The sequence below is a fragment of the Oryctolagus cuniculus genome, chromosome X (genome assembly GCF_964237555.1).
Source record: "Oryctolagus cuniculus chromosome X, mOryCun1.1, whole genome shotgun sequence".
NCBI lineage: Eukaryota > Metazoa > Chordata > Mammalia > Lagomorpha > Leporidae > Oryctolagus > Oryctolagus cuniculus.
The window spans coordinates 107520228-107592316 of NC_091453.1; the positions used below are offsets into that span (position 1 = coordinate 107520228).

General features: G+C 43.6%; 1 protein-coding gene and 1 long non-coding RNA gene across 3 annotated transcripts; one reads left to right on the forward strand and one right to left on the reverse strand.

Annotated features, from left to right (window-relative positions):
- Positions 1 to 5535: 5535 nt before the first annotated feature.
- On the reverse strand, positions 5536 to 44711 carry ZDHHC9 (zinc finger DHHC-type palmitoyltransferase 9). 2 transcript variants are annotated; one of them, XM_008273178.4, is made up of 10 exons: positions 44473 to 44711; positions 42565 to 42867; positions 28383 to 28543; positions 22929 to 23087; positions 17927 to 18064; positions 16316 to 16364; positions 15501 to 15603; positions 12966 to 13069; positions 12480 to 12576; positions 5536 to 7110 (listed from the first exon to the last, which is right to left on the reverse strand). In XM_008273178.4, exons 2-10 carry the CDS (start codon positions 42729 to 42731, stop codon positions 6994 to 6996), a joined length of 1095 nt encoding a protein of 364 aa, XP_008271400.1. In that variant the 5' UTR covers positions 42732 to 42867; positions 44473 to 44711; the 3' UTR covers positions 5536 to 6993. The 2 variants fall into 2 exon arrangements, with proteins under 2 accessions (XP_008271400.1, XP_069922568.1); XM_070066467.1 differs by lacking the exon at positions 44473 to 44711 and adding an exon at positions 44044 to 44223.
- A 129-nt stretch (positions 44712 to 44840) lies between these two features.
- LOC103351969 (uncharacterized) lies at positions 44841 to 54733 on the forward strand. Its single transcript, XR_519556.4, has 5 exons — positions 44841 to 45317; positions 45469 to 45590; positions 47781 to 47944; positions 53396 to 53706; positions 54353 to 54733. It is a non-coding gene; the product is annotated as an uncharacterized lncRNA (long non-coding RNA).
- The last annotated feature ends 17356 nt before the right edge of the window (positions 54734 to 72089 follow it).

Here is a 72089-nt window from a genome sequence, read left to right on the forward strand (position 1 = left end):
AGATCTGGGTGAAGTTCCTGACTCCTGGCTTCAGATCCGGCAGTTGCAGCCATTTGAGGAGTGAACTGTGGATGGAAGACTTCTCTCTCTTTGCCTCTGCCTCTCCCACTCTGTTACTCTGCCTTTCAAATAAATAAATAAATCCCCCCCCCAAAAAAATGGAAAAGGATTTGAACACATTTTTCAAAACAGGAAGTTTAAATGGCCAACAGACACATGAAAAAATACCCAGGATCACTAGCCAAATAAATGCAAATAAAAACCACAATGAGGTTTTACCTCACTCATTTTAGAATGGCTCTCATACAGAAATCAACAAACAAGCCGGCGCCACGGCTCACTAGGCTAATCCTCCGCCTTGCGGCGCCGGCACACCGGGTTCTAGTCCCGGTCGGGGTGCCAGATTCTGTCCCGGTTGCCCCTTTTCCAGGCCAGCTCTCTGCTGTGGCCCGGGAGTGCAGTGGAGGATGGCCCAAGTGCTTGGGCCCTGCACCCCACGGGAGACAGGATAAGTACCTGGCTCCTGCCATCGGATCAGCGCGGTGCATCGGCCGCAGCGCGCTGGCTGCGGCGGCCATTGGAGGGTGAACCAACGGCAAAGGAAGACCTTTCTCTCTGTCTCTCTCTCTCACTGTCCACTCTGCCTGTCAAAAAAGAAAAAAAGGAAAAAAAAAGAAATCAACAAATAATAAATGCCGGTGAAAATATGGGGAAAAAGGTTCCCTAATCCACTGTTGGTGGGAATGTAAACTAGTACAGCCATTGTGGAAGACAGTATGGAGATACCTCAGAAAGCTGAAAATAGATATGCTATATGACCCAGCATCCCACTCCTGGGAATTTACCCAAGGGAAATGAAATCAGCATATGAAAGAGTTATCTGTACACCTATGTTTATTGCAGCTCAATTCACAATAGCCAAGATATGGAATCAACCTAGATGTCCATCACCTGAAGACTGGATAAAGAAATTATGGTATATATACACTATGGAATACCACTCAACTGTAAAATAAAAAATGAAATCCTGTCTTTTCCATCAAAATGGATGCAACCGGAAACCATTATACTTAGTGAAATAAGCCAGTCTCAAAAAGACAAATATCATGTCTTCCCTGATCTGTGGTAATAGATTATCAAAATGTATAGGAGGGGCCGGTGCCGTGGCTCATTTGGTTAATCTTCCACCTGTGGCACCGGCATCCCATATGGGTGCTGCCAGGTTCTAGTCCCGGTTACTCCTCTTCCAGTCCAGCTCTCTTATGTGGCCTGGGAAGGCAGTGGAGGATGGCCCAAGTGCTTGGGCCCTGCACCCGCATGGGAGACCAGGAGGAGGCACCTGGCTCCTGGCTTTGGATCGGCGTAGCTCCAGCCAATGCAGCCATTTGGGGAGTGAACCAACGGAAGGAAGACCTTTCTCTCTCTCTCTCTCTCTAACTCTGTCAAATAAATACATAAAAAATAAATAAAATAAAAAATGTACAGGAGTGAAATTAACGTTCTGAGATTCAATGATTGTTTACAACCCTGTCTCTACAGTTGAGGAACAGTATTTTTTTCTTCTTACTATTTGTTGAATTCTTTACTTAATGTAGGGTTAGCCTTATGAGTATAAAGTAAACTGAAAATAGATCACTGTAAAAATTAGGAGAGGAGAGAGGAGGAAAGGTGGAAGTATGGGCAGGAGGGAGGGTAGGGTAGGAAGTATCACTATGTTCCTAAATCTGTGTACATGAAATTAAAAAAAAACGGTATAAGGCCGGCGCCGCGGCTCACTAGGCTAATCCTCTGCCTTGCGGCGCCGGCACACCGGGTTCTAGTCCCGGTTGGGGCGCCGGATTCTGTCCCGGTTGCCCCTCTTCCAGGCCAGCTCTCTGCTGTGGCCAGGGAGTGCAGTGGAGGATGGCCCAGGTGCTTGGGCCCTGCACCCCATGGGAGACCAGGAAAAGCACCTGGCTCCTGGCTCCTGCCATCGGATCAGCGTGGTGCGCTGGCCGCAGCGCACTGGCCGCGGCGGCCATTGGAGGGTGAACCAACGGCAAAGGAAGACCTTTCTCTCTGTCTCTCTCTCTCACTGTTCACTCTGCTTGTCAAAAAAAAAAAAAAAGGTATATATGAAATATATGAAATTTGTTCCCTTTGTATAAATAAAAAAGTAAAAGTAAATAAATAAAATGCCTGCATAACATGGTATAGTATTTACATATAACCTCTGGACATCCTTCAGTATACTTTCAGTCATTTCTGGATACTTATAATACCTACTACATTGTAAGTGATATGGAAGTAGTTATTATACTATATTGCTTAAGGAATTACATCAAGAAAAAAAATTTGTGTGTGTGTTCAGTACAAATGCATCTTTTTTGAGTATTTTTGTTCCGTGACTGGTTAACAGGGCACGCAGAACCCACAGATACAAAGGGCCAACTGTACTAACTATATTATAATGGGGAAAGAAAAGGAAAATCATTCATATTAAGATAATATGTGTTTTAATATACATACCTAGGCAACACTACCCTAACACCAATAATAAGTAGTAAGAAGCTTCCACCTATCTGTAGAATCACTGTAAAGGCAATCACCACAAATGAAGATTCTTATGAGCACATGTGTGGGTGTTGGTGACTAAAATACCCATGAGTGGCATTGCCATCAGTAACATAATTTTCAAAAGTCCCAAATAACTCTTGGTAAAATTTTGAACAAAATAAAATGCCATCTTCCCCCAACTGGCACAGATGTTACATTCCTAGAAATTCCACATATATTTTAAAACTGGAGAAACACTGTGTGTATATTTATAAACTATTTAGGCCCAGCAAATTATACCAGGTTTTTCCACCTACATTCATGTTGTGTAGGACACTCCGAAGTTTTACAGTTGCAGGTTTTTAATCCCATTACCTTTTCATACTTATCTAAAACATGAAATCCACAACAAACCTCTTCTTGTGTGAGTTGTGTGTGCTTGCATCCTTTAAAACTAATGAGATTCAGAGCTGGAGTCTTTAACACTATTTCTAAAATCTATCACCTAAGCACAGCAAGAGATTCCTAGAATGTATTCTCAAAAGTGACACAATGCCTTTTGAATTATTGGGGACATGGTTCTTCTGTAGAAGCACCAAGGCATGAGAACAAATTATCATTTAAAAAAAAAAACATTTACTGCAATCCCTTAGTGATTTTCTCTGGCCTGGCCCCAGCCTCAGGAGTATAAAATGAACTGAGCTGGAAGAAAAGGACTAACAGGACCAGGTCATAGGGAGTGGGAGGGGGGCTATGTTGCTAGGTTACCACTCAAACCAATCCAAGTGGTCCCAGAGGGGAACCAGACACAGGACAGGTCTCTCTCTCTCTCTCTGCCCCACTAAGTTAAGGGCCCTCTCAAAGGAAAGGGGTCAAAGGTGAGGGGCAGGGGAGTGGATCATTCACACTAGGCACAAGTAAAGAAATGAGGCAGAACACAAAAGAAACAGACAGCCCTGTATTTCTAAAACCATTCAAGTCTCCTTCATTAATTGGCTTCCCCCCAAAGGAAAGATTTCTTTATTAAGAAATACGAGCTTGAAAAACTCCCAACACATACACATTTTAGGCTCACACAAAAGTGCAGAGATTTACATATTAAATTGCATTTAAGTTAGAAAATAGATTTAAAAACAAAATACTTCTTTCCCCCAACAAGGTAAAGAGATTTGGTCAGTAGGAAAAGGGTCCTTAGGGGTAAAGGCAGGATGGTCAGGACAGGAAGAATGGAATTTAGCTGCTACAGAATTAGAACCTACCTCAAAACCAATCCCATACTTAGGGAAAAACACAAAAGAGGAGATGATGATCTCAGCTAGGGCCAGGAGGGGCCTGGAGCCAAAGGGACACAAAGAAAGGTCCCAACATAGCCAAACCCCACCCAGAGGGTTTTGGATCAGTGCCAACCATCACGGCCTAGGAAAAGGGGTAAATGGGAAACTTGAGGAATGGGTAGGAAAGGGGAGTTGGAGACAAAGTGTGAGCCACGGAAAAGACAAAACAACTTAAGGCCCCTTTCCCTGGGAAAGATCAATTCTTCAATCTTTCCCCTGATTAGAACTCGGACTAGTATTAGTAGTATTCATGGGACAGATCCTCAGGCTAGGGTCTTAAATACAGAATATTTATAAACAAAAAGAAACTGGGCAGGGAGTATGAGAAAGCAGTAGCTTATCAAACAACAAAAAACAAAACCAAAAAAAAAAAAATCCCTCACACTCACACTAGAGACAGTTTTCCATTTTGGCCCTTCATATCAGAAATAGAAAACTAATCTGACTGGCCAAAGGGTCAGCAGCAGAGTGGCTGAGGTAAGTGGAGAGAGGAGAGAAAGCTATGATAAAGCCAGGAGAGGAGATGGGCTGAGCTGGGATAGGCTGGCAGCTAACTGAAAAGGGCTTTACATGAGAGGTTAACTGGAAAACTCAAACAACTTACAAACTTTCCAGGCCTGGCCTTATTTTGAAATAAGTAAACATCTAACCATAAGAAGAAGAAGAAAAAAAAAAGAGAGAGAGAGAGAGCCAGAAAAGAATGGGAAAGTAGCAGACACAAGAGAAATCTGAGTCAGTTGCTCTCCCAATATCTCTCTCTGACTCTGTCTCTGCATTTCAAATGCTAAATTCAAATCTTGCTACAATGGGGCCGGGTGCTATAGTGTAGTAGGTTAAGCCTCCGCCAGTAGCACCGGTTCATGTTCCGACTGCTCCACTTCTGATCCAGCTCTCTGCTGATGGCCTGGGAAAGTGATAGAAGATGGCCCAAGTGCTTGGGCCCCTGCACCTGCGTGGGAGACCTGGAAGAAACTGTCTCCTGGCTTCAAATCAGCCCAGCTCCAGCCATTGCAGCCATTTAGAGAATGAACCAGTGGATGGAAGATTTCTCTCCTTCTCTTCTCTCTCTCTATAACTCTGCCCCTCAAGTAAATAAATAAATCTTTAAAAAAAAAATCCTGCTACAAGGAAAATAGGAAAATACAGAGAAAAATCTGGGAGCAGCCAAATTTCATTAATTCCAACTGAGACGAGTGAGATAGGAACTGATAAGGAGTCCTGAATACAGACCATTTAAAAAGAAATACATGACATCACTTGTAAAAGATCACTCACAAAATGTTTCCAAGGGAAGGCCCTGATAAGCCTGCTTTAAAAAACCAAGACTTGTTTGCAATTAATGGCATCCATCTGTTTTAAAACAACACCCTAATAAAGAACTTGAGCTCTAAAGTAAATATAATCTCCCTACCCTTCTGATTTTGCTCACACTGTGTACTGACTTAGAAGTCCTTTCTTCATAATCTAGAATAAGATCAACTTTGGCCCAGAATGTAATATGCTTCAATGAAGAGTTTGGGAGCTATCACTCCAACCCAAGGGTCCCCTGAAAAATGGAAGTATGGGTAGTAACAAACAACCCCCTCCAACCCCCACCCCCAACACAGACACGTTCACACCCCCAAGGTGGTTCTTGAAATGGAAGGGGGAAGGAGGAGGCAGGCAGTTTGCATTAGACACAGTTTAATCGCCTTCAGATAGATTAAAAGTTCTGGTTTACACTCCCCCACCCCCATGAGTCATCCAGACAGGACCCTGGCTTAGAAAGAGAAAAACACAGGTGCTCTAGGAAATATAGCCACATATAATACATAAATCTTCTTCCCTGAAATAGTGCAGGTCCTGAGCAGAGCTGACTGGGGGCCGCAGCCCACCCCCCGGGTGAAGTGGCTCTGGGACTCTGCCGGTGGAAGTGCTGGAAGAGTGGGGCTTGGAGGAAGCCCCCGGCGTGGTTACCATAGCTCAAGGTGGGCTGAGGCCTTGGAGTGGGTTCCCTGGGAGGGCAGCAGTGCTGGGCTTTCCCTCACTCAGCCAAGGCTTAATGGAAGTACTGGTTAGCGGGTTTTTTTCCTTTTTTTAAGGGGACATAAGGGGAGAGGAAAGGAGAGGACAGCCTCTCTGTGCCTTGGTTTCCACATTTGTGCATTCAGGGCCTTTGCAGGCCACACACAGGGAGTCTGACGGGGTAGTGTTTAAGTGAGCACTTAGGCTTCCTCTGAAGAAAAGGAAGGACCAGAGTGCAGACTTTTATTACTGCCATTCCTGCTCCTAGTGAGAGCAAAGTCCAAAGGAAAAACAAATTAAAAGGGGCTAATGAGGAGGGAAGAGAAATGAGACAGAGAGTATAAAAGGATACGCCGTTGGCATCTCATTAATTCTTACTGAGAACAGCAGAGGCATTAAAAAATTTCTGGGAACTCTATGAGAAATGTAAATTGTTATCTCCACTACACTTACTTACATGTATCTAAGGGGAAGATAGTGGGACTTAGTGTTAGAGAGTAGATGGGGGACAAAGGAGAAGCTACACGAATAAATACAACAAGTGGAAAGTACCTGCCCCATTCCTAAAAGGATTAGCTGGCAAGGCTGGCACTTGGTAGCCAAGAGAATCCTCCAATCCCACTCTCCATCTTTATTAATTCTGAAGGCCTCAAGAATCCAGTTAAAATTCTCTGGCCAATGGTCTCTGCGACTGCCTCTACACTAGGGACAAGCAGCAGCCTGAGAGCATTTGAGCCCAGTCTGAAAAACCTTTAGCCCCAAAATGAGACTAACGGCTCCAAGCAGGAGGGCTGGGATCTGGAGGGGAGAGAGGAGAGTCCAGGAAGACGTTATGGCTGGAGGCCATGGAAAACCGGTGTCAAGGCCCAAGAGATCCATTTGTCCATTACAAGAGGTGACTGACATCTTCTGCTACTGCCTTGAGTATAGAAATTTTAAAAATAAAAAATAAAAAGCTTGCAGCTTGCAGCAAGAAAATGCCAGTGTGCAATTGGGTGACTAATGACCAAAAAACCGGGAAAATGAACAGCTTACTTGCTCTCTGTCTCAAGTTTATCTTCTCCCCTGAAATCTCTCATAGCCCTAATGAACACAAACAAAAGTCTCTTCCACAGATAGGCTACTTCTCAGCTTCAGTCGCCTCCTGTGCTGGCTCTGGGGGTTCTGGAGGCGACATCTCTTCCGGAGAGCTGGAGTCCTCTGGCATCTCGTTTGAATTCAGATGCTCTGTTGGTGCCTACGAGGAAAAGATATCATATTTGACACAGTGTTCTCCTTCAAAATCCAAATGCAAAGAATCTGCAGACACTAAACTCTTCCTCTGAACCCCTCAACCACACTGATACTACAGACATGCAGCCACCAGCCCCAAACTTAGAGCCAAGACCAGGCTATCTTCTTCTCAGCAAGATGCGACACAGGTGGATTTGAGCTCTATCCTGAATTGTCTTCATGGACTGATGTCCCACTATTATCATCATCATCATCATAATAGGGAGCACAAATAACTGCATAGGTCAGGTGCTCCCCTACCTCCCAACAGACTGTTATAATGTTCTTGTCTAACATAGCTTGAACCAATGGTTCTCAATTCTGTTTCTGCTCTAACACACACCTCACTAGAACAGCAATTCTAAACCAAAGAAGGTAGGGTGTCAAAATTTTGATGGTCAGATGTGGTTTGAAAATGCCCTCTTAGTGATTCTAAAACACTACCCTTCCCCACATTCAGCTGAGAATCACTACTGTAGATTGTAATGATTTGAGATCAGACTCATCTAAAAAGTGATATTTAAAATGATGACAATAATACATAAACCTGGCTTTGCTGGACATTAAAAATTAGCAGCAGGCATTTGACCTAGCAGTTAAGCCAGCAATTGGGACACCCACATCCCATTATCAGAGTGCCAGGGTTTAAGTCTCAGATATGCTTGGAGTTTTTTAAAAAGATTTATTTATTTATTTATTTTAAAGGCAGAGTTAGAAAGAAGCAGAGGCAGAGAGAGAGAGAGAGAGAGAGAGAGAGAGGGCTTCCATCTGATGATTCACCTCTCAAATGGCTCCAGCAACAGCTGGAGCTGGGTTGATTTGAAGCCAGGAGCCTAGAGTTTCTTCCAGGTCTCCCACGTGGCTGCAGGAGCCCAAGGATTTGGGCCATCTCCCACTGCTGTCCCAGGCACATTAGCAGGGAGCTGGATCAGAAGTAGAGCAGCTGGGACTCAAACCAGCACCCATATTGGGAATGCCTACACTGCAGGCAGCAGCTTTACCTGCTACGGCACAGCACTGGTCCCTCAAATACGCTTCTAATTCCAGTTTCCAGTGAATGTACACCCTTGGAGGCAGCGCTGTTGGCTCAAATAACTGGGCCTCTGCCACTCACGTGGGAGTCCTGGATTGCATTCCCAGCTCCTGACTTTAGTCTGTGAGACAGGTCATTCTGAGCATTTGGGGAGTAAACCACAAATAGGATCTCTCTCTCTGTCTCTGTCTGTCTGTCTATATATCTCTCTCTCAAATAATAACAAAATTAAAATTCAAAATTCAGAAAAAGCTAAGTAGTGAGCAACGATTTACCTTACAAAAAGCATTCACTTAAGAGTAGGATCCCGTTTAAAAAAAATTCAATTCTAGCCGGCGCCGTGGCTCAATAGGCTAATCCTCCACCTTGCGGCGCCGGCACACCGAGTTCTAGTCCCGGTCGGGGCACCGGATTCTGTCCCGGTTGCCCCTCTTCCAGGCCAGCTCTCTGCTATGGCCAGGGAGTGCAGTGGAGGATGGCCCAGGTGCTTGGGCCCTGCACCCCATGGGAGACCAGGAAAAGCACCTGGCTCCTGGCTCCTGCCATCGGATCAGCGCGGTGCGCCGGCTGCAGCGGCGGCCATTGGAGGGTGAACCAACGGCAAAGGAAGACCTTTCTCTCTCTGTCTCTCTCTCACTGTCCACTCTGCCTATCAAAAAAAAAAAAAAAAATTCAATTCTACTAAAAATATGTTAGAATAAGTTTCATAAGATTTCAGGATACAAGGCCAATATACAACAATCAGCTGTATTTCTACATACTCCCAATAAACAATCTAAAAATAAAATTAGGAAAAAACCCTCATCTACAATAATAGCAAAAAGTAAATAAAATAAAATACTTATGATAGGGCTGGCGCCGCGGCTCACTAGGCTAATCCTCCGCCTAGCGGCACCGGCACACCGGGTTCTAGTCCCGGTTGGGGCGCCGGATTCTGTCCCGGTTGCCCCTCTTCCAGGCCAGCTCTCTGCTGTGGCCAGGGAGTGCAGTGGAGGATGGCCCAAGTCCTTGGGCCCTGCACCCCATGGGAGACCAGGATAAGTACCTGGCTCCTGCCATCGGATCAGCGCGGTGTGCCGGCTGCAGCACACCGTCCGCGGCAGCCATTGGAGGGTGAACCAACGGCAAAGGAAGACCTTTCTCTCTGTCTCTCTCTCTCACTGTCCACTCTGCCTGTCAAAAAAAAAAAAAAAGAAAAAAAATACTTATGATAAAGCAGTGAAAGTATAAAACTTACATTCTGAAAGCTACAGAATATTGCTAAAAAATTAAAGATAATTTTAAACAGATGCAAAGACAGCTCATATTAATGGCTCAGAAGTCAAATTTGCTAAGATGGCAATATTCCCCAAATTGATCTAGAGATTCAATGCAATTCCCATTAAAATTCCAACTTGCTTCTTTGCAGAAACTGATGAGCTGATCCTAAGATTCATATGGAAATTCAAGGGACCTAGAATATCCAAAGCAATCAGGAAAAAGAATAAAGTTGGAAGGCTCACATTACCCAATTTTAAAACTTACACAATACTAACATAACCAAAAAAGTATGGTACTGGCATGAGAACAGATATACTGATCAACAGTTGAGAATCTAGAAATAAACTCTCACATTTATGATCAATTGATCTTTGACAAGGACTGAAAAAAGGATAGTCTTTTCAACAAATGATACAATGGCAATGGAATATCTACAGGCAAAAGAAAGAATACAGATCCCCTACCTCAAAGCATATATAAAAATGAACTAAAAATGGATTAAATATCTAAATATAAGAGATAAAACTATAAAATTATTATAAGGAAACAAAATATCAATCTTTATGATGTTAGATTAGGCAACAATTTCTTAGATATGACACCAAAAGTATAAGCCACAAATGAAAACTGAGTAAATTGGATTACATCAAAATTTAAAACTTTTGGGCTTCAAAGGTTACCATCAAGAAATTGAAAAGACAATCCATAGGATGAGAGAAAATAATTGCAAATCATGTATCTGGCAAAGGACTTGTATATAAATTATATAAAGAACACTTACAACTCAACAACAAAAAAGATAAATAGCTCAATTTTTAAAATGGAGAAATTATCCAAATATACACTTCTCCAAAGAAAATATACAAGTGCCAAAGAGCACATGGAAAGATGTTCAATATCATTAGTCATCAGGAAAATACAAATTAAAACCACAATGAACCCACATCACACCCACTAAGATAGCTATGTTCAAAATGTCAGATAATAGTTGCCAAGGATATAGAGAAACTGGAAACCTCATATACTGTTAGTAGGAATGTAAGACGGTACAACTACTTTGGAAAAGAGTTTAAAATTTCCCCAAAAGGTTAAATACAAGGGTATGCCTATGAACAAAAGTTCATAGAAAAATGGAATTAAAATAGAATTTTATTTTGGTGTTAAAATTTTTGAAATTCATGCTTGACTTTTTTAGTACCCATTTTCCATGAACTTTCTGAAGACCTCTCATAAACGTTGAGTTACCATCTGACTCAGAAATTATATTCTCAGGAATATAGCCAAGAGAAATAAAACCATGTCCACATAAAAACTTATACATGGGGGGCCAGTGTTATGGCGTAGTGGGTAAAGCCGCCACCTGCAGTGCCAGCATCCCATATGGGCTCTAGTTCGAGTCCTGGCTGCTCCACTTCCAATCCAGCTCTCTGCCATGGCCTGGGAAAGCAGTACAAGATGTCGTCTCAAGTGCTTGGGCCTCTGTACCCACATGGGAGACCCGGGAGAAACTCCTGGCTCCTGGCTTTGGATTGGCACAGCTCCAGCCATTGCAGCAATCTTGGGAATGAACCAATGGAAGACACTCTCTCTCTCTCTCTCTCTCTCTCTCTTTCTCTCTGCCTCTGTCTCTCTGTAACTCTGCCTTTCAAATAAATAAATGAATTAATATTTAAAAGACTTATACATGGATGTTCACAGTTATATTACTTATGATAATCAAAAGATGTAAATAAAGCAAATGTCTACCAACTGATGAATGGATAAATAAATGTAACATGACTGTATGCTGGAATATTATTCAGCACATAAAAGAATGAAGTACTGCTCTATGCTACCTTGAAAATATAAAGCTAAGTAAAAGAAGCTAGTCACAAAGGGCCACATATTGTATGAGTCCATTTACATGAAATATAAAGAAGAAACAAATCTACAGCAAAAGGAAGTAGATTATTAGTTGCCTAGGGATGGGCTGGGGAGTTAAAGAGAAGAAGAATGACTGCTAATGGGTACAGAGCTCCTGAGGGCAGGGGTAATTAAAATATTTTTAAATTGATTGTTGTGATGATTGTACAACTCTATAAATACACTGCAAACAAGTGAATCATCCATTTTAAATAGACTGCATGGTATGTGAATCATCTCTAATAGAGCTCTTAGAAAAAAAAGTTTAGGGGCTGGTGCTATGGCGTAGCGGGTGAGGTCACCGCCTGTAGTGTCGGCATCCCATATGGGCGCCGGTTCATGTCCCAGCTGCTCCACTTCCGATCCAGCTCTCTGCTATGGCCTGGGAAAGCAGTGGAAGATGGCCCAAGTCCTTGGGCCCCTATACCTATGTGGGAGACCTGGAGGAAACTCCTGGCTCCTGACTTGGAAGTACAGCTCCAGCCATTGCAGCTAATTGGAGAGTGAACCAGCGGATTGAAGACCGACCTCTCTCTCTCTCTCTCTGTGCCTCACCTTCTCTCTCTAACTCTTTCACATATAATAAATAAATCTTTAAAAAAGAAAAAAAATTCAAATAATAAGAACATACTTGGTAAACACATCTTGAGCAGGGCAGCTGGGAGACTCTCCACAACATCTGCATGTTCCAGGAAGGAAGCCTCTTTCTCCCAAGGTAACCACATCACTCACTGCAACATCATCCCTGACCCCTATTTTTGCCCCTACACGCTTCCCTCCTCAAGGCACCCTTCAGGCTGCTGAGGAGTAGTCTGATTTCACGTCTCTCAACTCCACTAGATTAATGAGCTCTTTGAGAGCAGGGATACAGTCTGCCTTGCACACTGCTGTATCCTCAGCACCTAGCAGAGTAGCTGGCAGAGAAGCTGCTTAATAGTAAATCTCAAAGAAATGAATAAAGTTTAATCTACTTCCAAAAGCACAAAGATCTGAAGGCAGTATCAAGACAGAAGAGAGAAGAGATAGGGAAGCCGAGGTGATCAGGATACAAAATTGCCTAACTATATCCTATTTCTAAACTGTAAAATCAGCCTGCACCCTCCCTAGCATCAACTTAGCCTTAAGTCAGAAACACTTACTGGGCTTTGTGGCAAGAGGCTGCTACTGGTCTCTTGAGTACTGGGAGGTCGACTTCCACTTTCCTCCAGTGGCAAAATACCCCTTCGATCCAGCACACTGAAGGAGACAGGAGAGTTAATCAAGGAATTGGCATTCACTCCTCCACCCACACAGCCCACTGAACATTGCTGTGTATATTAAAAAACATAAACTAGGCCTTTGGCAATCTAGCCTAATCTGAGCACATGCCTCCTATCTTTCATTCACTTTTTCTTCCATAAACCAGTGCCATAATAACCAGGGTACAAAAAAATGAAACAGCATCCATTCAAAACAACCAGCCCATGGTCTATGGCCCATGTAGATATGCTATCAAGTCACAATCCTTATGGAGACCATTTTTGATACCACAAGGTCACATTCAGAAGAATGTATCAAACCAGGTAACGGGATTAGGTTAAGTCGTTCATTCAAAGAGTGCCAGGACCTTTTAGTCTCCTAAGTACCTGGGAGGCAAGGGGCCACACAGCACTTCACAACAGTTCTTCACAATGTTGCCATGGCTATAGGGATTCTGGACGCGATTCTTCCCTGTCCATGATCCTTTGATCTGCAAGATAAAAGCCAAAGCTTACATTAAAAATTGTTTTGAAGGGGCCAGAGTTGTGATGCAGCAGGGTAAACCACCACTTGTGATGCCAGCATACCATATTTAGAGTGCTAGTTCGAGCCCCAGTTGCTCTGCTTCCCATTCAGTCCCCTGTTAATGCATCTTGGAAAACATCAGAAGATGGCCCAAGTACTTGGGCTCCTGCTACCCATGGGAAAGACCCAGATGGAGTTCCTGGCTCCTGGCTTTGGCCTGGCTAAGTTCTGACAGGCAGTTGTGGCCATTTTGGAAGTAATCAGCTGATGGAAAATTAGTCTCTCTCTGTCTCTCTCCCTATCAAACAATAAAAAATAAAAATAACAATTGTTTTGAAGACATATAGCATGGGATGATGAAAAAGTTCTAGAAATGGGGCTGGCACTGTGGTGCAGCAGGCAAAGCTGCCACCTGCAGCATTGACATCCCATATGAGTGTTGGTTCGAGACCTACTGCTCTACTTCTAAGCCAACTCCCTGCTAATGCACCTGGGAAGGCAGCAGAAGATGGCTTGAGTGCTTGGGCTCCTGCCACCCACATAAGAGACCCGGAAGAAACTTTTGGCTTTGGTCTGGCCCAGCCCCAGCCATTGCGGCCATTTGGGGAGTGAACCAGTAAATGGAAGACCTTTCTCTCTGTGTCTCTCCTCTCTGTAACTCTACCTTTCAAATAAATCACTAAATCTTTTTTTTAAAAAGTTTTAGAACTGCATGGTGGCAATGCTATGAATGAATTATACATTTAAAAATGGTTTAGATGGCACATTTTATATTGTGTGTATTTTATCACAATGAAAAGGAAATACATACGCAGAATGTTCACAATAGAGTGAGTGAAAAAAGATTGAATCCTATGTATTATTTTTATTTAAAAATATATAATATATATAGATACACAACATGAGAATGAGTCTGCACCAATCTGTAAGACTAAATCACACTGTTAACAAAAGTGGTGTCTAGGAGGTAAAGTTACAGGGATTTACTTTGTCTTTTTTGCTTATCTGTATTTTCTGATGGTCTACAATGAATATGGATTAATTGGTAACTTTTTAAAAAATAAGTACTGGCCAGCACCGTGGCTCACTAGGCTAATCCTCTGCCTGTGGCGCCAGCACTCCGGGTTCTAGTCCCGGTTGGGGCACCAGATTCTGTCCCGGCTACTCCTCTTCCAGGCCAGCTCTCTGCCATGGCCCGGGAAGGCAGTGGAAGATGGCCCAAGTCTTTGGGCCCTGCACCTGCATGGGAGACCAGGAGAAGCACCTGGCTCCTGGCTTTGGATCGGCGCAGCATGCCAGCCATGGCAGCCATTTGGGGGGTGAACCAAAGGAAGGAAAACCTTTCTCTCTGTCTCTCTCTCTCACTGTCTAACTCTGCCTGTCAAAAAATAAATAAATAAATAAAAATAAGTATTTATTCAGTACAACTGTCTTGAGTCATTCCAAATCTACAGGCACCATCTGGCCTTTAAGAACCTAATGACCTTGTACCCATGTAAACTTTTCAATCTCTTCACCTTTTTTCTTTTTTAAAAAAGATTTATTTGTTTATTTGAAAGATGGAGTGACAGAGAAACAAAAGGGACACACACACACACACACACAAAGACAGAATCTTCCATCCTAGTTCAGTCCCCAAATGGCCACACCAGCCAGGGTTGGGCTAGGCTGAAGCCATGAGCCAGAAACTCCATCTAGGTTTCCCACACAGGTGGCAGGTGTCCAAGTACTTGGGTCACCATTCGCTGCCTTCCCAAGCACATTAGCAGGAAGCTGGATCAGAAGTAGAACAGCCAGGACTCGAACCAGCATTCCAACAGAATGTCACATGTGGCAGTTTAACCCACTACACCATGCACCATGCACAGGACTCTATTTGAGGGGCAGTGAGAAAGAGAGAGTGTGAGAGTGAGAAAGAGATAAAGAGCTCCCAACCACTAGTTCACTCCTTAAATGCCTACAACAACCCACACTAGGCCAGGCCAAAGCCCAGAGCCAAGAACCCAATCCAGGTCTCCTATGTGGGTGGCAGGAGTCCAATCACTTGAGCCATCACCATTGTGTCCCACCATGTGCATTAGCAGGAAGCTGGAATCAGTAGCAGAGTCAGAGCTGGGACTCGAAGCCAGGTACTGAGATACAGGATGCTGACATCCCAATCAGTATCTTAACTGCTAGGCCCAATACCTGCCCTTCGATCTCTTTTTCCTAGTGCCCTATAGGTACCCAGCTCCAAACAAAGCAGTCTGTTTCTCTTCCACACATCTAATATTCTCTCATAGCAGGTTTCTGCTTGCCTCAACCTCCTGGGCTGAAGATTCAGTTCTCTAGCAGGTAACAACAGAATAGGCTTTGGGGAGGAAAATACATGGTGAGGAGAAAAGAAGTTGACTCACGTCTTCATTGGTTGTCTGGTTGAGAGCCACGAGGAAAGTGTGAAATCCAGTCAGTCCCACAACGGACCATAGTGTGAAGAAGCAGATGAGAACTTCTAGAACAGTGAGGTGAGGTTAAGGAATGATGAAGAAGCTACATCAGGGAACTCCATGACACCAGTCACACCTTCTTTCCCTCTTGGAATGTATATCATAAAGGCCATGTATCCACATAAAACAACAGATAAATTCTAAACTCACTGGATAGATCCTTTATGAAAAGTAAAGGATTTCTGCTGATTTACTACAGATCTCTAGTGTATTTAAGTGGATGCCTATTTATTTATCATTGGCCCTTGGAAGGTGATAGCTAGGAGGGGGCCAAAGCTAAACAATGTTGGCCATCACTGCCAATGAAAATCTCATCAAAAAATAAACTTTTTAAATGAAAAATTAGTGGGAGAAAATGATTTATAGACATCTCATCCGAATCTGCTTTTCAGAAATGCTGCCTTAGCTGTAACAGGATGACGGGGCTTCCAGTAAGCGACATAAGAGGTGGATTTAGGCAAAGCAGTCTACTAGAGGAGACAGGGCTGAGCCTGGGATAAGAAGGACTTGGAAGAGAGACAGCCACAAAGTGGGTGAAGGAGAGACCTCCTTTTAAGCCCTGGCCATCTTCCATTCTGGTTTTTATCACTAAGACTACATTTTTTATTTTAGACTTTGGCACTCTCCAATGTTTGAAAAACTAGGTGGTGGGAGAACTGCAGGGAAGAAAAATGCTGGAAAGTAGTTTAAGAAGGCTTCACAGGACATACTGCCAGGGAGGATATGTTCCAGGAGTTTCTTTCAACGTCTCCAGAAAGCCAATTTTCAAGGATTCTGTGAAATTGAGAGGAGTAGAGAGAAAAATTAGTGAATTCAGTCAAAACTATGCACTCTCCTAGTACCTGCTCATTTCCTTCCCTCCCTATCACGTGTTACACACTGGCAAGAGATAAGCTCTCACGCAGGCAAGGGTGAGAATTCTCACCTTCAATTGGCAGACTCATTACAAAAGAGTTCATATTTCCAGTGCAAGACCAGGTACTGGACTAGAGAGCTGGGCATAAGCCAAGCCTTGAGCTCCCTTCCCTTTTTCCTAGCCCTCAACTACAGACATGTAGGGGGATACTAACAGATGAAAGAAATCAGAAATAGCCACCAAAAAATCCTCTCCTTACCTATCTGTGCCACTTCCTCATTTAAAATACAGCTCAGAGTTTCTCTCTTTAGAAGCTGTCTTCATTCAGACCATTCCTTTAACTCCACATCCCATCTGCCCTTAGATGTGTGGATATGTGTGTGTGTATGTGCAAGGTTACCTCAAGTTCATGGAAAATGGAGTTAAAAGATCAGTTTATTTTGGTGCAAATATAGAATATCTGGTGGTTTTATTTATTTTTATTTATTTAAGAAGCAGACAGAGATTTCTATATCCACTGGTTCACTCTCCCAAATGCCTACAATAGTCAGAGCTGTCTAGGCCAAAGCCAGGAGCCAGGAAATCAATTCAGGTGTCCTACATGGATGACAGGGACCCAAGTAATCAAGCCATCACCTGCTGCCTCCCAGGGTGTACACTAGCAGGAATCCAGATCAGAAGCAAAGGGAGGGACTTGAACCCAGGCATTCTGATATGGGATGTGGGCATCCCAAGTATCACTTAACCAGCGCACCAAAATAAATTCATCTTTTAATTCTATTTTCCCTGAACTTTTTGAATCATCCTCATATTTTCTTATCTCCAAAAGCAGACCATGAGCTACTAAAAAGTATTTCTCGGCTAAAACCCTTTCTACCACTTAGCACAAAGCAGGTGTTACAAGGCAGTAGAGAGAATGCCAAAACACACCCCCAACCTTTGGGATCACTTTAGAAATGCCCAATACTCTGGGTCTAGACCAGTAATTAAGACCAGGTTCTCAGCAGAGAGCCAGCGAGAAGGCCAAATCCTCAGTAAATACTTACTGCTGTTAGCTGAGATTTGCAGCCCTGCTCCCGAACAGATGGTAGTGCTAATTTTTTTTTTTTATCTTTTATTTAATGAATATAAATTTCCAAAGTACAACTCATGGGTTACAATGGCTTCCCCCCCCATACCGTCCCTCCCACCAACAACCCTCCCCTTTCCCACTCCCTCTCCCCTTCCATTCACATCAAGATTCATTTTCGATTATCTTAATATACAGAAGATCAGCTTAGTATACCTTAAGTAAGTATTTCAACAGTTTGCTCCCACACAGAAACATATGAAAATTTCTTAATTTTTAACTGGTCCTACAGTGCCTTCACCACAACAAAGGTCCCATCAGGAAACCCAACCACCTCCTGTCCCAAGCTGTCCTCAAGTCTTCCCAATCTCATGGCTACTCCAACAACAGACACTAGCCCCATATACTCACTGAGTGCCACATAGACGATGTTAAAGGCGAAGACATAAATTGTGAGCAGGGAGAGAGAAAGGATGAAGAGGTAGAAGTAGCGGTAGTTCCTCTTTCCAACACAATTCCCCACCCAGGGGCAGTGATGGTCGAAGCGTTCTGTGGGAGAAAGACAGAGTCCAATGCCAAAGCCTCCACAACAAAGGGCAACCCTGCCATGCACATAACACCTAATTCAAAGAGCTCCAGTGTCACTGTCTATTTCAGTTGAGAAAACATGCAATTCTTTCACTTTTTAGAAATGTTTACACAACCATCTCACTTGATCTCCACAGTCAACCTAGAAGTTGGGCAAAAGGGAATATACTTCCTCCCATTTCATAGATGAGGAAACTAAGGCACCATGCCCCCATCTGCCAATTAAAGCTGAGACACAGTTTTCTCACATAAAAACCTTAGCAGATGGGCCTACTAAGTTCAAGAAAAATAAATAGATGAAAATTGCTAAAGAAAATCTGAAGAATGAGTAGCGCAGTTTTTCTTCACCTCCACTTATTGAAACTATAATATATTTTAGTGATATGGCATAGCTCAATAATGGAAAGGGCCCAAAAACAGGCTCTAGAATATCTAAGAGTTTACTCTCCAATAAAACACAGCATTCATTACAAAATCAATGATGAAAAAAATGTATTATCTCATAAACAATCCTGAGACAATTGGCTAATTGGTAGAAAATAAGGGTGCATTTTTTCCCCCTCGCACTATTTGTCAAAATAAATTCCAGATGAATTAAAGAATAAGTGTAAAAACAAAGTCAATCCATTACAAAGAACACTGTAAAAAACAGATGGACATTTATTCTCTGAATAGAAAAAATACATTCTAAGCATGATGGGAAAGATAACAAAGCAAAATAGATTTTATTCCATAAACTTTAGGAAAACATTCAGTGTATGTTAAAAATACTTTTAAAAAAACAATGGCAATGTATGTTAGTTTGTATCTGACTATACAAAAATTCTTACAAATTAGTAAGAAAATACAAACATTTTCTCAAGTATTTAGTCAAATGTTACTTGAAAGTTCATAAGAAAGATCTTAAGTGTCTTCACCACATACACACATACACAAACACACACACAGTCAGCTGTGTAAGGTAATGGATATGTTAATTTGATTATGGTAATCATCACAGTGTATACTTATGTCAAATTACCACATTGTACTTCTTGAATACATATACTTTTTGCCAATTATACCTCAATAAAACTGAAAATAGAAAATTATTTATATATATATTAAACAGCAAAAGCAGTTCATAAATACAGTATAAACATGTCTAATTCTCTACAAATTCACTAATAATTCAGTGCAATGTAGTAAAACAGTAAGATTCTTGTCACCTATCAAAATAAGAATATAAATAACAACACCTAGTGTTAGTGAGAACAGGATACTCCAATGCACTGCTTGTGGGAATAGAAATTGAAAGAATATTTCCAGAAAGCAATTTGGCAGTGTGTATCAAGAACCTTAATAATGTTCATAGCCCTTTGGCAGAATAAATCCATTTTCAGCCATTTTTCACAAGGAAATGGAGATGCACACAGAAATTTAAGTTCAACAATTTTTTATTCAATTTTTTGTGGTAAGAGATATATAACATACAATTTTCTATCTTAACTATTTTAAGCATACAATACAGTGGTATTAATTACATTCACAATATTGTACAACTATCACCACTGTCTACATATGAAACCTAAATTTTATTACCCCAAACAGAAATTCTGTAGCCATTAAGCAGTAGCTCTCTACTTTCCCCTTTTCCAAGGCCTGGCAACTTCTAATCTTATTTATCTATGAATTTGCCTATTCTAGATGTTTCACGTAAGTGGAATCATACAATACTTGTATTTGTCCTTTTGGGTTTGACTTCTTTCACATAGCATGTTTTAAGGTTCATCCATGTTATAGCATGCATCAGTACTTCATTACTTTTTGTAACTGAGTAATATTCCACTGCATGTATATGCCATATTTTGTTTATTCATCCATCTGATGAAGGACATTTGGATTGTCTCCCCTTTTGGCTACTGTAAATATTGATGCAACGAACACTGGCCTACAACTAAGTTTTCAGTCCCTATCGTCAATTGAATATTGTTATGAACTGACTTGTACCCCTTATTGAGTAATAGCGATAGGACCTTTAAGGCAGTTACTAAGGATAAATGAGTTCATAAGGGTAGAGCCCTAATCCAATAGGACTGGTGTCTTTATAAGAAGAGGATGAGATGCTAGGAGTGTATGAGTACAGAGAAAAGGCCATGGGAAAGACACAGTAAGAAGGCAACCATCTGCAAGTCAGAGAGAAAGGCCTCACTAGAAACCAACCCTGCTAGCACCTTTATCTTGGACTTCCAGCCTCCACAACTATAAGAAAATAAATTTCTGCTGTTCAAGCCACCCAGTCTATGGTATTTTGTTATGGTAGCCCAAGCACACTAATACAAGTATATACCCAGGAGTAGAATTTCTGGGTCATATGGCAATTATATGTTTAACTTTTTAAGGAACTGCCAAACTGATTGCCATAGCAGCTGCATCATTTCACATTTCCACCAGAAATGTATGGAGTTCCAATTTCTCTACATTCTTAAGTCTAATAATTTTGATTGCAATGTTAAAATAATGAATAACATCTAATGACAGGAGACTGCCTAAATGAATTAGAATATAACCATATGATGGGTTATGTAATCTTTAAAATAACCAGTTTAAAAATATTGATTAAGATATAGAAAAATGCATGGTCTATGTTAAAGGACAAAAACAGGTTTAAAAACTATCATGTATGGTTCAATTCTGAAAATGAGAATCTGGAAGGAAATACAGCAAAATGAAGAGTGAGGTTAGAATTAAGCTTTAGTTATACTTTTTTACTTCCCATGTTTTTCTACAATGAATATGTACAGACTCCACAAAGAAAATAAAATATATCATTGTTAAATAACAGTAAGCTGTTTACTGGTCAAAAAAATGAAGCTGTAAGAATGGTACATCTTCTGGTTTTAACAATATAAGAGATCTTCAAAAAGTTCATGGAAGTGTACGCTATGAAAAATCTATGTATGGATTTCAAAAAAACTTTGCACCAAAATAAACTTATCTTTTAATTCTGCTTTTCCACAAACTTTTTGAAGAATCCTCATATATCTTTCTGGGAAAGGGAAGGAAGGAATAGAGAGGAATGACATGTCCAAGGTGTTAGGGTAATCTTAAGGTTAAGAATTAAAGATAAAGGTTCATTTTAAGCAAATCTGTCATGTAAAAGAACCAGAAAAATGCAGATTTATATAGATAGATGTTTCTCACAGTGCTTTAAATAACACTTTTTTTCTGGTAATACATGTTCATTTTAGACAACTTGGAAAAAAAAGCAAGTAAACAAAAATCACTCAGAATCCCATAACCCATAATGAGCCACAGCATTCTGGTGTATTTTTTTTACCTATCTCTTTACACATCTTTACATTTTTTATGATACAACTGTGATCACAATGTAAATGTAGCCTATCTCCTATTTATGTCACTTAGTTTTCTGATTTGAGCTTTTTTCATAAGGTCTAATTTATGAATATCCTCTACTAATGAACTAGTAGGTTCTTTCCAATTTTTCATTATCACAACAGTCCTGAGGAAACACTCGCGTCCCTAGATGTTTGACCACATCTTTGATTCCCTAGAAACCAAATCACTGGCATCAAAGGATGTTCATGTTTTAAGACTTTTAATTATCTTTATTAGATTGTCTTCCCAAAAATTTGCTCCAATTTATATTCCTATCAGTGTAGGACTAGGCATTATCTGGTTTTCCTTGTTAATTCTGTAGATATGAAAAAAGCACTTTTTTCATATTTATTTCATGTTAACTAGACAATTGTATTTCTTGCTTTATGAACTGTCCAGATTTCTAGTGGAATGTTAGTGGTTTCTTAAAAAACATTTAAGAATATTAATGAGAACGAATTATTTATGAAAACCTTCACATCAGCTCTTCTCTAAATATTGTTTCCTGGTTTATTTGAAATTAATTTCAATGTATAAAACTCCATCTACATACAGCTTCGAACCACACGAAGCCAGATACAGCTCCGTAAACTCTGTCTGAAGAATTGGCAAGCAGGAAAGCAGGACCTCAGGCATTCTACATGGAATACAGAATGTCTGAAGGCTCCCTAGTAATATCAGCAATTTCACACATATGCCTATCAATAGGCACATCCATGGTCTGTATCTGATCTTCCCCCAGGTTCAGCACACAAGAGGCAATGAGCGCAATGAAGGCCCATACGTGGATGTAAGCACAGACCCCTATCTTATGCACACACACATACCCGCCACTCTTGCAGCAGCAGCAGGAAAAGAAGAAACAGCTTCAGAATAAGGTCTGTTTCAGTTTCATCTCACACTAATTACATGAACTTAATACAAAAGCACTTCATCTGTAAAATGGGGATAACATTGATCTCACAGAGCTGTTATGAGTCTTAAATGAGAGACATAAAATGCACTTGGCATGGTGCCGTGTAGGTAGTAGGAACTCAATAAACATTAGTAACCTTCCTCTTCTTGGGAGCACTGCTTCTCATAGATGCTCCTTCCCTCCTCAATACTGCCCTCCTGTGGATAAGGATCCTCCTCCCCTCTGTAAGGTGGGCCCTGCGGGAACAGATCCAGCAGAGGAAACCCTCCATGCCTAAAGTTGTAATTTCCTATTTGTATTTAAAAATAAAAATCAACTAGAAGATATTTAAATTATGACTTGACCTACACAAGTAAGTTGATTGCCACTTGCTCAAGAACTTGTTTCCTATCTCAATTTCCTATCTAAATCTAGTTTGTTTTTCATTTATCTTCCCACTCCTACCGATTTTTCCCAAGAATTGCTGACCACCCCAACCCTCTTGTTCAACTCAGCCTTTCCCCAAGTCAACATCCCCTTGGTTTTACTCACCCACACAGTTGTCACAGATGCTGCAGTGGGAGGCCCGGGGAGGCCGGAAGATCTTACATGTATAACAGTATTTCAGTTTCACAATCTGGTTGTTTATCTGGAAATTCTTGATACGCGGGGGTGGTCGCTGGCCCTGGGGCACCGCGCCATTAGTAGCTTCTATAAATCAGTAAAGACAGTTCACATCAGTACTAGCCATTATTTGAGCCCCAAAATCTCAGCACCTCTCTAAAAGAAATGGGCATGATCAAAGGTTGCTAGGCCATAGTCTTCCCTAGGTGAGCATTTCCAGACTACTTTCTTTTTTTACATATAGATTTTTAAATTGTATTGTATTTATTTTCATTTTTTTATTTGCAAAGCAGAGATATAGAAATCTCTTATCTGCTGGTTCACTCCCCAAATGCCTTCAACAGTTCTGGCTAGGCCAGGCCAACCCAGCAGCCCAGAACCTAAACCAGATCTCTCACAGAGGTTCAGGGAACTCAAGCACTTGAGCCATCATTGGCTGCCTCCCAGGGTGCACATCAGCAGGAAGCTGCATCAGAACAGAGGAGCTGGGACTTGAACCATGTACTTTGATACAGGATGCCAGCACCTCAAAACACACTCACCCCCAGGCAAGACTTTTCACATCACACAGTGTCCCCTCCCAAAATTCCACTGCATGCCATGCAATTCTGTTGTACACATGTGAAAAAGTATTTCTTCTAGTTCTTTTTTATCTGATTGCAAAGAAAAAGACGATAAAAGAAAAAATGGCTAAAATATGAAATGAAAACCTATAACTTCATTAATAAAGAAATAAAAATTATGGGGCCGGCGCTACAGCACAGTGGATAAAGCTGCTGTCTGCAGTGCTGGCATCCCATATGGGCGCCGGTTCAAGATCCAGCTACACCACTTCCAATCCAGCTCCCTGTTAATGCACCTGGGGAAGCAGTGGAAGATGGCCCGAGTCCTTGGGCCCCTGCCAGCCATGTGGGAGACCCAGATGGAGTTCCAGGTTCCTGGCTTCTGCCTGGCCCAGCCCCAGCCATTGCAGCTATTTGGGGAGTGAACAGCAGATAGAAGATTTCTTTCTATATATACATCTCCCTCTCTGTTACTCTGCCTTTCAAATAAATAAAAATAAATCTTTTTAAAAAAATAAGATCAGGAACAGGCTTTTGGCCTAATGGTTAAGGCACCAGTTAAGATGCCCATCCGTATCACAGTGCCTGAGTTCAATTCCCAGGTCTGGCTCCCAGGTCTAGTTTTCTGCTAATGCAGACCCTAGGGGCTTCTGTCACCCACATGGGAGACCTGGATTGATTTCCCAGCTCTTGGCTTCAGCCCAGCCCAATACCAGCCCAGCCCCACCCCAGCCACTGCAGGCATTTAGGGAATGAAACAGCAGATGGGAGGTGCTTCACTCTCACTCTCTCTCTCTCTCTCTCTGAACCTCTCAAATAAATAAATAAAATGTTAAAAAAAATATACTTATCATAAAAAACATAAAACATAAAAAGGAAAGATAAAAATCACTGATAGTCTCTCAATTCAAATATTCATACATTTTAGTATATTTCCTTCTAATGTTCTCTTAACAGATAAGTAAATATGATTTTTAAAGTGTGAGATCATATTATAAATGAAATTTTTATCATGAATTATTTACATAACATTAGACTATAAATATTTACTTATGGTTATAAATTTTTTCTAAAATACCATTATTGGTAATATCCCATGATATGTATGTTCTGTGATTTATTTAACCATTCCAGATTGTTGGGCATTTAGTTGTCTCTGGTTTTTTATTAGTTAAAGGTTGTTGCACATAAAAACTCAGAACATTAAAGATAATAGTTTAAATCCCCTTTGATCACCACCCCAATCCAAGTCCCTTCCTCTATCCCCCAAGAATATATCCATGTGTTAAAATTAATTTCTAAAACAGAGAAAAAAAGAAAAGTATGTTGAAATCTGAGCAGTAATACATTAAGTTGCTGGCACTAGAACAACTACATTTATATTTAAAAAAGAAATGATGCACTAGAAATTCTTCTACAGTAATCTGTTAAAATTTTCTGATTATTTCCTTTAGCTAAACCCTCAGAGAGGCAGAATCACCGGGTCAAAGAGCATGAACCCTTAAAGCCCATGTTCCTTATTGCCAAACAGGTTCCCAGATAGAATGTATGAATTTGCATGCCTGTCCATCCACAGTATATGCGAGTGCCTGTTTGGTTGCACCCTTTCCATGCAGTATAATTCTAAAAACAGAATTTTTTTCTATTCACTTTGATTTTAAAAATATCTGCCATATGGAACATTTTTCCTTTTTTTGTGGAGTGGGGTGGATGCTGTGAAATCAAACAATAACAGTGTGTCAGTCTGAAAAGGATGGGGATTGCTATTCATTAGGAACTGGTATAAGCAGCAGCATGCCATCTTAATATTCCTTTGCATCTGCTTTACATGATGGCACCTGGGAGACAGGGGTCATGGTTCACCCTCCCCAGGAGGCCACCATGAGGCAAGAGCATCACATGACTTCTCTCTCCATTCTGCCACACACAGCATAGCCAGTACTGGGCTGAATATAAGCTGACAAAGGCTTCCTACCATAAACACACATGAACTCAAGAATGTACTTTTCTATTGAGAAACATGCTAAATGCGGAGGTCACACATGACAGCTTGACTCTGGGCCCCAGGCCCAGTGATGGGGTGGAAAAGAGCTAACCTTGTTAACAACCTGCTGTGAGAAGCAAGAGACAAGTAAAGGCACAGACTTGAACTCGGTTTCTCTGTATGTGAGAATAGACAGGGGATTATAAAAGAATAACCCAGATGAAGAAAAAAGAGCACTTATAACTCTCCCTCACTATCTTGCTCTTTACTACCTCCAGTTTCTGCCAGGCCTCCTGAGAACTCCAGCTGAGCTGATATACCTCACCTCTCCTTTCTCCCCACTATTCCCACCCTCACCCCACCCCTGAGTAGTTCTAGCTCAAAGGGGTATAAGCCGATTGCTCCTCAGCTCAACTAACAAAGGCTGGAATTTTTCAAAAAAGAAAATTAAGGGGGCCGGAGCTGTGGCATCATAGGTTAAGCAACCACCTGCAGTACGGGCATCCAATATGAGTGCCAGTTCAAGTCCTGGTTGTTCCACTTTTTTTTAAAGATGTATTTATTTATTTGAAAGGCAGAGCTACAGAAAGAGAGAAGGAGAGGCAGACAGAAAGACAGAGAGAGAGAGAGAGGTGTCTTCTATCTGTGGTTCACTCCCCAATTGGCTGCAACGGCCAGAGCTGCACCAATCCGAAGCCAGGAGCCAGGAGCTTCTTCCAGGTCTCCCACATGGATGCAGGGGCCCAAGCACTTGGGCCATCTTTTACTGTTTTCCCAGGCCATAGCAGAGCAGAATCAGAAGTGGAGCAGGCCGGGACTCGAACTGGCACCCATATGGGATGCCGGCACTGCAGGAGGCGGCTTTACCTGCTATACCACAGCACCGGCCCCTGCTCCAATTCTGATCCAGCTTCCTGCTGGTAGCCTGGGAAAGCAGTAGAAGATGGCCCAAGTGCTTGGGCCCCTGCACCCACGTGGGAGATACAAAAGAAGCTCCTGTCTCCTGGCTTCGGATCAACTCAGCTCCCGCCATTGCAGTCATTTGGGGAGTGAACCAGCAGATAGAAGACCTCTCTCTCTCTCTCTCTCTCTCTCTCTCTCTCTGTGTGTGTGTGTGTGTGTGTGTCTGTAACTCTGCCTCTCAAGTACATAAATAAATCTTTTAAAAAATAAATATTAAGAAGCTAGGGGAAGGGGCCAGCACTGTGGCATAGCAGGTAAAGCCACCACCTGCAGTGCCGGCATCCCATATGGGCACTGGTTCAAGTTCTGGCTGCTCTATTTCCAATCCAGCTCTCTGCTATGGCCTGGGAAAAGCAGTGGAGGATGGCCCAAGTCCTTGGGCCCCTGGACCCGTGTGGGAGACCCAGAAGAAACTCCTGGCTTCTGGCTTCAGATTGGCGCAGCTCTGGCTGTTGCGGCCATCTGGGGAGTGAACCAGTGGATGAAGGACCTCTCTCTGTCTCTCTCTCTCTCTCTCTCTCTCTCTGCCTCTCCTTCTCTCTTTGTGTAACTCTGACTTTCAAATAAATAAATAAATCTTAAAAAAAAAGAAGCTGGGGAAAACACACCTAAAATAAAAGAAATACAAAAGCAAAGAAGTCTTCAAAGTGACCTGAAAGAACTAAAGGCTAGCAGCCACACACTGTGCTTTACTGGCTGGGCATCTTGGACTAACAAGTCCCGGGTCCCTTTCTCCTACTCTGTCTGGCTTGCATGCCGACTCAAGCTACTGATGTACTGACCTTGAGAACCCCTCTGGTAGGCACTGTTGGTCTGGCAGGCTCCCCTCCCTCCTAGCTCTGACAGTACAGTCTTCTTTCCCACTGTAAGCTCCTAGGATACCCCCTCATCTAGGACTGGAGTGTTCAGCTTGAATTCTAGAAGCCACCCTGGTTCCTGAACACTGTAGCACTTCATCTCTGTCACCATGATTAATTTTTTTAGATTATTTATTCGGAAGGCAGAGTTACAGAGAGAAAGGGAGAGACACAGAGAGTAAGAACTCCCATCTGCTGGTTCACTCCCCAAATGGCTGCGACGGTCAGGGCTAGGCTGGGCCAGGAGTCAAGAGCTTCTCCCGGGTCTCCCACATGAATGCAGGGGCCCAAACACTTAAGTCATCTTCCACTGCTTTCCCAGGTGCATTAGCATGGAGCTGGATTGGAAGTGGAGCAGCCAGGACTGGAACTGGTGCCCATACAGGATGCCAGCGTTGCAGGTGGTGGCTTAACCCACTACATCACAATGCCACCCCTTGCCCCCACCAAGATTCTGACCTTGAACTGCAAACTGCACAGCCCTAAGACTGTAATTGCTTCCTTGACTCTCCTAGAAATCTCAGTGGTTCCTGGTGCCATAGCTATCCCTCTCACCTTGTGAGTCCTCCCTAAAGCAGTCATGGGCCAGGGAGCCCATGACTGTGCTTCAGAAGATCTATGAATCCCTGAAATTACATCCAAAATTGTGTGTATGCACATGCATATAAGAGTATTTTATGGGGATAAGGTTCACAGCTTTTATTCAAAAAATCAAGCATGTTGGTGACCCCCTAAAAAGCAAAAATCAATCCACTTGGGAACAATGCAGCAGGAGCTTGGTAACAAATCTTCCCGAAACACCGCCCAACACAGAGGAAGAACAAAACAGGTGACATTAGAATCTTACCACACCTGCCTTCTCAAATTCACTGGGTGGTCATGATCTCAGATTGAGGATCTCAGAGGGGAAAGGGTAGAAGTGACTATTTATCTGCAACTACTATTATGATTCCATTACCTAACTGATTAGGGCCACGCACTACACAGCAGCTTGCCAGCTGACTGGAAGACTCACCTATCTCCATTTCTATGAATGCTGCTTCATCTGGCAGGGCCCGGGGAATCACTCCAGGGTCACTGAAGCTTGTCCTCAATAGTGTAGCCATGGAGAAAAGGAACAGCATGGCAGCAAACACAGGTATGGCAGGAGACAGCTGAACAGCCAGGTAGCGGCACCTGAAGAAAGCATGTAATTCAACATTTAGGTCAACCTACCCTATACTGATCTCCAATTGTTACAAGTATGTCATTCTGGTCTCCACACAAAATTAACAGTACCTCTTGGGAAGAGATCATGTTATTTACTTCTTTTGAATTGTCTCAAACCCTTAACATAATAGGAGCTCAACAACTGTTTAATTGATTGGTATCAATACATCAGACAGAAGACAGTCTCAAGAACCACCCCCCCCCCCCGCCCCGCCATGCCCAGGCCCTCCCATCAGCCCACTTGGAGCCATATTTCCTCTACCTCAGGAAAGGCTCACACCTAGTAAGGACAGGGAAGCTATTGAGTCTGGATCTGCCAGCACCACAGGTTGATCTCATTTCGTGAATATCCAAGGCTTTTCATAGCCCTTATCTAGCACTAGGGCTGAGCAAAATGAGGAGGGAGAGAAGATGAGGACCAATCAGGAACAGGCTCACAGTGTCAGTCAGAGGCTGTCTAGCACGCATCAAGGCCAAAGAAAAGGTTCAGGGCCTCTGAGTGACTCTGCAAAGCCATTCTATGTATCCTCAAAATCACCAGCAAGGTGACAATCATATCTTCTTAGTACCCCTTCCTACCATTACGTTCACTGCTCTCTTGCCTCATAATGCACCTGGAAGGACATTCTTCTTTCTCCCTGGATAGCCCAACTCTACTCATCACAGAGGTCCTGGAGACATCAACACAATCATTGCCATCAACACAACTACAATTTATGGAGTGCTTACCATATACATGCCAGGCCACTACAATAAGCTCTGTAAGCATTCTCTCATCTGACTCATACTAAATCTAGGAGGTAGATTCCATTATACCCATTGGACAGATAAAGAATCTGGAACTGAAAGAAGGCTTCCCTCCTCTCCAAAAGGCCTATGCTAAACTGTACTAACTCTTCCCTCTCTACTCCTTGCAGTCTTCCTTGCCAGAGCCTATTTCCTAGCTGTTTCTCAGTATGTGGACTGCATCTCCCCCAGCTGGACGTCCTAAGAGCGAGAACCTGGTCGTCTTGGCTGAGAACACTTGGGTTCATATTCTGGCTCTACCAGCTGCTAATAGCGTGACCTAGTTCACTTCAATCTCCTTATCTGTAAAATGAGGGTAATAACAGTACTTCATGGGGTCACTGTGTGGAACAAATGCACTAACATAAATCAGGTGCTTAGAACTGACTTGACACATAGCAAATGCTAAGTAAATGTTAGCTATTAACATTATCATTATGATTTTATATTTCCCAGATTCCAGTACAAGTGAGGGAATAAAGAAGCTATCAATAAATACTTGTTGATCTGAGCTGAATTTAAAGTCAAATAAATTGAGAATGTATGATGAGAGTTATCACTGCCCTACTTCTATTCTCCTCCTCTTGAGGCACATTTCTCCTTGAAAACAGAAATCTTCACTTGGAGGCAGACTATAAGTGGATGAGCAAAGAGGAGAAGGAGAGCAGAGAAAATAAGCTAAGGAAAAAAGCTTACCTCATCAGCATGGGGAATAAGCAAGCTGCTTCCATTCAGAGCAAATGTTTAACCCCAGGTTGTATATTCACTGCAGTTTCAGAATTACTCCCATGAGATTTTCCTCCCCCCAATCCCAGTCTCCCTGCCACAAACAATTGCATGGGTAAGGGAGTGCAATCCAACTGTTATATTAGGCTAAGCACTTGGTGATGAAGGTGAATATATATAAACACACACACACACACACACACGTATATATAAAATCTGGAAAATGATTTTAGCAGCTTTTTTGCTTGCCTGCCTATTTGTTTTTAACAAGTCCTTAGTTTTACCTTGCTTTTTAAAGATTTACTTCCTTCTCCTAAAAGAATCGGAGAACTGAAGATCTGGCAGTGCATATCACTAGCCTATGGATTACACTCCTTTCCATTGTCCCCCTTCACTGATACAGACGTAATTAAACAGTGAATTCGGACAAGAAAATCATCTCCACTCATCAGGGACCCAAAGGACACCGGAGAAGCACGAGACTTTGTTTTTGTGAACAAGACAAGTGAAATCACCACACTGACTGAAAAAGAGCCTTCTTCCTAGTCACTGCCCATTGCTAAGTTTGCTCTTGAAGACAAAGAAGTAACGTCTTCAGGACTCAAACTGCCCTGGGTGTACAGTAATCTCCAATCAAAAGCCCTAGAAAAATCAGAGCTATCTGATTGGCCACCAAAGAGGATTTATTTTTTTTTATTAAAGGAAAAAGATACAGAGTAGAACAGCCGGGGGGGGGGGGAAATCCAAAATTAATGCATTAACCCATGCACAGAAAGACCAAAACTTTAGACCTAAGTCCAGTTCTGACACCTGCTTGTAGATCAGACAAAGGACAACTTAGATTTGAATTACGCTACACCACCAAGGATAAAGGTCTCTGTAAGCTCCACATAGACTATCTTCTGCACCTGCTAAAACAATTCACTCTGTATGTCAACAAGTACACAACAAGCCCATTGTATTGTTCTCCTCCAGAGATGAGGCTACTGGCAGCCAGTTGTCTCTAGTGAGTGGGTGTGGCTGGGAAGGCAGATGTGGAACCAGCAGGCCTTTCTACTCCAAGCAAGAGGAAAGTTTTAGAGCCACCGGCTGAAACTGTTGTAAACTACAACCCACAGTGTTTGTCTTCAATAGTTATGATTTTAAAATGTCCCCTAAGGCAGAGGGATTGGGGAGATGTTGGCCAAAGGACACAAAATCTCAGTAAGCAAGAGATATATTGCACATCACAGTGACTAGTTAATAGCAATGTATTGTATTCTTGAAAATTGCTAAAAAGAGTAGATTTTAAGTGTTCTCATCCCCCCAACATTATGAATATATGAGGTAATACATATGTTAATCTGTGTGATTCAGTCATTCCACAATGTATACATATTTCAAATCATATTGTATGATGTAATATATGAACTTTTATATGTCAATTTTTTAAACACTACCCTAGGGTAGTCTCGTAACTGCAGGAAGCTAGAGGTCTGCCTGACAGGAATAAGCTATTCGAGGATTTAGTGGTAATTTACAAAAGTAACCCCCCAAATTTAGGCATATCCTCAAACATCACAATTTGTCTTGGATAAAGACTGGATCTGTCATTCACCAATGTGAGCTAATTGTTTTTGAAACCCCTTAGTACTTTCCATATATCTCACTTCTTGGAATAATAACATCCATGCATTTCTCTAAACAGAACTCTCCTTTGTCTTCAAAGTACCAAGGAGCCTTCCTCCGTTCAGGGGTTAGAAGTTCCTATTCTCCCTTAGTAATTTTATAAATGCAACTGTGCCCCCACTAAGTCTGTATTTCAGCCACCCAAAGAAACATTATAATTTTAAGTGAACCTCTATCAAACTATTGACTGGCTTCAGGACTCCATAGCTAGTCTAACTGACTGGGCTCCTGCATGCCCCTATGGACCACATGGTGGCACAGACCAGCAGTAACCAGCAGTGCCAGGCTAGGATGGTGTGTCATGTTCCATCCCCCACCCTTAGCATGCCAGTTCAAGGAGGGATGATGATAATGACACAGACTTCAATTCAGATGAAAAAACTCAAGAGATTCATGACTGGAATTGGTTTAAAAAAAAAAACTCAAACAAATTCCACGGCAGGAGTATGCCTCACAGACTGGCAGCTTGGATTGGTGTTCTATACAATACTCTGCTCCTAAGTCTCTCCGATAACTTTCTTGCTATGGTTTTTGTTTGTCCTTTCATCAGGGAAATTAAACAGTAAGTATTTAACGGTCTAGCAAATGAAGAACAAGAGAAACAGGAGTCGATTTTGTTGGAAAAACATAAGTAATATATGAGACAGGCAAAGGATAATTTAAGACCAATATTTCAGTGGGAGAATGGTGATTCAGACTCTAAGGACTGTAAGCGGTCAGGAAAGAGATCTCTTGGGAGCTGGTAGCTGCTTGAAACTGCTCCAAGTGCAGCAGTTAAAAATGACTTTAAAGAACAGCAGATGTGCTGGAACAGCAGGAAGAGCCCGAGGATCAGACGCCTAGGATGCCCTTTAGTCCAATGTGATAGAAATAAGCCTTTGCTCTAAGTCCTACCTGATATGGGTGGCCAACTATCCTCTCATTTACTACTTACCTCCTGTGGACTGAATGTGTGTGTCCAGTGCAAATTCATGTTGAAATCTAAACCCCCAGGGGCCGGCGCTGTGGCGCAGCGGGTTAAAGCCCTGGCCTGAAGCACCAGCATCCCATGTGGGCACCAGTTCAAATCCCGGCTGCTCCACTTCTGATCCAACTCTCTGCTATGGCCTGGGAAAGCAGTTGAAGATGGCCCAAGTCCCTGGGCCCCTGCACCCGCCTGGGAGACCTGGAAGCTCTTGGCTCCTGGCTTCGGATGGGTGCAGCTCCGGCCATTGCGGCCATCTGGGGAGTGAACCAGCGGATGGAAGACCTCTCTCTGTCTCTAACTCTCTCTGTAACTCTTTCAAATAAATAAAAAAGAAAAAAATAAAAAAAAGAACTTAGAACAATTCCTTGCTGCCTATGATATTCAGACCCAAACTAGGGGCCAGGGCTGTGACATAGTGGGTCAAGTTGCCTCCCAAAGCACCAGCATCCTATATGGGTGAAGGTTTGAGTCCCGGCTGCTCCACTTCTGATCCAGCTCCCTGCTAATGCACCTGGGAAAGCAGCAGAGGATGGTCCAGATCCCCAGGCTCCTGCACCCATATGGGAGTCCCAGATGAAGCTCCTGGCTTTGGCCTGGTCTATCCCTGGCTGTTGTGGCCATTTGAGGAATGAACCAGAAGATGAAAGACACCTCTCTCTCTCTCTCTCTCCCCCTCTCCCTCTCCCTCTCCCTCTCCCTCTCCCTCTCCCTCTCCCTCTAACTCTTTCAAATAAATACATAAATCTTAAAAAAAAAGACTCAAACTAGGGGCTGACACTGTGGCACAGCAGGTTAAGCCACCACCTGCAATGGTGGCATCCCAAATGAGTGCTGGTTTGAGTCCCAGCAGCTCCGGTTCCAGTCCAATTCCCTGTTAATGCATCTTGAAAAGCAGTAGAAGTTGGGCTGAGTGCTTGGGCTCCTGACACCCACATGGGAGACTTCCATGCAGTTCCAGGCTCTCCTGGCTTCAGCCTGGCACAGCCCTGGCCATTGTGGCCACTTGGGGAGTGAACCAGAGGATGGAAGATATCTTTCTTTCTCTCTCTCTCTCTCTCTCTCTCTCTCTCTCTGTCTCTTTCTGTTTCTCTGTAATTCTGCCTTTCAAAATCAATTAAATAAATCTGAAGAAAAAATAATTATTTTTAGGGGCTAGCATTGTGGTATAGCGTGCTGGGTCATCGCCTATAGTGCCAACATCTCATATGGGTGTCAGTTCAAGAGCCAGCTGCTCCACTTCTGATCAAGCTCCCCAGTGATGCACCTGGGAAAGCGGCAGAAGATAGCCCAAGTGCTTGGGCTTCTGCACCAATGTGGGAGACCCAGATGGAGTTCCAGGCTCCTGGGTTCAGCCTGGCACAGCCCTGGCCATTGCGACCATTGGGGAGTAAACCAGAGGATGGAAGATCTATTCCCCTCCCTTTCTCCTATAACTCCATCTTTCAAATAAATAAATAAATCATAAAAAAAAAAGATTCAAACTACACAGGCCAGTATTCCAAGGCCCTACATTAACTGGCATTATTACCTAATCACCATCATAAAGCTCTTACCTTCACATTGCTCCATCCAGAAACATCCCACTAATTACCATGAATTAGCTAGCTTCTTGCTATTGCGAGAGCATACGGTACCCTCTTTGTTCTTAAACACAATACCAGTTTCTGACATTTCTGAGGAAGATTTAGGAAGTCTCTTCTCTTCCTTAATAACATCTCAAATGATGTCAGCATGCCAAGGGACAGCCCTGTTCTTTGTGCTTGCTTTTCTCAAAAGAGTGGATCACTATACTTAATTAAGACTCATTCTCAAAAGATGGGAGAGGCATTCAGTGGAGATTGACAATGTGAAACTCAATACTATCAAAGGTAATATAGGCAGAAAATATACAGAGAAATTCAAAATGACAGAACTGTAAGGAATGGTTAAAGGAAAGCAAATTGTTCAGGAGAAATAACCCAACCCTTCCTCAGTGACATACTTTACCAGGAAGTTCAGTTTAGCTAAGTACTGTAATGGATTGATACTACAGAGGCAACCGATGCCTTTCTAAAGCTGTCACCTGTATGACCAAGTTCACAGATTGCATCCTAAGTTAGATGAAGCACAAACTGACTTCCACAGAGGAATTCTCCAGAAAATGCTCTCTTTGTTAGAGACCATATAAAACCACTTTTTCCTCTTTCCAATGTCGCCTAAAGACATTCTTTGGGAACCTATAAGTTTGACTGTAAATGCTAATGTTCTATCATATCAAGGCTCAGCTTTGAACTACACCATCTATCTTCAAGCCTGGTAACTTTGTATTGTCAGATCTGCTTTTGTTACCCCATCTGTCCATGAGGACTCTTTGCTCTTTTCACCAGGATCACTCACAGAGTAATAGTGTTGGGAGGAACATTGCTTAGTTTTCCTCCAAGCCATCTTCATCTGGCAGCAAGGGGCTAGGAATGGCCACAGAGGTGATGAGCCCTTATCACCTCCCAAAGCTCCTTACATCCTAGATTCACATTTAGAGATGGGCTACCCTATTCCTGAAATCAGGCTACCAGAACACCATGTTGAAATGCTGTCAGTTTTCCACAAAGATGTCTTCATTTTCTAGGAACATGAACTTGGGAGACCCGAACAACCTAGGTGCCATTAGCTAAAACATGCATTAGCTAGCAAGAACCCAGAATACTCTGGTCTAACATTTGTCATGATGTACAAGTTTAATTTTCAGGACTCCATAGCAATGAGATGACTATGAGATGCCTCCTATAGAGGCAGTGGCTGGACAACTGATCATGAGGAAATAACCTTACTTCTGTGAGCCTGGTTTTCCCACCCATGAAGGGACAGAGAGTCTCCAAGCTAAGTTTCAGGTCTATCATCCTATGTTTCTTTGCATATAGACTCTTAAAGTGCAGGAGGTCAGTGCTTTGGCGTAGCAGGTAAAGCCGCCACCTGCATGGCTATCATCCCATATGGGTGCCGGTTCCAGTCCCATCTGCTCTACTTAAGATCCAGCTTTCCCGGCCTGCGCTGCGGCTCAATAGGCTAATCCTCTGCCTTGCGGCACCGGCACGCCGGGTTCTAGTCCCGGTCGGGGCGCCAGATTCTGTTCCGGTTGCCCCTCTTCCAGGCCAGCTCTCTGCTGTGGCCGGGGAGTGCAGTGGAGGATGGCCCAAGTGCTTGGGCCCTGCACCCCATGGGAGACCAGGATAAGTACCTGGCTCCTGTCATTGGATCAGCGCGGTGTGCCGGCTGCAGCAGCCATTGGAGGGTGAACCAACGGCAAAGGAAGACCTTTCTCTCTGTCTCTCTCTCTCACTGTCCACTCTACCTGTCAAAAAAAAAAATCCAGCTTTCTGCTGTGGCCTGGGAAAGCAGTGGAAGATGGCCCAAGTGCTTGGGCCCCTGCACCCACATGGGAGATCTGGAGGAAGCTCCTGGCTCCTGGCTCCTGGCTTTGGATTGGCCCAGCTCCAGCCATTGAGGCCATTTGGGGAGTGAACCAACAGATGGAAGACCTCTCTCTCTGCCTCTGCCTCTCTGTAACTCTGCCTTTCAAATAAATCAGTACATTTTTAATAAATAAATATTAAGTGCATCTAGAATATATTAATTCAGCAACATTAATTGATTCCTACTCTTTATATGGCCTGGTAGAAGACACTGTGGGAATTACACAGACACAGGAAATAATCCCTGATCCTGAAAAAGCTCACATCTAGCGATGGAGGAGGACAACAACAACTGAAAAATACAATCAATACAGAATTCAGAAATATAAGAAGTATCATATGACTATTTGTTAAATGAGTTGTATGTATGATTAGCTCAATGAGGGTTTCATGAAGGTTCAAGGAATTATTGAGGAGCCAACATTGTGACACAGTGGGTTAAGCATCTGCCTAAGATGCCAGCATCCCATTTGGGTGCTAGCTTGAACCCCAGCAGCTCCACTTCCAATCCAGCTCCCTGCTAATGCACCTGGGAAAGCAGTGGGAGATGGACCAAGTGCTTGGGCCCCTGCCACCCACATGGGAGACCCGGATGAAGCTCCTGGCTACTTGGCTTCAGCCTGGCCCAGCCCTAGCTGTTGTGGCCATTTGGAGAGTGAACCAACAGAATGAAGATTCTCTCTCTCTCTCTCCCCGTGTGTGTGTGTGTGTGTGTGTGTGTGTGTATAACTGATTTTCAAATAAATAAGTAAATCATGAAAAAAAAAACTAAGAAATAATTGGCACCAGCGCTGTGGCATAGCAGGTGAAGCCACCGCCTGCAGTGTCGGCACCCCATATGGGCACTGGTTCGAGTCCCGGCTGCTCCTCTTCCAATCCAGCTCTCTGCTATGGCCTGGGAAAGCAGTGGAAGATGGCCCAAGTCCTTGGGCCCCTGCACCTGCATGGGAGACCCAGAAGAAGCTCCTGGCTCCTAGTTTTGGATCATTGCAGCTCCGGCCGTTGCAGCCATCTGGGGAGTAAACCATTGGACGGAAGACCTCTCTCTCTGCCTCTCCTCTCTCTGTGTAACTCTGACTTTCAAATAAATAAATAAATCTTAAAAAAAAAAGAAAGAATTAAGGGCCCAGCATTGTGACATAGCAACTAAAGCCTCTGCCTACAATGCTAGCATCCTGTATGGGCGCCAATTCGAGACCCAGCTGCTCCACTTCCAGTCCAGCTCCCTGCTAATGGTCTGGGAAAGCAGTGAAAGATGGCCTGAGTACTTGGGCCTGATACCCACGTGGGAGACCTGGAAGAAGCTCCTGGCACCCTGCTTCAGCCTGGCCCAGCCCTGGCCATTGTGGCCATCTGGGGAGTGAACCAATGGATGGACGATCTCTCTCTCTCTCTCTCTCTCTCTCTCTCTTTCAACTCAGACTTTCAAATAAAAAATAAATCTTAAAAAAAAAGAACTGAAAAAGGGGTAGAATTTGGATAGGCTAGGAGAAGTGGAACGATTACTAAGCAATGTTACGAAGCTTTACTCAATTCATCCAATTCAATGACTCCTCTGCCAATACGTACACCAAAAAGCAGCCATGGTGGGGGGCGGCACTATGGCACAGGGTGTTAAGCCACCATCTATGGTGCTGGCATCCCATATGGGCACCAGTTCAAGTCCTAGATGCTCCATTTCCAATCCAGCTCCCTGCAAATGCACCTTGGAAAGCAGCGGAAAATGGACCAAGTTCTTGGGCCCCTGAATTCACATGGGAGACCCAGATAAAGGTCCTGGCTCCTGGCTTCAGCCTGGCCCAGCCCTGGCCATTGCAGCCACTTGGGGAGTAAACCAGTAGATGGAAAGTCAATCTTTCTCTCTTTCCCTCTCTCTGTAACTCTGCCTTTCAAACAAATAAATAAATCTTTTTTAAAAAAGGTAGAGGCAGGCCGGCGCCGCAGCTCACTAGAGTAATCCTCTGCCTGCGGTGCCGATACTCCAGGTTCTAGTCCCGGTTGGGGCGCCGGTTCTGTCCCGGCTGCTCCTCTTCCAGGCCAGCTCTCTGCTGCGGCCTGGGAGTGCAGTGGAGGACGGCCCAAGTTTCTGGGCCCTGCACCAGCATGGGAGACCAGGAGGAAGCACCTGGCTCCTGGCTTCGGAATGGCTCAGCGCCCTGGCCTTGACGGCCATTTTGGGGGTGAACCAATGGTAGGAAGACCTTTCTCTCTGTCTCTCTCTCTCACTGTCTAACTCTGCCTGTCAAAAAAAAAAAAAAGGTAGAGGCAGCGCTTTGGCACAGTGGGTTAAGCCATGGCCTGCAGTGCCGGCATCCAATATGGGCACCGTTCGTGTCCTGGCTGCTCCACTTCCAATCCAGCTCCTTGCTAATGGCCTGGGAAAGCAGCAGAAGATGGCCCAAGTCCCTGTGCCCTTGCACCCACATGGGAGACCCAGAAGAAGCTCCTGGCTCCTGGCTTCCACCTGGGCTAGCTCCAGCCATTGAAGTCATCTGGGGAGTGAACGAGCGGACAGAAGATATATATATATATATATCTGCATTTCCAATAAATAAATAAATCTTTTTTAAAAAAATAAATAAAAGTATCCATGGGGACCAGCCCAACAGAAACTCATCTGACAGTGCCTGGATACAATTTTCTCCATATATGGCACAGTGAGGGCATAAGCACTGATGATAAGCAGCAAGCATTTCAAGGGTCAAGAGTCACACAGTAGTTCTTGCCACAAGAGAAGTCTGAATACCATGATCCCCCTAGAGGTCTGGTCAGCAAATTAAAAGAAAAAGCTCAGAAGCCAGTTCCAGGAGACATTGTGCACTTGGCCCTTTCCTCCAGAGCACACTTCATCAGAAAGTTGAATGTGACTAAATACCACAACAGCCTTTCAGGAGCTGGACAGCTACAGACTGTCACTGTCAGCCTGCGCTAGTGTCGTGACACTCCAGGCCAACCAGGTAGCTGTGCGGTCAGCGTACAAGCCGGACTGGGTTTGAGCCAAAAAGACTACAAACAGTCCATGTGTGCAAAGCTGAAACTGGCATACACACTCACACTTCCCAAATACAAGGACCTCGCCCTCAGAATTAATTAGAAATCTTCTTCTCTAAAGCATTATACGATCTTCACTCTGCTTTTAAATGGAAATACGTTTATCATGATATAAAATGCAACTACCTACTGGTAATCTTTACAAACACTTCTAACAGTATGGAGCACACTGGCTCCGCGCCGAACACCCTTTTGGTGTTGCTGTATGCAGTCAACCTTTTGCCTGTCCACTGAAAATCACAGGTCGCTCCTATGAAAAGTCTAGGTCTGGAAAAGCTCAGAATGACAGGCTAGCCACTGGCATGACTAACAGTGTATGGTTTTCATTAAGGGGCATCCATATGTCTGACCAGACTTCTCAAGACATCTGGCTGACCCAGCGCTGTGCCACGGGCAGCTATAAATCAACTCACACTTGTTCCTAAGCACCTGCTGTAAGCCAGACCCTGTTGGTAAAATGTAGGTCCAGATGTGTCCCAAGATTTGCACTATCTTCCCACAAGGCAAAAACGTAGCAGCCAGAGAACATGGAATCTACACTCCTAGACAACTAAAGGATGAAAATGGACAGCCATTTGCTTATTCCAATACCTTCTCCCACTTCGAAGACAGGTGGCTAGGTCAACTGATTTCCTGAAGTCTCATTGAGTTCTTTTTTTAAAAAATTTATTTTATTTATCTTTTTGAAAGAATGACAGAGAGAGGTAGAGACAGAGCAAGAGAAAGAGGTCTTCTGTCCACTGGTTCACTCCCTAAATGGCCACAACTGCTGGAGCTGAGCTGATCCGAATCCAAGAGCCAGGAGCTTCTTCTGGGTCTCCCAAGTGGGTGCAGGGGCCCAAGCACCTGGACTATCCTCTACTGCTTTCCCAGGCCATTAAGCAGGGAGCTGGATCAGAAGCAGAGCAGCCAGGACTAGAACCAGCGCCCATATGGGATTCCAGGGCTGCGGGCTGAGGCTTTAACCCGCTGTGCCACAGCGCTGGCGCCCTCACTGAGTTCTAATGCTAACAAAGAAGCCCATATTCTGCCCCCCAAAGCCCTACCCTCCACTATGTGGCTGGTGGTGAATTATAGACTCTGAAGAAGGTGATCAATTAAGAAAAGATTCCATTCCTCTGAGGCACGCCTATCATTGGCTAGGCAGAAGGCAACCACCACCTGTAGTGTCCGTGTGTCTGTATTTGACAGACAGACACATACACACACACACACACACACGAGGACATTCACAAACAGATTCCACCAGTCACAGTCAAAAAGCCTCATCACCATGGTCCCCTCCTCTTTGGTAAGATTTATACTTCCCCATTCCACTCCTCAGCTACCATATTTGCTTCCTTCAGCCTCCTCCCATCATGCCCTCCCCCAGTCCTATCTTCAAAAATATTTACTCTTGCATACAGGCAGCTGGAACTCAGGGCAGTTTTACAAACAACCTTGCCCTTCATATCGGCGGACACAGCACAAGACATAATTTGCGGGGGCTGCAGGGGGGCCATCTTGGGAAAAAACTCCAACTGTCTCTGTCAAACAGTAACTTGGCTAATTACGAGCTTCATCCCATGGGCAGATTTCTTTAGAGGCCTAAATGGAACAGAGCCAAATCAGACTCTGTCACTGACTCCCAGATACAAAAAGGGCCAAATGACAATAACTCCAAATTCCAAGTTCCCCTGGTCAGTCAAAGCAGAGGTTTCAAGCTCAGAATGATCAACTCACTCAGAGCCTGGAAAGAAATCTCATCTCTGCTTTGAATGGTTCCAGTCATAAACATTTCACCATAGAGGGGAACGAGGACAAAAAGATCAAGAGAAAGGGAGAGTGATAGAGAACAGAGTACAGTTTTGTACTTCCAAGAAGAAACAAGGCAGAAATGAAGCAAAAAAAAAAATTGCAGAGAAGGACGAGAAGAAGGAAAGAAAAATGGTTTTTTTTTGTCATGCATATGCTTGCCTGACTGCACATGCTCACTGGTACCACACAGGAGCACATGTGCGTGCACACACACACTCATACACACACACACACACTCAGCCATGAAATTTAGACTGAAAGCAGCTAAGACGCCTTTAGTAACCAGTGCAACTTCACCCAATGCTTCACAAAGTCAGTAGCAGCAGCAGCAGCAGCAGCAGTAGCAAAAGAGCCTTTAACAAAGAGCTCCTCTGACCTTACTTTCCCAGCCCTGTTATAAACCGGGCCCCCCGCCTCCCCCTGCTGTTACTCAAGCCAGCTGCAACCATCAAAAAGTCTGGCAAAGCAGTCTGAAAATCACTCTGGATGCACTGGGAAAGCCTGAAGCCCTTACAGAGGACAAAAATGAGCCCCAAGGGATCAGAGCTCATTTTAATTAGCCACAAAGGCTGGCCAAGGAACCCCCTCCTTTCTCCCCAGGCCACACCCCAGTATGGGAGCTCCATTTCCAGACCCCCCACATACATGAACGATAGCAGGCTCACATCAGGTGCGGTGTAAAGTCCACATGCACACCTCTCGGCTCCTCAAGGCCCTCCTCACAGTAATCCCAAAACAATTAGCACTGCTCCCATCCCTAGAGTGTAGAGCATTCTCAGCACACCCAGTAGTCGTGCCACAGTGCCCTAGAATCCAACTGGCCACCTCCCTGGAGCAGTGGCCTACACAGACTTCAAACAGCTGCACTAGTACTAGCTAGTATTACATCACAGAAAAAAATAACTTCAAGGCTGGTATCAGGCATACACAGAACAGAGAGTTGTTTATGTTGAATGACTTCGAGGGAAAGAAAGAGCAACTCATTTTTAATAAGCACACATGTGCCATGCATGCAGCTAACTTGTGATACAGCTGGAAGCAATCTGCAGGTTCTCAATGCAGTTGGCTTTTCAATTTAACAGCCAGGTGAGGCTGAGCTCTAGGGAAATAAGACTCAAAATAACAGAATAGGTGAGTGTTGCTGGGTGGTGTTTTAACAATGAGGGGTGCCCCTAGGCTTAGGATGGGTGGACAGGGGGCAATATGTCACGATGCTCCTAAGGCAAAGACTGAAATGGGGAAGTGAATAATTAAGACAGCCACCTCTCATCCCCCAAGTTTTTCAGGGGTAGCCCCAAATTGGTGCTGTAAAATTGGCATGGAAGGTCTTGTGTTTTTTTGTTTGTTTGTTTGTTTGTTTCTTTGGGAAGCACATACTCTGCTATAACCACCAAGCAATGAATTTAGTTGATGTGATCTATAGAGATTGCTCAAGAAGACAGTAAAAGTCATCTAAGGACTAGCCACAAACTTCCCAGAAAGCAGGTTTACCCCCTGAATCCAAAGTAACCCTAATCAGGCAGCTCTACGCAACGGAAACTCACTCAAAGGCGAAGAAGAGTGTACACGTCCCCAGGATGAGGAAGAGGGTCAAGTAGAAGATGCCCTTTTGCCGGGCCATCATGACACGGCCATCGCAGCAGAAGGTATTCCTGCCCGGGAGTTTCTCCCACTTCCGTGTCACCTTCTTTCTCACCACCATCACAGACATGATTGGGATTCCCGGTCCCAAACGGGCTGTGTGATTTACACAAGAGAAGAAACAGAGGCTGGGCCCAGCGTTGAAATCACGTTGTTTGCAATTGCTGCTGCTCGGTCAAGCATCATCGAAAGTCCAGTTTCTACTCCTAAGAAAAAAAGCACATAAACAAAAACCAAAAATGAAGCAGGAATAAGAAAATATATTTAAACCCTCCTCTCCCAGAAACATGAACACTACCTGAAGGCACGGGGATGGGGAAGTGGGAAAAGTTTATTTCTAATCTGTTTGGCCTCTAAAAGGAGAAGTGATTAAAGGTTCCCCAAAAAACAACGGGGGCTGGTATTTCTTCTTAAATAAACCTCTGTGCTTCCAATCTAATACTGATGATTTGATAATCAAAAAACCTCAGAACTAGAAGAGATCTTATTGGTGACAGCCCAATTATTTTGTTTTATAAACAAACTGAGGACCAGAGAGAGGAATTAACTTATCTAGGGTCACACAGCAGCACAGCTGAGACAAGAAAATATGTCTGCTGACCAGGGCACTGTCCACTATACCACAATGTTCTCCAATCTTCTTTATGAGGACTGTGAAAATAATAGTAGAATTGCTGTCCTTAAGGAGCCGTTCCCTCCCCTCCTCCACTTCTTCACCTTCTTTCTTCAATTTGCCACTCAAATATGAATCACACCAGGGAACAAGCCAGCCTCTGGCCAGGCTGGGAGGTTCTGGACACACTGTGCACACACAAGCATTGTATTTACACGAAACAGATTTCCCCTAATGAACCCCTCAGTAACTTCCTGAGTCCAGGAAATGAAACAATTGCGCTGGTCTAATCTAACATTTGTGGGAATCTTAATGAAACCACATCACACAGCCAAAGGTGAAAGGCTGACTTAAGCACAGATATTCTGGAATGGGTGGCGTTTGATGATGGGTATTTAGGGGGCAAGTGGGGGCGGGGGGAGGACAGCAGCTAAGAAAAGTCGTTAAGGGCGCTTTCTGGGACATTTCCTAAGTGCCATCTCCACTCAGCATCCTGAATTCACAGGCCTAGCCTTTCTCAGTCACTGCCACCCTCCGCTCTCAGGTGTGGTGCCGTGTGGCCTCTATTTACTGATACCACATGCCCCACGCTGGCAAGAACGAGGCGGAAGCCTGCAGCCCGATCAACTGGAGACCATTCCCGGTCTGGAGAGGGCAAGGGTCCAAAGAGCGACCGGGAGCCGAGCGGGAGAAAGGAGAAGAGAGAAGGCTTGAGAAAGGGGAGGAGGCACCAGGGGTGCAGAAGACACTTCCTTTGTGTAAAACTAACCTGGAAAACAATCTCCTTCTGATAAACTGGCCCACCGGGAGAAGAACGACCAGGAAGGGGAACCCGGCCCGAGAGAACAAAGATCAGATCCGCCGGGAAGCAGCGACCGGCCCACCAGCCGGGGCCCCGAGGCCCAAGTCCGCCGCCAGGCCGCGGGCGCGGCCTCGGGAGGCCCGCCCTGCCTCCGCCACGCAGCGGACCACCGCCCCAGGCAGGTCGGGACGCGCGCCCGTCCACACGCACACGCATCCACACGCTCGTACACACTCACACACGCCCCGCCACGTGTAGTCACCCCGGGGCCAGGGGCTCGGCGGCTGCCGAGTTGAGAAGGGCGGTGCCGGCGCCTCTGCGTCCCGGCGCTGCCGAAGGGGAGGCAACCCACCATGCAGCCGAGCCCAGGAGACCCCAGCCTCCACCCCTCGTTACCTGAACCCAGGAGACCGAACTCGGCCAGCCGCTGAGGGCAGGAAGTGAGCAGTCCCAGGGGACCGCGTCCGCCGCCGGAGGTGGCAGGGACTTCTCCCCAGCCGGGAGACTGCCTCCTCCTGACAAGGGGCCCAACAGTCGGGGCCCTAAACCAGCTGTGGCAACCGCCCACCGCTGGCCAAATGGAACGCTCCTCACGTCACCAGGTCGCTCCAGTAGTGGCTCGCGCCCCATTGGCTGCTCGGCCTCGGCGCCTCCGCCCCTACCGCCCCTGCCCCGAACTACCATTGGCAACTCTGAACGCCACTCGACGATGCCTCCGCCCACTCCCCCACCCATCTCTCTGCTACTTGCCCACCTGCCAAGCCACTGCCAGCCTCTCTTTGGGGTCGGAGTACCAGTATGTGAAGTGTTGTCTTGTAGTGATATAGTTAGGCAGAGACAGAGGGGAAAGCTAGTGCCGGCGGGACAAGGAGGAGCCGGGGGCCAGCCTCCCCCCTCACACGCGGTGAGATGCTGAAGCGAGGCTAGCTCAAGATCCGGGTGCTCCCCCAAACCGGGTCCGCCCTGGGCCTCTCCAGCCCTCTTGCATTCAAATCAACCGTTAACTCCGGATTTTACCCTTCAGCGGCGTCAAGACAGTTTCTCTGCCTCCCAAGTTCCATTCAGTAGCCAAGGACCCCACCTCGCTCCCCGACACCCTGGCCTCCATCTGTAAGGCTTTCAGAACAAAACAAACAGAAAAGGGAAGTTGAAAGGGTAACTGTCCCCAAGAACACAGAAGAGTTTCTCAGTGCCAAAAACAAATAATTGGTATTAAGAGAGAGAAACGTCAATTCTCTCAGGTAGGTAATGAAGTAAAGATTGTCAAGAAGCTTGGCAATCAATCTCTATTCGATTTGGAGAGTTTATGATAATTAAAGGGGGGGGGGAATTCACTGCAGAATTTCCACCCACCAACCAGACTAATTCCTTCCTTCTGCCACACCTCTGCAGTCACTGCTGGCACGAGCCATTGCTACTGATCCAAGAAGAGTCTCAACCTTGGGAAGCCTTGAGATTGGAAGGAGGAAAATGGTGGAGGACAACAGCACTCTCCTATAAGTGGACTTTCCGAGGTACAAGATCTGTTCCCACTGGTATAGCTCTTGCCTCTCAAATGTAAGGAAATACGAGAAGAGACTGAAAGTGGCCTCTTCCTACCCGCCACACCATTGGGGATGCGAGCCCACCTCACCAGCCTAGGTTTTCCTGAGCTCCATACAAGTTTCTTTAGGGTGAGGGCATTTGGGATTCGTACAGAAGAGACTTCCAAAGCTCTTCCTGAGGCAGTTTTTGTTGGTTGAAGGGCCACATACAAGGTCCAGAACTATTTCTCCTTTACAGTATTTGGGTCCATCATGAAATGAAACTGAAATCTACATAATGATAATCACATTTGACACTTTCATAGCATCCTTCAATAAAAATTTTAACGGATTAAAAAACACGGGTAATTCTCTGACGAGACAGATGCATGATAATTAATTTGTAGAGGAAAGTATATCTCTATAAACCTTCTATTATTCCTTAGTACTCATGCTCATTGTAACCATGAGTTTATTCCTTATGAAGTGTATGACCTGTTCCATTGCCTCCAGTTGTATTCTCTGAGGTGTGGAAGGTGTCGGTATTACACATACTTGGAGTGACGGGAGAGGGACTTCCTTAGCCTCATCGGCTCTCTGGATTCCCAAGCCTGTGTGTGTATCACATGCTCTTAGGAATAGCATAGTCACCCCAGCTGCCATCCTTCTGACTAGAGAGGAGTCACAAATAGGCCTCTGCAGCACCCAAACATACTTTGCCCATAGCTCAGGTGCAGGTGAAGCCTGGGGAGTCCTGGAATGGATGTGTCATAGCAACACATTCCTTACTGCTGCCCCTCCCTGCTCTGGGTCACATTCCCTCTAGGATTAAGTGGCTATGTCAGTCAGGTTTATTTTATTACAATTTAGTATTACTCGTGCTCACCACTAAAAGAAAAATAAGGAAAATTTATAGGAACCAATATTCCATAGCACTTCCTTCTAGGTAATTACATAATTTTATGTAATCCTTAAAATCTTTTTAAAAAACATTTATTTATTCGGCCGGCGCCACAGCTCACTAGGCTAATCCTCCACCTAGCGGCACCAGCACACCGGGTTCTAGTCCCGGTTGGGGTGCCAGATTCTGTCCCGGTTGCCCCTCTTCCAGGCCAGCTCTCAGCTATGGCCCGGGAGTGCAGTGGAGGATGGCCCAAGTGCTTGGGCCCTGCACCCCATGGGAGACCAGGAGAAGCACCTGGCTCCTGCCTTCGGATCAGCGCAGTGCACCGGCCGCAGCGGCCATTGGAGGGTGAACCAACGGTAAAAGGAAGACCTTTCTCTCTGTCTTTCTCTCTGTCTATCTCTCTCACTGTCCACTCTGCCTGTCAAAAATAAAAAAAAAAAAACATTTATTTATTTGAAGGGGAGTTACAGTCATGTGATGAGCTCTTCAAACACCACTAGAATTAAGACTAGTCTCCATGGCTCAATAGGCTAATCCTCCGTCTGCGGCACCCCCGGTCTGATCGGGGCGCCGGATTCTGTCCCAGTTGCTCCTCTTCCAGGCCAGCTCTCTGCTGTGGGCTGGGAGTGCAGTGGAGGATGGCCCAAGTGCTTGGGCCCTGTACCCCATGGGAGACCAGGAGAAGCACCTGGCTCCTGGCTTCGGATCAGCGTGGTGTGCCGGCCACAGCGGCCACTGGAGGGTGAACCAACGGTAAAGGAAGACCTTTCTCTCTGTCTCTCTCTCTCTCACTGTCCACTCTACCTTTAAAAAAAAAAAGACTAGTCTCCCAGGTGCCTGGTGTTGTGGCATAGTGAGTAAAGCCACCCTGGCATCCCATGTAGGCACTGGTTCGTGTTCCAGCTACTCCACTTCCAATCTAGCTCCCTGCTAATGACCTGGGAAAAGCAGTGGAAGATGGCCTAAGTGCTTGCGCACCTACTACCCACATAGGAAACCTGGAAGAAGCTCCTGGCTCCTGGCTTTAGCCTAGCCCAGCGCCAGCTATTGCAGCCTTCTGGAAAGTGAACCAGCCGATGAAAGATCTCTCTGTATCTCTCCTTCTCTCTCTGTAACTCTGACTTTCAAATAAATAAATAAATAAATCATTTTAAAAAAAGATACAGTCTTTCAGGAGGCTGTAGTTGTGGCATTACAGGTAAAGCTGCCACCTGCAACACCAGCATCCCATATGGGTGCAGGTTCATGTCCCAACCACTCCATTTCTGATCCAGCTCCCTGCTAGTGTGGAGAGGAAGGCAGCTCCCTCGGAAAGCAGAGGAAGATGGCCCAAGTACTTGGACCCCTGCACCCACGTTGAAGATGTGGACGAAGTTCCCAGCTCCTGGCTTCAGCCCGGCCCAGCCCCAGCCATTGCAGCCATTTCAGGAGTGAACCAGTAGGTGGAAGATCTCTCTCTCTCTCTCTCTCTCTCTCTCTCTCTCTCCCCCTCTCTCTGTCTCGCCCTCTCTCTCTCTCTCTCTCTGTAACTCTTCCTTTGAAATAAAATATATATATATATATTTTTAAGTGCCATCACTAGGCTGGAGCTTGATCCAGCAAATCTCTTTTACAGTCACCTAGAGACCCATTCAGTACTGCATCCAAGAACAGACATGCAGAACATCAAGCCCTCAGCCTGCATTCCAGCTAATGATGGCTCCTCCACCTGCCCAAGTCTCCTTGCCTCCCACCATGCCTATGTTCTTTCCTGCCCCACCTAGTTGACTTGTAGGTTTGCCTTACTTTGCAGCTATAAATAAATACAGTATATATTTGTAGAATGGATGAGCAAAGAAACCACGCACCTGCCTGCCCACACATAGCCAGCTAGTATTCTTTAACAACATCTGTTTGCCTGAGGCCTGGGCTGGTGTCATTGACATAGAAGAACCAGGATGGCACATACCGTGAAAAGCACACAAGCCTGATGTGCAGGCAGACCTAGGTTCAAGTCCTGGCTGTGCTATTTAGTAGCTTGTGTAAACTTGTCATTCACCACGCTTTCCCCTGGTTAGAAAAAGCATAGGCAATAATCTTGATCTAATCAAGTGCCTGTTCTGCAGCACTCTCTTGCCTTGTGAATCCTCCACACTGCCGCCACGTTGTCTGTTTCAACAGTGAGAGACAGAAGCAGTGGCTTTCGTTAAGCACCGCCTGTGTTCCAAGCACTGGGTTGGGATTGGTAGCTCATCTCAGAAAGTGTGAAGCACCTTTAAGATGTTGCATGCATGAAAGTCAACCATACAGAAAGCACAATAAAGACCACCTGGGGTGGCAGGAAAAGTGTTCCCCACAATGCCACGGAACTGCTCAAAACTGAGCCTCTGTTTCTGCCTCTGATAGCTGGCTGCCCCTGCTGGGTCCCCATTTGGTTTCATCTCTAGACTGTGGGTTTCTGAATCCACGTGGCATGATTTCAGGTGCTATGCTTGAACCTGCAACCCTAACCCTGAGACTACCCTCTCATTAAACAAGATTCATAATAACAGCAGTGGACACCATTTACCGAAGATGCCTTCTGTAGCAGGGATTGTACTAAGTGCTTTACTCAAATTAGATTCCCAGATTATGGTCTAAACATGATGTTCAGGTGACAGCATCTGATCCTGACTTGGCTCATCCCTAGTATTTGACTCTGCCCAGTCCTCTCATTCCACGAGCTGACATAAGAGACTGTGTAGCCCAAAAATATTAACAGGTTTATCAGTCAATCATTAAGTATGTGTTGAACATCCACAGTTTGTCCAGCCTGTACTAGGCACTGTGGGAAATACCAAAGAAATATATAACATGATCCCAGCCTCTAAGAAAAAAAAGCATTCTAAGGGAGAAAAGACCAACATCTATGAAATCATTAAAGAAAAACACAAATTATTGCAGAGGCAAATTCTCAACAATGTACAACAGTCTCCCACTCTTAAGGAAGACTTCCCTCAAAAGATTGTACCCCCTCAAATACTCTTGGTAGAAGAGTAAATTGATAAAATTTCTTAGTAGGGCTATGTGGCAGTAGCTCTTAACATATTTTTGCTACATAACCATTGGCCCAATAATCTTGCTTCTATATAGAAATACAAACACAAATGTTCAAAGATATAGGTTCAATATTTCTCTATAGCATTGTTTGTAATGCCAAGGATTAGCAAAGAGGGGGCTGGCACTGTGGTGCAGCAGGTTAAAGCCCTGGCCTGCAGCGCCAGCATCTTATATGGGTGCCAGTTAGAGTCTTGGCTGTTCCACTTCTGATCCAGGTCCCTGCTAATGCACCTGGGAAAGCAGAGGAGGATGGCCCAAGCAGGCATAGTGAGCTTAGCCTCTGCCTATGGTGCTGGCATCCCATATAGGTACAAGTTCATATTCCAGCTGTTCCTCTTCCAGTCCAGCTCTCTGCCATGGTCAGAGAAAGCGACAGAAGATGGTCCAAGTGCTTGGGCCCCTGCATCTACGTGGGAGACCTGGAACAAGCTCCTGGCTGCTGGCTTTGGATTGGCCCAGCTCTAGCCATTGAGACCATTTGGGGAATAAACCAGTGGATACAAGACCTTTCTCTCTGTCTCTCCCTCTTTCTATAACTCTACCTCTCAAGTAAATAAATAAATCTTTAAAAAAATTTAGATATACCTACAGAAAATAATAGACATTTGTCTTTCTGTGTGTGTATATATATTTCAATAAAAATTTTACATGAAACATATATTTTGGGGTGGGCATTTGATGATACTTGTGAAGCCTGCATTCAAATCAGAGTGCCTGGGTTGAAGTCCCAGCTCCACTTTCAATTCCAGATTCCTGCCAGTGGACACCCTGGAAGGCAATAGGTGACAGCTCAAGTACTTGGATCTCTGCTATCCATGTTGGAGATCTAGATGGAGTTCCAGGCTCTTGACTTTGGCCTGGCCTAGGCCTAGCTGTTGCAGAAATTTGGGAGTGAACCAGTGGATGGGAGATCTCTTTGTTTCTGTCTCTTTTATTTCTCTCTTTCTTTTTCTCTGCCTTTCAAATAAAAAAGAATGAATAAATAAATCCCCCTTTTTTAAAAAAAATTATTCATTTGAAAGTCACAGTTACAGAGATTGAGAGAACAAGAGTGAGACACACAGAGAGAGATCTTCTATTTACTGGCTCATTCCCCAGATGGCTACAGTGGCCAGAACTAGAGAGGCCAAAGCCAGAAGCCAGGAGCTTCTTCCAGGTCTCCCATGTGGGTGGCAGGGGTCCAAACACCTGGGCCATCTTCTACTGCCTTTCCCAGGCCATTAGCAGGGAGCTTGATTGAAAGTGGAGCAGCCAGGATTCAAACTGGTGCTTATATGGGATGCTGGTGTCACAGGTGGCAGCTTTACCTGCCACACCACAATGACAGCCCTAATAAATGTATTTATTAAATGTGTTAAAATGTATTTATTTATATGAAAGACAGAATGACAGAGAGGAAGAGACTCAGAAATATAGAGAGATCTTCTGTCCACTGGCTCACTCCCCAAATGCCCACAACAACCAGGGCTAGTCCAGACTGAAGCCAGGAGTCAGGAGCCAGGAATTCTATCTGGGTCTCCTATGTGGATGACAGGGCCCCAAGTATTTGAGCCATTATCCATTGTCTCCCAGACACATTAGCAGGAAACTGGATTGGAACTACGGAGTAGCTGGGACTCAAACTAGGCACTTTGATGTGGAATGCTGGTGTCTCAAGTAGAAGCTTAACCTACTGTATCACAACTCCCACCCTTATTCTTAAAAAATTAAATGGCTATGTGCTGACATGCAAATGTCCCCAGTATGCATTAAATTTAAAAAGCTATTTTCTAAAGATTAATAATATCCCACTTTTGTAAGTAAAATAATTGTGTGCTTATGTGTATGATTTTACTTTAAAAATCTAGAAGGATATTCATCAAGAGGTTACCTCTGGGGTTTAACACTAGTGAGAAAACCTTTAGGTTTTACTTTATGTACTTCTTTAATGTCTGAATTAGTTATAGGAGGCATGTATTAATTTTAGGGCTTAAAAAATAAAGATTTAAACAATTGTTATAAGGTTGTGTACCTCTTGTTAAATATAGCAGAATGACTGCATGCATCTATCTCTCCTCCTTCCTAAGACACTATTGGAATTATAGTACAGTCATTGAAAAAGCATAAGTCCATATCAAAGAAGAGAAGAGAGATATCAGATGATAATAAATTTCAAAAATTTATGGAAGATAGAAATTAGAAGGAAGGATATTGACTGAACACACAAAGATTAAGGCCAAATTAGGGAGCCAATCAGTGCAAAAAAAAAAAGTCATAGAGAACACAGAAGGAGAAATGCAGGAGAAAGGGAAATTGGCAAGAAATGGTATAATTAAGGGTTAGAAACATTGAGGACACAATAAAGGCACAGAATGCAAGAAGCAAACAAAAGGTGGGGGACAACAAAAACAGAAAAACAAAACCTATACAAGAAGTCCATGGGTCAAATGTGAAGAACTGCTTTGGATTAACACAGGAAGCAGGCTTCAAGAATAGAATTTACTCTGAGAAATAGACTGAAATGAGAAAGAAACTGGATGGTAGTAGTGAAATGGTGAAAAAGGCATATATTTAGTCTACCCAAAGCAATAAAAAAGGCAATCAGAAATTCAACAAATATACAATATTGTCCCAAAATGTCATTTTCCAATAATGAAGGTAACTAGAACATGGAATGATATAGAGTAACTGATAGAAGTTGTGACATTGGAACTATAGAGAAGAAAATGCTATCAAGGCACAACCCTTGGCTTTGCACTGAAAAAGATATATGTAATCATAAAAATATGAACACTGCCTTTATTGGTTTTCAGCTTTTGGAGTCCAACCCAGAGACAAAGCACAGGAAACTCAATTATGATTACAAAGTATAAAGTAAATGTTAACAAACTTAATGTAAAAGGGTAGTTTACAGAAGTTAGAAAGTAGAATTACAGGAGGTGGGAGGGTGAATAGAAGCCTTAACATTCTAATTTTAGAAAAGTGTAGAATCCAAAGATATTATCTATAAATGAACAAAAATGAGAGGTGTATGTGTATCATACAGAGGCACAGAGATAACCAAAAGCACATGCTAGCTAAAAGGTCCACATTAGAAGGACTGTTTGTGGGGAGAAGAGCTAAACAGAGGAACTAAAAATAGTGATGTATTAGGAGGAGAAGTTGGAGCTGTAGTGTAAGTGAGCTGAATCCCCATCCATCAGAGCAGGAAGTCAATACGAGATGTCTAAAGCTGGTAAAGCCTAAAAGGGATTTCAAGAAAATACATTACTGCCATATCCCTCTTATTGGTCTCCCTGCTTTCACTCTTGCCCCTTCCAGTCTATTCTTAACACACTAGCTCGAGAGATTCTTTTAAAACTTGACTCAGACCTTGTCACCCATGGGTTGTCCAGTGGCTTCCCAGATCACTCACAACAAAAGCCAAAGTCATTGCAATGATTTACCAGGCCTTACATAATCAGCTGCTTCACAATCTCCAACACCTGTTATGCGTCCTTGTTCATTTTGCACCAGCACCAGGCTTCCTTGCTATTCCTTGAACAAACTGTGCATGTTTCCACTTCAGGACCTTGCCACCGACTGTTCTTTCTGCCTAGAATTATCTTTTCCCAATATTTGCATGGCTTGCTTTATCACCTCCTTCAAGTTCTTACTCAGATGTCCACTTCTCTGAGCACTTTCCTTGGCTTTACCTATCTGAGAAAACTGCAGCTTCCCCACCTCCAAACTCCTATCTCACTTCCTTGATCTTTTTCCATAGCATTTACTGTCCTTTAGCATACTACGTGCATATTTGAATTACCTGTTTATTGTTGTTCTTCCCCACTAGTATGCAAACTCTACCAGAGCAGAGATTATCTACCTGTGCTTATCTCCGTGCTCAAAACAGTGACTGGCCCACAGCAGTAGGTACTTTTCAAGCATCCTCCAAAACTCATGCTGAAGCCCCAACCCTCAGTAGAATGTAACTATATTTGAAGACAAGGTCTTTACTCAAGTGGTTAAATTAAAATGATGCCACAGTGGGGCCCTACTCCAATATGACTGACATCCTAAGAAGAAGAGGAAGAGACACTAGGAATGCATGTGCACAGAGGGACAATCATGGGAAGAGGCAATAAGAGAGTGTCCATTTGCAAGGTAAGGAGAAAGACCCAAAACAGACACTTACCTGAACATCCCTAAGAGGAAATCAACCCTGCAGCATCTTGATCTTGAACTTCTAGCCTCCAGAATTGTGAGAAAACAATTCCTGCTGTTTAAGCCACTCAATATGTGATATTTTGTTATGGCAGCTCTAACCAATACACACAGTGCTCAATAGTTTACTTAAATGAATGAATAACAAGGTGAATGAATATGTCAGGAATAGATAGAAAAGCCCAAACCAGAAAGAGTTAAAAGTGGTAATCCTGGGGCCAGTGCTGTGGCCTTGTGGGTAAAACCACTGCCTGCAGTGCTGGCATCCCATATGGGTGCCAGTTCTAGTCCCGGTTGCTCCACTTCTGATCCAGCTCTCTTCTATGGCCTGGGAAAGCAGTAGAAGATGGCCCAAGTCCTTAGGGAATGGGACTATAGCTGGGGGGAGTGGGCAGGAGACTAGCTTTTCATTACAAATAAGTTGTTTGGCACTATATAATTTTTATTGTCATGAATATATACTTTGATAAACATTTTAAAATTCTAATTTTTAAATAGGGATTTTACAGAACAAAAATAATCATAGGTTTATGAGGATTGGCATGAGTGATTCTCCATGAGGGGGATTTTGCTCCTCTCTCCCCAGGGGACATTTTTGGTCGTCACAACTCAGAGGGAATGCTACTGGCATCAAGGATGCTGCTGGGGTCAATGCTGTGCTGTGGTGAGTGAAGCTGCTGCCTGCAGTGCCAGAATTCCATATGGGCGCTGGTTCGAGTCCCAGCTGCTCCACTTCCAATCCAGCTCTCTGCTAGGGCCTGGGAAAACAGCAGAAAATGGCCCAAGTCCTTGGGTCCCTGCACCCACGTGGGAGACCCAAATGAAGCTCTTGGCTCCTGGCTTTGGCCTGACTCAGCTCTGGCCTTTGCAGCCATTTAGGGAATGAACCAGCACACAGAAGCTCTCTCTCTCTCTCTCCCTCACTCTCTGTAACTCTGCCTCTCAAATAAAAAAAATAAAAAATAAATCTTGTTTTTTTTTTTTAAATGATGATGTTAATCATCTTACAACGTACAGGACAGCTAGCTTCCTGGAACAAGGAATGATTCAACCCGAATGTCAATAAGTACAAGGTTGAGGAACCCTATTTTACGTAAATGTGTGGATGATCAATCCATAGCAAGCTATTAAGGAAAGTTATGGCTGTTTAGCAAATAGAGTTAACTTGTGAGAAGAATATAATGTAGGAAATCTACCAAACTACTCCACAATCCATTCTTTGGTGCCTCTGCTAGAGAAAAATCCTGGACTAAATGTTGTTCTAACGGCAGCACTAGGAATATAGGAGGCATAGTAAATATAGAGAAACTGACTGACTTCTGTCTACAGATTTGTATACAAGCCTTCACTATACACAAATGTAAATGGACCATTCATCCCAAATTACCTCACTCTCACTTCAGTGCCTCTTCTTGCCAATCTAATTCGTCCCTTCTGCTCTTCACTAATCAACCTCAACACTACTTTCTTTCTTTTATCCCAAATCCCAGTTCCAAGATTTCCCTCAGACCACAACTCATGCTGGAATGCGTTTGCTGCATCTTTGAGCCAAGGTTTCTCCATTCTGTCATTTACACAGCACCTCTTTGATTAAATCCCCTCTAACTCCTTGGGAAAGAGTGAGCAATTTCTCACTGATGCTATCTTGCATAAAAACATCCCTCCCCCTCCCCCCAGCCCCCGCCTTGTTCAACAGCCTACCTAAAGCGTCTACTTGTTTCCAGACACACCAAGAAAATTATTAAATGTTTGCATTGCTTAAGTGGGTTGTGGTGTGTTCATGATAAATGCATCTGCATTTGTGTTCTGTCCAGCTAGAAATGGTTCAGATAACTATCTCTTTATCTGTGCTGGGAATATGGCTTCCAGGGAAAGGTTTGAGGAGTTTTTACCTTAACTAGCAACATTTTTAGGCTGCCAGAATCAATGCACTGTGGACTATCCGTAAAAGGAAACAGAAGAGGAACAGGCATTTGGGGAGTGAACCAGTAGGTAGGAGATATCTCTCTCTCTCTCTCTCTTTCAAAGGAACAAAACATAATTTTAGAAAATTTTTAAAAAGAGAGAAACAGAAGACAATGGTAGCACTGGTTGTCTTCATATGGAGAAACTGGAGAACTTACAAGAGAGACATAATTTTCAGTTTATATTCTTTATTAAGTTACAATTTTGCCCCATTTGTATGTGCTAGCTATACAAAAATATGGATTACTTTTTGTTCTCTAAAATACAAAATTAATTTTTGTATCATGAAACTAGAGTATTTGGATCTTAAGTCAAACCTATACCCAATTGCATGTAAAATTATCATATTTCTTATATTTGAAATTCAGGTATTAAATATATAAGAGGGCTTTAAAAATTTGTGGGAGTGAAATTAAAACACAAAGAATCAGCTGGCATTGTGGTACAGTGGGTTAAGCTGCGTGCAATGCCCGCATCCCATATGAGTGACTGTTCCACTTAAGATCCAACTCCCTGCTTATCCACCTGGGAATACAGCAGAAGATGACCCAAGTACTTAAACCCCTACCACCTACCTGGATAGGGTTCCAAACTTTTGGCTTCAGCCTGGCCCAGCCCCAGCTGTCACAGTCATTTGAGATGTAAACCAGCAGATAGTCTCTCTCTCTCTCTCTCTCTCTCTCTCTCTCTCTCTCTCTCTCTCTCCCTCTCCTTTTCAAATAAATATAAAAACATATATAATGCACAGGGAAGGCATTTAGTCTATTGATTGAGATGCCTGTTAAGATACTCTTATTCATGACAGGCATTTGGTGTACTGGATAAGACATTGTTTGGGATGCCCACATCTCATATTGGAGTGCCTGGTTCCTGTCCCGGCTCCTCCACTTCTGATTAAGCTTCCTGCTAATGCATACCTGTGAGGACCTGCCACCCATGTGGGAGACTCAGATTAAGTTCTGGGCTCTTAGCTTCATCCTGGCCCAATCCTGGCTGTTGTGGGCATTTGGGGAGTGATCCAGCAGCTAGAAGTGCTCTCTCACTCTCGCGCGCTCTCTCTCTCTCTCCCTCTCCCTCTCCTTCTCCCTCTTCCAAATAAAATAAAAATCATTTTTTTTAAAGATGCCCATATGATATATTAAAAGACCTGGGTTTGATTTCTGGCTCTGGCTCCTGACTCAATTCCTGCTAATAAAGACCCAGTCCCTGTAGGCAGCAGATTATGGCTCAAGTGATTGGGTTCCTGATGTCAGTGTGATATGGGAGACCTGGATTGAGTTCTTGGCTCCCATCTTTGGCCAGGCCCAGTTGCGGCATTGGCATTTAGGGCATGAGCCAGCAAATGGATTCTCTCCCTCTTCCCCTCCTTATTCCCTCCCCCTCCCTCATCCCTCCCCCTCCGTCTTCCCTCCCCCTCCCCCTCCCCCTCCCCCTCCCTCTCCCTCTCCCTCTCCCCCTCATATACATGAAGCCCTCTCATGTTCTGGCAATCCATTAAACACTGAATCATACACTGAGAAAAGACTAAAAAATTAATCCTGTAATTATATGTCCTTTTGTTGATAAGATTTAATTCAAATGGTACAAAAATGAACAGAAGGAAAGTAACCTAAAATGTAATGTCCAGGGCCAGCATTGTGGCATAGAAGGTAAAGCCACCACCTGCAATGCTGGCATCCCACATGAGTGCTGGTTTGAGTCCCAGCTGCTCCTCTTCCAGTCCAGCTCCCTGCTAATGGCCTGGGAAAGCAGTGGAAGGTGGCCTGAGTCCTTGGGACCCTGCACCTGTGTGGGAGACCCAGAAGAAGCTCCTGGCCCCTGGCTTCTGCCTGGCCCAGCCCTGGCCGTTGTGGCCATCTGGGGAGTAAACCAGCAGATGGAAGACCTCTCTCTCTGTCTCTCCTTCTCTCTCTGTAACTCTGACTTTCAAATAAAATAAATAAATCTTTTAAAAATATAATGTCCATATATATCAATAAAGCATAAATTTTAAGGATAATTAGAAATCTAAAAAAGAATTCAGTGACAAAATTCTAATTATATTTTAATATAAGACATAATTGATTGATCTGGAGTTTTAAGCACTCTATGTTATAGATGACAGGAAGACTATTCTTTCCTAAAATAAATAGTCCCCTGTCTTGTTTTAATTTGGTTGTAATAATGATGCAGTTTTGATGTAATAATAATGAGGAGAAAGAATGCTTTATCTAGACGTGCTTCCTCTGAAGATTTCTGCCTTTCCCCAGTGGCTGTAATACCAAATGTCATGATTTTTTTAAAATAGGGAATTGTCCTTGTCCAAACTGAGCCTCTACTATGAAAATACGCTCCTTTTCCATCTGACCTCTAAGGCCCTTCTTTTAAAAAAATTTATTTATTTATTTGAAAGGCAGAGTTACAGAGAAGTAGTGGCAGAGGCACATAGAGAGAGAGAAAGAGAGAGAGAGAGGTCTTCCATTTACTGGCTCACTTCCCAGATGGCCGCAATGGCTGGAGCTGAGCCGATCTGAAGCCAGGAGTCAGGAGCTTCTTCCTGGTCTCCCACACGGGTGCAGGGGCCCAAAGACTTGGACCATCTTCTACTGTTTTCCCAGGCCATAGCAGAGAGCTGGATTGGAAGTGGAGAAGCTGGGACTCGAACCGGCGCCCATATGGGATGCTGGCACTGCAGGCAGCGGTTTTACTCGCTACACCATAGCGCCAGACCTAAGGCCCTTCTGAACTTGATATTTACTAGACCTTTAGTAATGCAAGATAAATGATCCTCACTCCCAGGCAACTCCAGGAAATTAACTTTCATTCCCATTTATGGAACATCCTACTGGAACATCCCATCACATCTTGCTTCTTGGCTCTTTTTTTTTTTTTTAAGATGTATTTATTGCTTATTTTTTAAAGACTTATTTATTTATTTGAAGCAGGGTAGGAAGATTTTCCATCCACTAGTTCACTCGCAAAATGACTGCAACGGCCAGGGCTAGGCCATGCCAAAGCCAGGAGCTCAGAAATCCACCTGGGTCTCCCATATGGATAGCAGGGACCCAAATACTTGGACCATCTTCTGCTGCCTTCCCAGGCACATTAGCAGGAAGTAGGAAACAAGCAGAATGACCGAGAATGACCGAGACTTGAGCCAGAGCTCCAATATGGAATGTGAGCAATGCAGGCAGCAACTTAACCTGGTAATACCGGCCCTGGGAGTATGTCTTTAAAGTGTGCTTTTTAACCCTTTACTCTTACCTAAATGGTGAAAGAGGAAGCAGACATTTAGCCTAGTGGTTAAGGTGCCCTCATTCCACATCAGAGTGCCTGAGTTTAATTTGTGGCTCTGGATCCTGATTCCATTTTTCTGCCAATGCAGGCCCTGGGGGGCAACAGTGATGAGTCAAGTAATTGGGTTCATGCCACTCATGTGGAAGACCTAGATTCTGGAAAATTCCTGGTTCTCAGCTTCAGCCCTGGCCCACCCAGCCATTCTTGAGTGTACCCATGGATAGGAGTGTTCCCTCTTTCTCTCTCATAAATAATAATAATAATATATGGTGAAGAAATAAGGTTAAGCTGAATCCCCACTAGGCTATCTACCTACCTAGAACTATTCGATAGACTTACTGTTCCTTGGCTGTTTCTCTGTTCTGAATGGAATAGATATTCCACTAACTACTACATTATCTTATGGAACTTGAATCTCTGTTATTCTAAAGCAAAAAAAAAAAAGTCATTTCTTCCCCCTTACAAAGTCTGCTCCTGTCTGACAACAGCTTAATTGACTGCCACACACTGAAGTCTTGAGCTGATCAGGCTGCCATAATAAAATACCATAGATTGGGTGACTTACACAGAGAAATTTCTTTTCCCCTGGTTCTGTAGGCTGGAAGTCCAAGATCAAGGGGATAGCTAATTTGATTTATGGAGAAGGCTTTCTCTCCAGCTTGCAGTCGCCCACCTTCTTGCCTGTGTCCTCAAATATCCTTTCTTTTAGAGAACTCAGAAACAGAGGGAGAAAGATCTCTGGTGTCTCCTCCTCTTTTTATAGTCCTATCAGATTAGGACATTACCCTAATGACCTCACTTAACCTTTATTGCTTCTTCACAGGCCATATCTCCAAATACAGTCACATGGGGATTGGGACTTAACCATATGAATTGGGAGGAGGGGTAGACTTCAGTCCATAGGTTTGACAATAACACAGAATTCTTCATATTTTAGTAAACTGTCAGGTTATCTGAGATATATGTGGGGAGCATGTGTCTTTCTATGTATATACAAACATTTAGAACTGGTTAAGAGGAGAAGCAAACAGATTGTTTTGGAATGTATGAATGGTGCCCATATTGCCTTTGGGGGAGGATGAAGGATGGTAGAAAGGAATAGAGGAAATCATGTGGCGGAATAAGAAATAAGGAGCCGCAACATTCTTCTTTTTTTAAAATTTGATTTAAGTTATGCAAGTTTCATGTATTTCATATGTACATTTAGAAACATAGTAGCACTCCCCCCAAACCTCCCTCCCACCCATGCTCCATCCCTTCCTCCTCATCCCTCTCACATTCCCACTCTTAATTTTTACAAAGACCTATTTTCAGTTTACTTAACGATTATATAGTTAAGACTACACTTAGTAAAAGAGTTCAAGAAATAGTATGAAAAAAAACCCACTGTTCCTTAACAGAAGAGACAAGGGCTATAAACAATCAAGGAGGGACCGGTGCTGTGATGTAGCATGTAAAGCCACCACCTGCAGTGCCAGTATCCCATATGGGCACCAGTTCTAGTCCTGGCTGCTCCACTTCCAATCCAGCTCTCTGCTATGGCCTGGGAAAGCAGTGGAAAAGGGCCCAAGCACTTGGGCCCCTGCAGCCACGTGGGAGACCAGGAAGAAGCTCCTGGATCTTGGCTTCAGACTGGCTCCGTTCCAGCTGTTGTGGCCATTTGGGGAGTGAACTAGCAGATAGAAACTCTCCCTCTCTTTCTCTGTATCTTTATCTTTATCTCTATCTCTCTCCGCCTCTCTGTAACTCGGCCTTTCAAATAAATAAATAAATCTTTTAAAAAATCATGGAATCTCAAAGTGTCAATTTCACTCCAATACATTGCATTTCAGGTACTCTATTAGTTACCTTGGATCAAGGAAAACATATGACATCTGTCTTTTGGGGACTGGCTTATTTCATTAAATATAATGGTTTCTAGTTGCGTCCATCTTGTTGCAAAAGACAGGATTTCTTTTTCTTTTTTTTAAGCTGAGTAATACTCTATAAAGTATATATATACCATAATTTCTTCTTTTTAAAATTTTTTTTGACAGGCAGAGTTAAACAGAGAGAGAGAGACGGAGAGAAAGGTCTTCCTTCCGTTGGTTCACCCCCCAAATGGCCGCTACGGCCGGCGTGCTGCGCTGATCTGAAGCCAGGAGCCAGGTGCTTCTCCTGGTCTCCCATGTGGGTGCAGGGCCCAAGTACTTGGGCCATCCTCCACTGCCTTCCCGGGCCACAGCAGAGAGCTGGACTGGAAGAGGGGCAACCGGGACAGAACTGGCGCCCCAACCGGGACTAGAACCCCGGGTGCCAGCGCTGCAGGCGGAGGATTAGCCTAGTGAGCTGTGGCGCTGGCCATCATAATTTCTTTATCCAGTCTTCAGATGATGGGCATGTGGGTTGATTCCATATCTTAGCTATTGTGAATTGTACAGCAATCAACACGGGAGTACAAATATCTCTTTCATGTACTGATCTCTTGGTTCGGGTAAATTCCCAGGAATGGGATGGCTGTGTCATATGGTAGGTCTATATTCAAATTTCTGAGGTATCTCCATACTGTCTTCCACATTGGCTGCACCAGTTTACATTCTCACCAACGTGGATTAGGGTACCTTTTTCCCCACATCCTCACTAGCATTTGTGTTTGTTGATTTCTGTGTGTGAGCTGTATTTCTGTATTCTAACTAGAGTGAGGTAAAACCTCACCATGGTTTTGATTTGCATTTCCCTGATAGAGCTGCAACATTCTATACACACAGTCTTTAACCGGGCTAGTGTTGAGATGTTAGCAAATTCTTGCACCAAAGCAAACAAATTTTGCAGGATTGAGTAGGCTTTTTGAATCCTCACTCCTCATAATATCCAATGGGTCAAAGCTCTGCCGGGCAGACTGGAATATGAACATTGGTAGAACCCATTCCTTCCTGATTGCAGGCTCAGAGGAAAATGGTAACCATGTCCATTTAACTCACTCACTACAGTATTATTGGGCAGAGAAGCATTGAAATGCCTTTGACGGTGTTGATTATAGAGAAAAATGGAATATAAATGGCTACTGACAAGTTTCATTGTATCAACTTTTATAACCCCATTATTAAGGAGATGAATATCTTCATATTCCTAAACAAGAGGTAATCACATGTCTAAAGCCTCTTTGCCCCTCACTTATTTTGTTAAAATGCTATTCTCATTTATTCTCCATCTTTTCCTCCTTGGTGTGCATTAGTTACTATGGAAACATCAGGATACCATAGTTTGAGCATATCAACATTCCCAAGTTCTGTTAGAGGATGAAAGCAATTTATATCAAGGTTTTGGGGGAGGGGGTTGTTGCTGACGGTTACAAACGAATGTAAGGCAAAATAAAATGTACAGGACTGCCAGACAAACACAGGCCTTATTCAAACAGCACTAGAGAAAAGTTAGGGCTCATCTCACCTGCCCTTTCTGTGTCAGAATCCTGACTGCAGTTATCAGGGAGGCCTATCAAGTAAAGATATTTACCTATAACTTTTGAAGAATAGTTTCAAAACTCAGCCAAGAGTATCTGAACAACACTATGAAATTAGTTTTGTGCATATTACTGAACAATTGACTTTATAATGAACAAACATCACACACACACACACACACACATACACACATACACACATACCAAATACCAAGTCCAAGGGCAGGCATTGAGTGTAACAGTTAAGACTTCCACATTGCAAGTTAGAGTGCCTGGGTACCAGTACTGGCCCTGCTCTTGCTTCCAGCTTCATGCTAATGTACACCCCGGGAGGCAGCAGTAATGGTGCAAATGGTGGGTCCTTATCAACCATGTGGGAGACCCAGATTGAGTTCCTGGGTCCCAGCTTCAGTCTGGCCCAGCCCTGGCCTTGTAAGCATTTGGGGAGTGAACCAAAAGACGGGTGTACTTACTCCCTCCTCTCTCTCTCTCTCTCTCTCTCTCTCTCGCCTCTCTCTCTCTCTTTCTTTCTTCCTACCTGCCAAATACAAAGTCCACATTCCAATCACCAAATTAACAAACTACATGTAACTGCACCAATTCTTTCTGCTTTTCCTCCTATTTCAATACATAAGAGTCCTAGTAGAGTTCAACCACTTTCATGATTTCAACTATCACCCATATGCTGCTATAGTTCTAGTCCAAATCCAAAGGCCTGAGAACCAGAAGAATCAGTGGTATAAGTTCCAGCTCAAGTGCAGGAGAAGACCAATGTCTCAGCTTGAAAATAGGCAAAGAAGAAGCATTTGCTCTTACCCTGCCTTTTGTTCCCATAAAGGCCTCCAATGGATTGGAAGAGATCCACCCACACTGGAGAGAGCAAGCTGCTTTACTCAGTATACCATTTCAAATAATAATCTCATTAAGAATCACCTTCACACACATACCTAGAATGTTTAGCCAAACATCTAAGCACAGTGTCCCGCACATGTTAACACATAAAATTAGTTGTTACATCATCTTCTGTTTTGAACTAGACACTTCCTCATACTATTTGTTTATGTTTACTTATTTATTTGAAAGGCAGAGCAGTAGAGAGATGGAGAGAGATCGGTGAAAGAGGGAGGGAGGGAGAGAGAGAGAGAGAGATCAATTCTCATCCAATGGTTCACTCCCTAAATGCCTACAGCAGCCAGGCAAAAGCCAAGAGCCTGGAACTCCATCTGGGTCTCCCACATAGATAGTAAGGACCCAAGCACTTGAGCTACCTCCTGTTGCCTCCCAGGACATTAGCAGGAAGCTAGACTGCTAGACTGGAAGTAGAGCAGCCGGGAATCAAACCAGGCACTCTAATATGGGATGCAGGCATCCCAAGCAGCAGTGTAACCCATCGTACTACAATGCCCACCTCGTCATATTTTTTTTACCTTAGTTGTGATATCACATCCACCCAATCAGTCAAGCTAGAAACATGCAAATCATCTTTCTCTCCTCCCTCTCCCTTATTTGCTTTATTAAATCAATCACCAAGGCCTTTAGCTCTTATTGCATAAAAAATTCCTCAAATTTGTTCCTTCTACTATATTTCCTTTTTTTATATTATCTATTAATGTAGTAAGAGGCAAATGTTAGGCTCATTCGCACAACTACTTCCCATTCAGCCTCTCCAGTATAGTTATAACATTATTTTTTTTTTTTGACATGCAGAGTGGACAGTGAGAGAGAGAGACAGAGAGAAAGGTCTTCCTTTGCCATTGGTTCACCCTCCAATGGCCGCCGCGACCGGCGCGCTGCGGCCAGCGCACCACGCTGATCCAATGGCAGGAGCCAGGTGCTTCTCCTGGTCTCCCATGGGGTGCAGGGCCCAAGCACTTGGGCCATCCTCCACTGCACTCCCTGGCCACAGCAGAGAGCTGGCCTGGAAGTGGGGCAACTGGGACAGAATGCGGCGCCCAACCGGGACTAGAACCTGGTGTGCCGGTGCTGCAAGGCGGAGGATTAGCCTAGTAAGCTGCGGTGCTGGCGATATTATCTCTTAACTGTCTACTTTGCCAGATGACGACATCAGTGTTTTATATTTCCCTCTACCTCTCTTCACCCCTACTTCTCAACCTATGTCCATTTTGCCTCATCTCTGTCTTCACCTCCTGCCCAAGCCATCATCTTAACAAGCCTCCTGGCTGGCTCTGTGCTTTCATTCTTGCCCAATTTTAACCCTCCATGCAAAGTCAGTGTTTTCTCTTATGAGCACACGTCAATTTCTGTTTCTCACATGGCCATGTAACCAGTTTCATATTAACCACCCCATGGAGAACAGCTACAAAAATTGAACAACACACAAAAATGTTTGATCACATTGGCGGGCCACCAAGGTAACAAAGAATAGAGAGATCAAGATTCTGGAGAGGAGAAATCTAGAGAGAGAAATGAGCCAGACATCTGGTTGCATTTTTCACTTTTGAGGAGTTTACCGATTTGAAATTTGTGAATGAGAAGCTAAGAACATGAGCAGAAAACAGCAATGGAGCATCTGAGAAACTAAGCAGAGCTTTCAGAAGTCTTATGGGTCTACCTGTCAAATTTTAAAAAAAAAGTCTTATGGAACCGAGAGGGCAAACTGGAGCTGAGGGCCCGTGAAAGAAGAGGAGCCCTTGTAAACACCGCACAATTTCATTTGGGCCCCAAGGGGCTCCATCCTAAAAGTAAGAGAGAATGGAAATAGATTAGTCCTCAAAAAGACTGAAGCCCAGTCTCAATTCTAATCAGATTTAAGTCATCTTAGTCTTGAGTTTTTGCCTTGAGTTCCTAACCTTGAGTTCCTGCCAGAATTTTTAAAAATTTCTTCTGAAGGAAGAAAACATCAGCTAGAGGTTCAAATTATCTGTTCAACTTTATTTACTTATTTGAGAGACAGAAAGAGGCAAAGAGGTAGAGACAGAGATCTCCCATCCACTCCCCCAAAATGTTCACAACAGCCAAAGCTAGGCCAAGCAGAAGCCAGGAACTAGAAATTCTATCTGAGTCTCCCATGTTGGGGGCAGGAACCCAAGTACTTGAGCCATCACCACTGCCTCCCAGGGTCCACATCAGCAGGCAGCTGGATTCAGGAGCTGGAGCTAGGAGTCAACCCATGTACTCTGATATGGGATGTGAGCATCCCAACAGGTAGCTGTACTGCTAGGCCAGACCCACGCCCCTTTCAACTCTTTATATTGAGTCCAACATTCAATCACTAATAATGATGCATGCAAAAAGAACCACTGACCAAAAAGTAAGAGAAAAATTACACAATATATTCAGACCTACAGAAGACCCAAATATTGGAATTCTCAGACCTATACTTTATTTTTTAAAGATTTATTTATTTATTTGAAGGGCAGAGCTACAAAGAGGCAGAGGCAGAGACAGAGACAGAGGCAGAGAGAGAGAGAGAGAGAGTCTTCCATCTGTTGGTTCACTCTCCAGATGGCCACAACAGCCAAAGCTGTGCCGATCCAAAGCCAGGAGCCAGGAGCTTCTTCTGGGCTTCCCATGTGGGTGCAGGGGTCCAAGAACTTGGGTCATCTTCTACTGCTTTCCCAGGCCATAGCAGAGAGCTGGATCAGAAGTGGAGCAGCCAGGACTCGAACCGGCACCCATATGGGATGCTGGCGCTGCAGGCAGTGGATTTTCCTGCCATGCCACAGTGCTGGCCCCTCAGACATATACTTTAAAGTAATTATAATTAATATGTTCATGACATTAAGTAAAGTAGGAATCAGACTTCTCACTGTTAACCCACTCGCAGAGCCTGGAAGAAGCAATACCTTAATAACAATGAGCACACCTAGCACTCAAATCTTTGTTTCTAAAAATTATTCTTTACTAAAAGGAACCTGGAATCCTTGGAGAACAGGCAAATAACAAGGGCTTGATATAGAAAGGATAAGATGAGCTTGATACTTTTTGTCACTAAAAAAAGAGAGGCATTCAAATAATGAAGGTGAAAGGTCAAAAGGACTCAAAAGCCCACTTAAAAGGGCTCCTGCTAGATAAACTTGAGCATCACAGTAATTATAACAGATTGAAATTCATTGAACAAAGTAGGAGGCCATGAGGCCACAATGACATGAATAAATGAATAAATGATGAGTTCAAAAGTTCAAAAAGTTCATAGAGGCCGGCGCCATGGCTCACTTGGCTAATCCTCCACATGCGGCGACGGCACCCCAGGTTCTAGTCCTGGTCGGGGCGCCGGATTCTGTCCCGGTTGCCCCTCTTCCAGTCCAGCTCTCTGCTGTGGCCCGGGAGTGCAGTGGAGGATGGCCCAAGTGCTTGGGCCCTGCACCCGCATGGGAGACCGGGAGGAAGCACCTGGCTCCTGGCTTCGGATCGGCACAGCGCGCCGGCCGTAGCAGCCATTTGAGGGGTGAACCAACGGAAGGAAGACCTTTCTCTCTGTGTCTCTCTATGTTTAACTCTGCCTGTCAAAAAAAAAAAAAGTTCATAGAAAACAAAATTAAAAGAGAAGTTTATTTGATGCAAAATGTTTTAAATCTATGCATAGTTTTTTCATTATATGCATTTTCCATAAACTTTTTGAAGACCCCTCATATATAGCCAGTTCCTCATCAGTATACATATGGTTTCTTTTTTTTTTTCTTTTTTTTGCTTTCAAACTTTTATTTAATGAATATAAATTTCCAAAGTACAGCTTATGGATTACAATGGCTTCCCCCCCATAACGTCCCTCCCACCCGCAACCCTCCCCTTTCCCACTCCCTCTCCCCTTCCATTCACATCAAGATTCATTTTCAATTCTCTTTATATACAGATCAGTTTAGCACACATTAAGTAAAGATTTCAACAGTTTGCTCCCACACAGAAACATAAAGTGAAAAATACTGTTTGAGTACTAGTTATAGCATTAAATCTCAATATACAGCACACTAAGGACAAAGATCCTACATGAGGAGTAAGTGCACAGTGACTCCTGTTGTTGACTTAACAAATTGACACTCTTGTTTATGGCCTTGGTAATCACCCTAGGCTCTTGTCATGAGCTGCCAAGGCTATGGAAGCCCCCTGAGTTCACTGACTCTGATCATATTTGGACAAGGCCATGGTCAAAGTGGAAGTTCTCTCCTCCCTTCAGAGAAAGGTACCTCCTTCTTTGATGACCCATTCTTTCCACTGGAATCTCACTCGCAGAGATCTTTCATTTAGGTTTTTTTTTCCCCAGAGTGTCTTGGCTTTCCATGCCTGAAATAGTCTCATGGGCTTTTCAGCCAGACCCGCATGCCTTAAGGGCTGATTCTGAGGCTAGAGTGCTGTTTAGGACATCTGCCATTCTATGGGTCTGCTGTGTATCTCACATCCCATGTTGGATCATTCTCTCCCTTTTTTATTCTATCAGCTAGTATTTGCAGACACTATTTTTGTTTATGTGATCTCTTTGGTTCTTAGTCCTATCATTATGATCAATTGTGAACAGAAATTAATCACTGGGACTAGTGAGATGGCATTGGTACATGCCACCTTGATGGGATTGAATTGGAATCCCCTGGTATGTTTCTAACTCTACCATTTGAGGTAAGTCAGCTTGAGCATGTCCCGAATTGCACATCTCTTCCCTCTCTTATTCCCACTCTTACATTTAACAGCGATCATTTTTCAGTTAAGTTTCAGCACTTAAGAAGAATTGTGTATTGATTACAGTATTCAACCAAAAGTATTAAGTAGAACAAACAAAAAAAAAATACTAAGAGGGATAACATATCAAGTTGCTCATCAACAGTCAGGGTGAAGGCTGATCAAGTCACCGTTTCTCATAGTGTTCATTTCACTTTAACAGGTTTCCTTTTTGGTGCTCAGTTAGTTGTCACCTATCAAGGAGAACAAGTGGTATTTGTCCCTTTGGGACTGGCTTATTACACTCAGCATAATGTTTTCCAAATTCCTAACAGGAATCACTTTTCAGTTAAAATTTAAACACCTAAGAACAATTGTGTGTTAATTACAGAGTTCAACAAATGGTACTAGAACAAAAAAATACTAAAATGGATGAAGTATTACATTGTACATCAACCGTCAGCACAAGAGCTGATCAAGTCACTGTTTCTCATAGTGTCCATTTCATTTCAACAAGTTTCCCCCTTGGTGCTCAGTTAGTAGTCGCCGATCAGGGAGAACATATGATATTTGTCCCTTTGGGACTGGCTCAATTCACTCAGCATGCTGTTTTCCAAATTCCTCCATCTTGTTGCAAATGACCGGGTTTCGTTGTTTTTGACTGCTGTATAGTATTCTATAGAGTACATGTCCCATAATTTCTTTATCCAGTCTACTGTTGATGGGCATTTGGGTTGGTTCCAGGTCTTAGCTATTGTGAACTGAGCTGCAATAAACATTAATGTGCAGACAGCTTGTTTGTTTGCCAATTTCATTTCCTTTGGGTAAATTCCAAGGAGTGGGATGGCTGGGTTGAATGGTAGGGTTATATTCAGGTTTCTGAGGAATCTCCAGACTGACTTCCATAGTGGCTTGACCAGTTTGCATTCCCACCAACAGTGGGTTAGTGTCCCTTTTTCCCCACATCCTCTCCAGCATCTGTTGTTGGTAGATTTCTGAATGTGAGCCATTCTAACCGGGGTGAGGCGAAACCTCATTGTGGTTTTGATTTGCATTTCCCTGATTGCTAGTGATCTTGAACATTTTTTCATGTGTCTGTTGGCCATTTGGATTTCCTCTTTTGAAAAATGTCTATTGAGGTCCTTGGCCCATCTCTTAAGTGGGTTGTTTGTTTTGTTTTTGTGGAGATTCTTGATCTCTTTGTAGATTCTAGTTATTAACCCTTTATCTGTTGCATAGTTTGCAAATATTTTTCCCATTCTGTCGGTTGTCTCTTCACTCTCCTGACAGTTTCTTTTGCAGTATAGAAACTTCTCAATTTGATGCAATCCCAATAGTTGATTTTGGCTTTGACTGCCTGTGCTTCTGGTGTCTTTTCCAAGAAGTCATTGCCGGTACCTATATCTTGCAGGGTTTTTCCAATGCTCTCTAGTAATTTGATGGTGTCAGGTCGTAGATTTAAGTCTTTAATCCATGTTGAGTGAATTTTTGTGTAAGGTGAAAGGTAGGGGTCTTGCTTCATGATTCTACACGTGGAAATCCAATTTTCCCAGCACCATTTATTGAATAGACTGTCGTTACTCCAGGGATTGGTTTTGGATCCTTGATCAAATATGAGTTGGCTGTAGATGTTTGGATTGATTTCTGGTGTTTCAATTCTGTTCCATTGGTCTATCCATCTGTTTCTGTACCAGTACCATGCTGTTTTTTTTTTTTTTTGACAGGCAGAGTGGACAGTGAGAGAGAGAGACAGAGAGAGAAAGGTCTTCCTTTGCCGTTGGATCACCCTCCAATGGCCGCCACTGCAGCCGGCGCACCGCACTGATCCGATGGCAGGAGCCAGGAGCCAGGTGCTTTTCCTGGTCTCCCATGGGGTGCAGGGCCCAAGCACCTGGGCCATCCTCCACTGCACTCCCTGGCCACAGCAGAGAGCTGGCCTGGAAGAGGGGCAACCGGGACAGAATCCGGCGCCCCAACCGGGACTAGAACCCGGTGTGCCGGCGCCGCATGGTGGAGGATTAGCCTATTGAGCCACGGCGCCGGCTAGTACCATGCTGTTTTGATTACAACTGCCCTGTAGTATGTCCTGAAATCTGGTATTGTGATGTCTCCAGCTTTGTTTTTGTTGTACAAGATTGCTTTAGCTATTCGAGGTCTCCTGTGTCTCCATATGAATTTCAGCATCATTTTTTCCAGATCTGAGAAGAAGGTCTTCGGTATCTTGATTGGTATTGCATTGAATCTATAAATTGCTTTTGGGAGAATGGACATTTTGATGATATTGATTCTTCCAATCCATGAGCATGGAAGATTTTTCCATTTCTTGGTATCCTCTTCTATTTCTTTCTTTAAGGTTTTGTAATTTTCATCGTAGAGATCTTTAACGTCTTTGGTTAAGTTTATTCCAAGGTATTTGATTGTTTTTGTAGCTATTGTGAATGGGATTGATCTTAGAAGTTATTCCTCAGCCATGGCATTGCCTGTGTATACAAAGGCTGTTGATTTTTGTGCATTGATTTTATACCCTGCTACTTTGCCAAAATCTTCTATGAGTTCCAATAGTCTCTTAGTAGAGTTCTTTGGGTCCCCTAAGTAAAGAATCATATCATCTGCAAAGAGGGATAGTTTGAGTTCTTCCTTCCCAATTTATATCCCTTTAATTTCTTTTTCTTGCCTAATAGCTCTGCCTAGAACTTCCAGAACTATATTGAATAGCAGTGGTGAGAGTGGGCATCCCTGTCTGGTACCAGATCTCAGTGGAAATGCTTCCAACTTTTCCCCATTCAATAGGATGTTGGCTGTGGGTTTTTCATAGATTGCTTTGATTGTATTGAGGAATGTTCCTTCCAAACCCAGTTTGCTTAGCATTTTGATCATGAAAGGGTGTTGTATTTTATCAAATGCTTTCTCGGCGTCTATTGAGATAATCATATGGTTTTTCTTCTGCAGTCTGTTAATGTGGTGTATCACACTGATTGTTTTGCGCACATTAAACCATCCCTGCATACCAGGGATAAATCCCACTTGGTCTGGGTGGATGATCTTTCTGATGTGTTGTTGCATTCTATTGGCGAGAATTTTATTGAGGATTTTTGCATCTATGTTCATCAGGGATAATGGTCTGTAATTCTCTTTCAATGCTGCATCTTTTTCCGGCTTAGGAATTAAGGTGATGCTGGCTTCATAGAAAGAATTTTGGAGGACTCCCTCTTTTTTGATTGTTCTGAATAGTTTGAGAAGAATTGGAGTCAGTTCTTCTTTAAATGTCTGGTAGAATTCAGCAGTGAATCCATCTGGTCCTGGGCTTTTCTTTGTTGGGAGGGCCTTTATTACTGTTTCAATTTCTGTCTCAGTTATGGGTCTGTTTAGGTTTTCTATAACTTCCTGGTTCAATTTAGGTAGGTTGCATGTGTCCAGGAATCTATCCATTTCTGGTAGGTTTCCCTGTTTGCTGGAATACAAGTCCTTGTAGTAGTTTCTGATGATTCTTTTTATTTCTGTGGTGTCTGTTGTTATGTTTCCTTTTTCATCTCTGATTTTATTGATTTGGGTCTTTTCTCTTCTTTTTTTAGTTAGTTGGGCCAATGGGGTGTCAATTTTGTTTATTCTTTCAAAAAACCAGCTCCTCGTTTGGCTGATTTTTTGTAATTTTTTTTTGATTCAATCCTGTTGATTTCTTCTCTGATTTTAATTCTTTCTCTTCTCCTACTAGATTTGGGTCTGGTTTGCTGTAGGTTTTCTAGATCCTTGAGGTGAATTGAAAGCTCATCTATTTGGTGCCTTTCCAATTTCTTGATGTAGGCACCTATTGATATAAACTTTCCTCTTAACACTGCTTTTGCTGCATCCCATAAGTTTTGGTATGTTGTGCTGTTATCTTCATTTACTTCCAGAAAATTTTTGATTTCTCTTTTAATTTCTTCTATGACCCATTGTTCATTCAGGAGCATGTTGTTCAATCTCCATGTGTTTGCGTATGCTCTAGGGATTCCTGAGTTGCTAATTTCCAACTTCATTCCTTTATGGTCTGAGA

Excerpts from the sequence above, each read along its gene's own strand:
- ZDHHC9 (XM_008273178.4), bottom strand. The coding sequence starts at position 42,731 with ATGTCTGTGATGGTGGTGAGAAAGAAGGTGACACGGAAGTGGGAGAAA. Across the intron at positions 28,544-42,564 it reads ACACTCTTCTTCGCCTTTGA|GTGCCGCTACCTGGCTGTTC; the intron begins GTGAGTTTCCGT and ends TGCTTTCTTCAG. Across the intron at positions 7,111-12,479 it reads GCCTCTTGCCACAAAGCCCA|GCACCAACAGAGCATCTGAA; the intron begins GTAAGTGTTTCT and ends TTTTCCTCGTAG.